The sequence below is a fragment of the Pleurodeles waltl genome, chromosome 4_1 (assembly GCF_031143425.1).
Source record: "Pleurodeles waltl isolate 20211129_DDA chromosome 4_1, aPleWal1.hap1.20221129, whole genome shotgun sequence".
Lineage (NCBI taxonomy): Eukaryota > Metazoa > Chordata > Amphibia > Caudata > Salamandridae > Pleurodeles > Pleurodeles waltl.
The window spans coordinates 175839563-175911651 of NC_090442.1; positions in this window are offsets into that span (position 1 = coordinate 175839563).

Consider the following 72089-nt stretch of genomic DNA (forward strand, 5'->3'; position numbering starts at 1 on the left):
TGGCGATACCTCCTCCTGCTTGGTTGGTGCGGTCTTTCCTGGAGATCTTGTAGCCTTCGGGGATGGCGGTGGCGATGTCTGGAGCAGAGGAGGCGTTCATCCAGGTCTCCGTGATGAAGGCGACGTCCGGTGCTGTGGAGTCCAGGAGGTCCCAGAGTTCAACGGCGTGTTTGTGGACGGAGCGAGCGTTGACTAGGATGCACCTGAGGTGGTTGATGGCGCGTGGGCTTGTGGTAGTTGCGTGGTGGAAGATGCGTTTGCAGGAGTTGCAGGCGAAGGGTCCATGGGTACGTTTGGGGTGAGCTTGGAAGCAGGTGTTGGAGCGCCCTGGGTTGAGGGCGTGGAGGGTGGTAGGGTCGTAGCGGATCAGCGGGGCTTGGGAGAGCTGGGGACCAGGGGTCGTGGCGCTGGGCGCGGGCCAGGCGCGTACGGGCGCAGACGGGCTTGCCTCTGGTGAGCCTCCGCGCCTGGCCCGCTGCGCAGCGGCCGCCATATGAGGTAGGAGGGGGGGAGGGGTCAGCTGGGGGCGAATGGGAGCTGGGGGGCGGGGGCGTGCAGGAGGTCGCGGTGGGAAAGCGCGAGGGAGGGGGGACAGGTAGAGTGAGAAGAGCTGGGGGAGGGGGGTTTAAGGGTGGAGGGGGGAGTGTTAGGAGGTTTAGGAGATTAGGGAGAAAGATAGGAGTAGGGTTGTGAAGATAGGGGAGGGGGATTGTAGAGGTGGGTGAGGGTGAGAGGTAGAGTGAGAGGATAGGAAGATAGGTAATAGAGGGGGTGGCGGGAGAGGGGGAGAGATAGAGAAATAGATAGAGAAAATAGATAGAGAAATCGATAGAGAAATAGAGAGATAGGAAGATAGGAGGAGGTGGAGAGTGAGGGCGTTAGATAGTGGGATAGAGAGATAGAGAGATAGGTAGATAGGAGGAGTGAGGGAGGTAGATAGTGAACGGGTTAGATAGGGGAGATAGAGAGGGGGATGCGAGTGAGGGAGGGGGATGAGGCAGGAGCAGGAGGGCAGGCGCGGGGAGAAGAAGACAGAGGAGGCAGAAGAGCCGAAGGCAGAAGATAGAAGACAGAAGACCAGAAGAACAGAAGAACAGAAGAACAGAAGAACAGAAGACCGGAAGAACAGAAGAAAGGAAGACCGGAAGAACAGAAGAACACAGAAGAACACAGAGGAACACAGAAGAACACAGAAGAACTCAGAAGAAGATACAGAAAACGAAGAACAGAGGGCAGAAGACCACAGAAGAAGATGAGGGAGAAGAGAAGAAGAGAGAAGACGGGGAAAAGAAGAGTACAGAAGAAGATTACAGACGAGGAGCGAGGAGGAAGAACAGAGAAGAAGAAAAGAAGAAAAGAAGCAGGAGCAGGAGAGAGGGTGAGTAGCACGGGGCAGAGCGAGGGGCTGGGAGGTGGGGGGTACTTACTGTGAGGTGGGTCTCAGGAACTCAGGAACCTGGAGGAGCGGCAGGGGGAGCGACCTACCCTTGGGTCAAGGGTACAAGGGTTTCTGTGCATATTTACAAGAAATCCTGCATGCACATCCGAGCCTAGGTCCTCAGCACTCTGCCCTGTGATGCTCAGCTCCCTGAGTTGACCTCCGGTGTCGTGGGACCTCTGTTTGCAGTGTTGAGATGACCGTCATGTTCAGTCTCCTTGAACCAGTGTTCAAGGACTCCTGCGGGTGCTTTCCTCCTTTCAGTGGGCTCTCTATGTTGCTGAGGGCCCCCTCTGTCTCCTCTCCTGAGTGGCGACATCCTGGTCCTTCCTGGGCCCGGGCAGCACCCTTTTTCTTCAACTGCAACTCTTGCAGGTAGCAAGGCTTGTTTGCAGTATTTTGCAGAGGAAACAACTCTGCATTCACCAGCACTCCATGGGACACCTTCTGCACAAAGCAGAACCTCCTTCCTCCTTTCATTACTGCAAAGCCAGCATCTTCTTCCAACCGGAGGCAGTCATTTTGCACCTTCATCCAGGGTTTAGTTGGCTCCTGCTTCACACTTTAGCGACTCTTGGACTTGGTCCCCTTCCTTTACAGGTCTTCAGGTCCAGGTATTCATCTTCAGTGCTTTGCAGTCTGTTGTGGTCCCTGCAAAATCCTTTATCACGACTTTAGTGTGTTTTGGGGGAAATAGTAGTACTTTATTTCTGCTTTCCTGGGTCCTGGGTTGAGGTCTACTCTACACCCTTGGTGTTTTCTTACACTCCCAGCAACCCTCTACACACTACACTTGCCTAGGGGTGCATTCGTGGTTTGCATTCTGTGAGAAAGTAGCCTCTTTCTAGCCTTGTTAGCCCCACTTTTGGCCTGTTTGTGAGTATATGTCAGGGTGTTTTCACTGTCTCACTGGGATCCTGCTAGCCAGGGCCCAGTGCTCATAGTGAAAACCCTATGTTTTCAGTATGTTTGTTATGTGTCACTGGGATCCTGCTAGCCAGGACCCCAGTGCTCATAAGTTTGTGACCTATATGTATGTGTTCCCTGTGTGATGCCTAACTGTCTCACTGAGGCTCTGCTAACCAGAACCTCAGTGGTTATGCTCTCTCTTTACAAATTGTCACTAACAGGCTAGTGACCAATTTCACCAATTCACATTGGCATACTGGAATACCCTTATAATTCCCTAGTATATGGTACTGAGGTACCCAGGGTATTGGGGTTGCAGGAGATCCCTATAGGCTGCAGCATTTCTTTTGCCACCCATAGGAAGCTCTTACAATTCTTACACAGGCCTGCCACTGCAGCCTGAGTGAAATAACGTCCACGTTATTTCACAGCCATTTACCACTGCACTTAAGTAACTTATAAGTCACCTATATGTCTAACCTTTACCTGGTAAAGGTTGGGTGCTAAGTTACTTAGTGTGTGGGCACCCTGGCACTAGCCAAGGTGCCCCCACATCGTTCAGGGCAAATTCCCCGGACTTTGTGAGTGCGGGGACACCATTACACGCGTGCACTATACATAGGTCACTACCTGGCTCTAGACAGGGAATCTTTAGACTTAGAAAAAGAAAGACAGACGTTGGGGTTTGGACCCCATGGTGGCAGCAGCAGTATTACAGATAGTAATCCTGTGAAAGAGCATGATTCTAGGAATCTGCATACGATAGTTCCCCCTTACAAGGAGGGGGATGACATTAACAAGTGGTTTGCTGCACTTGAGAGGGCCTGTGTTGTACAGGGGGTCCCTCAAAGGCAGTGTGCTGCTATCCTATGGCTATCTTTCAGTGGAAAGGGTAGGGGTAGGCTCCTTACTGTTAAGGAAAGTGATGCCAATAATTTTACAGTTCTTAAGAATGCACTCTTGGATGGATTTGGCTTAACCACTGAACAATACAGGATTAAGTTCAGAGAAACCAGAAAAGAGTCCTCACAAGACTGGGTAGACTTTATTGACTATGCAGTGAAGGCCTTGGAGGGGTGGTTACATGGCAGTAAAGTTTCTGACTATGAAAGCCTGTATAATCTGATCCTGAGAGAGCATATTCTGAATAACTGTACATCTGATTTGTTGCACCAATATCTAGTGGACTCAGATCTGACCTCTCCCCAAAAATTGGGAAAGAAGGCAGACAAATGGATCAGAACAAGAGTGAACAGAAAAGTTCATACAGGTGGTGACAAGGATGGCAAGAAGAAAGATGGGGAGAAATCTCAGGATAAGCATGGGGATAAGGGTAAAACCAAAGATCCTTCTTCAAATCCTAAACTCTCTTCAGGCGGTGGGGATAAAACAAATTCTTCCTCTTCTTCACAACCTGCACACATTAAAAAGCCTTTGTGCTTTGTGTGTAAAAACAGAGGCCATAGGCCAGGGGATAAGTCCTGTCCAGGTAAACCCCCTGAGCCTACCACCACTAATACATCAAGCTCTAGTGCCCCTAGCAGTAGTGGTAATAGTGGTGGGACTGCTGGCAACAGTCAAACTAAGGGTGTAGTTGGGTTCACTTATGGGTCCATCATAGAAACTGGGGTAGTCAGCCCCAAGACAGTTTCTGTCACACCTAGTGGCATTGGCCTTGCCACACTGGCTGCTTGTCCCCTTACAATGGATAAGTACAGGCAGACAGTTTCAATAAATGGTGTTGAGGCCCAGGCATACAGGGACACAGGTGCCAGTATCACTTTGGTGACTGAAAACCTGGTGGCCCCTGAACAACACATCATTGGACAACAGTACAAGATTATTGATGTCCATAACTCCACTAAGTTTCTTCCCTTAGCTATAGTTAAGATTAGTTGGGGTGGAGTTACTGGCCCTAAGCAGGTGGTAGTATCACCTAGCTTACCTGTAGACTGTCTCTTAGGTAATGACCTAGAGGCCTCAGGTTGAGCTGATGTAGAGTTTTATACCCATGCAGCCATGCTGGGTATCCCTCTCATTTCTACTGAAATGAAAAAGCAAAGGAGAGAAGGCCTGAACACTCTGGATCCCTCTCCAACAACAGGTAAAAAGGGTATCACAGTATCCCTTAACCACCCTGCCATTCAGGATACCATTCCTGTGGTGGGAGAAACATCTCCTGGGGTGGCACCTGTTCCAAGGGAATCATCAGCTGGCATAGCTGTACTCCCTGAAGGGGAAGTACCTCTCTGTGGGATAACTAACATTGGTGAGAAAAAGAGCACCATTTTAGTTAACATGGAGCATCCCTCCAACCCTCCCAGAGAAACTTTAGTGCAGAACCCCTGCACTGCCTCACAACACTTAGGACAGCAACCCTGCCCTAGTGTGGAGCTCATAGGACAGCATCCCTGCCCTGCTCCAACTCAAGAGAAACAGCATCCCTCTTCTCTCTTCCAGCCATATGGACAAAGTTTTTGCCCAGCTATGGCTTTACTGAAACAGCATCCCTGTCTGGCATTCTCATCAATACAAATAGGTTCAGTGGACAATTCCCACTGCTCTAAACTAAAACTTACTGATAAAAACTCTGAAAATATATCTTCACATTGTTGCTTAGCTAAAAAACTTCAAACAGGGTGGTTTACATCCCCACAGGGAAGTAACCATATAGTGGATGATAAAGGGAGTAACCAGTCTATTGCAGAGCTACTCTCTACTTATCACCACTTAGACAATAAAGTCTCAACTGGCCAAGGTTAGCCTTATTGTCCTTCGTTTGGGGGGGGGGGGGGGTGGTTGTGTGAGAAAGTATCCTCTTTCTAGCCTTGTTACCCCCACTTTTGGCCTGTTTGTGAGTATATGTCAGGGTGTTTTCACTGTCTCACTGGGATCCTGCTAGCCAGGGCCCAGTGCTCATAGTGAAAACCCTATGTTTTCAGTATGTTTGTTATGTGTCACTGGGATCCTGCTAGCCAAGACGCCAGTGCTCATAAGTTTGTGACCTATATGTATGTGTTCCCTGTGTGATGCCTAACTGTCTCACTGAGGCTCTGCTAACCAGAACCTCAGTGGTTATGCTCTCTGCTTTACAAATTGTCACTAACAGGCTAGTGACCAATTTCACCAATTCACATTGGCATACTGGAACACCCTTATAATTCCCTAGTATATGGTACTGAGGTACCCAGGGTATTGGGGTTCCAGGAGATCCCTATAGGTTGCAGCATTTCTTTTGCCACCCATAGGGAGCTCTGACAATTCTTACACAGGCCTGCCACTGCAGCCTGAGTAAAATAACGTCCACGTTATTTCACAGCCATTTACCACTGCACTTAAGTAACTTATAAGTCACCTATATGTCTAACCTTTACCTGGTAAAGGTTGGGTGCTAAGTTACTTAGTGTGTGGGCACCCTGGCACTAGCCAAGGTGCCCCCACATCGTTCAGGGCAAATTCCCCGGACTTTGTGAGTGCGGGGACACCATTACATGCGTGCACTATACATAGGTCACTACCTATGTATAGCGTCACAATGGTAACTCCGAACATGGCCATGTAACATGTCTAAGATCATGGCATTGGGGAGACAATTCCATGATCCGCCGAGTCTCTAGCACAGACCCGGGTACTGCCAAACTGCCTTTCCTGGGGTTTCACTGCAGCTGCTGCCAACCCCTCAGACAGGTTTCTGCCCTCCTGGGGTCCAGCCAGGCTTGGCCCAGGACGGCAGAACAAAGGACTTCGTCAGAGAGAGAGTGTTACACCCTCTCCCTTTGGAAAAAGGTGTCAGGGCTGGGGAGGAGTAGCCTTCCCCAGCCTCTGGAAATGCTTTGATGGGCCAGATGGTGTCCATCTCTGCATAAGCCAGTCTACACCAGTTCAGGGATCCCCCAGCCCTGCTCTGGCGCGAAACTGGACAAAGGAAAGGGGAGTGACCACTCCCCTGACCTGCACATCCCAGGGGAGGTGCCTAGAGCTCCTCCAATGTGCTCAAGACCTCTGCCATCTTGGAAACTGATCCTGAGTGGCCAGTGCCAGCAGGTGACGTCAGAGACTCCTTCTGATAGGCTCTTACCTGTGTTGCTAGCCTATCCTCCTTCCTAAGTAGCCAAACCTCCTTTTCTGGCTATTTAGGGTGTCTGCTTTGGGGAATTTTTTAGATAACGAATGCAAGAGCTCATCAGAGTTCCTCTGCATCTCTCTCTTCACCTTCTGCCAAGGAATCGACCGCTGACTGCTGAGGACGCCTGCAAAACCACAACAAAGTAGCAAAGACGACTCCTGCAACCTTGTATCGCTGATCCTGCCGCCTTCTCGACTGTTTTCCTGGTGGTGCATGCTGTGGGGGTAGTCTGCCTCCTCTCTGCACTAGAAGCTCAGAAGAAATCTCCCGTGGGTCGACGGAATCTTCCCCCTGCAACCGCAGGCAACAAAAGACTGCATCACCGGTCCTCTGGGTCCCCTCTCAGCACGACAAGCGTGGTCCCTGGAACTCAGCAACTCTGTCCAAGTGACTCCCTCAGACCAGTGACTCTTCAGTCCAAGTTTGGTGGAGGTAGGTCCTTGCCTCCCCACGCTAGACTGCATTGCTGGGTACCGCGTGATTTGCAGCTGGTCCAGCTCCTGTGCACTCCTCCAGGATTTCCGTTGTGCACAGCCAAGCCTGGGTCCCCGACACTCTAACCTGCAGTGCACAACCTTCTGAGTTGTCCTCCGGCGTCGTGGGATCTTCTTTTGTGACTTCGGGTGAGCTCCGGTTCACTCCTCTTCGTAGTGCCTGTTCCGGTACTTCTGCGGGTGCTGCCTGCTTCTATGAGGGCTCCCTGTCTTGCTGGGTGCCCCCTCTGTCTCCTCACGCAATTGGCGACATCCTGGTCCCTCCTGGGCCACAGCAGCATTCAAAAACCCTAACCGCGACCCTTGCCGCTAGCAAGGCTTGTTTGTGGTCTTTCTGCGTGGGAACACCTCTGCAAGCTTCTTCACGACGTGGGACATCCATCCTCCAAAGGGGAAGTTCCTAGTCCTCTTCGTTCTTGCAGAATCCACAGTTTCTACCATCCGGTGGCAGCTTCTTTGCACCTTCTGCTGGCATTTCCTGGGCATCTGCCCATTCTCGACTTTGTCACGACTCTTGGACTTGGTCCCCTTGTTCCACAGGTACTCTCATCCGGAAATCCACTTTGGTTGCATTGCTGGTGTGGTTCTTTCTTGCAGAATTCCCCTATCACGACTTCTGTGCTCTCTGGGGAATATAGGTGCACTTTACACCTACTTTTCAAGGTCTTGGGGTGAGCTATTTTTCTAACCCTCACTGTTTTCCTACAGTCCCAGCGACCCTCTACAAGCTCACATAAGTTTGGGGTCCATTCGTGGTTCACCTTCCACTTTTGGAGTATATGGTTTGTGTTGCCCCTATACCTATGTGCTCTCATTGCAATCTATTGTGACTGTACATTGCTTGCATTACTTCCTTTTGCTATTACTGCATATTTTTGGTATTGTGTACATATATCTTGGGTATATTTGCTATCCTCATACTGAGGGTACTCACTGAGATACTTTTGGCATTTTGTCATAAAAATAAAGTACCTTTATTTTTAGTATATCTGTGTATTGTGTTTTCTTATGATATTGTGCATATGACACCAGTGGTATAGTGGGAACTTTGCATGTCTCCTAGTTCAGCCTAAGCTGCTCTGCTAAGCTACCTTTTCTATCAGCCTAAGCTGCTAGAACACCTCCTCTACACTAATAAGGGATAACTGGACCTGGTGCAGAGTGTAAGTACCCCTTAGTACCCACTACAAACCATGCCAGCCTCCTACACATTCCACTTACTTAGTATATGGTTTGTGAGGCCCCTCTACCTATTCAATTATATTGTGTTTTACAGTGTTTGCACTACTTTCTGATTGTTTTACTTACCTGATTTGGTTATTTGTGTATATTTTGTGTATGTTACTTACCACCTAAGAGAGTATATCCTCTGAGATATTTTTGGCACATTGTCACAAAAATAAAGTACCTTTATTTTGAGTAACTATGAGTATTGTCTTTCTTATGATATAGTACCTATATGATATAAGTGGTATTGCATGAGCTTTGCATGTCTCCTAGTTCAGCCTTGGCTGCTCTGCTATAGCTACCTCTATCAACCTAAACTGGTAGAACACTAATACACTCTACTAATAAGGGATAAGTGGACCTGGTATAAGGTGTAAGTACCATTGGTACCCACTACAAACCAGACCAGCCTCCTACACCGGTTACGACTCACGATTGCAGGAAATATAGCAGTTGCCATCAAGGGACTAGTAGACCAATATGAAGACAGTGATGGCTTCCTTATCAGCCCTATCAAAAAAGTTAAATCCAAGAACTTTTTCAACTCTTTAAGATTTGTTGGACTCCATGGCTAGCTCTAGTCTGGCAGCGTTGTCCCTCAAATACTGCTCTGCATACAAATTAGTCTGCTCAACAATCTCTTCCAAAAATATATTGTCCATAAACAACTAAAAAAAGTAGACGGACAAAAGGTTTTCGGTATTAACTCGACACCCTGGGAAACCAGTAAACACAGGCAACTGTGGCTGCTCCATGTTTGGTTCAACCCACGTGTCAGGTCTTCCAATGGGAAGCCTTTCACCTGCTGGCTGCTGCACCATTGGCACATCAGTTTCCTCCTCTAAAAAAGGCCCTTCATCAGCACTGAGAGTGGCTTCATCATCAGATTATTCCTCTCTGACCGAAAATTCACTTCCAGAATCTTGCACTTCCTCCTCTGTCTCAGATGCAGTCAGTTTCATAATCATGGTCAGAAGGCAACTCAAAAAGCACACCAACAAACTTCTGAGCGATCATCCTACATCTTGCCATGATCCTTCCTACAAAAGTTAACTGGACACATGCACCAACAACAACCAGCACTGTGTAAGATAAGTAACAAACAAAGTGTAGCTTTAGCACTAAGAGTTATAAACTCAAAAACTATACCGCTCACTTGCCTTAAAAAGCTTGACTCACCAGCAACTACTTTGCACAGCCACAGCAATCACCAATGATATCGCACTAAAAAGAGAAAAAAAGCAAATTAGACATAAGTGTAGGAGGCTGGACTGGCTTGTAGTGAGTACCAAGGGGTACTTGCACCTTGCACCAGGCCCAGTTATCCCTTATTAGTGTATAGGGTGTCTAGCAGCTTAGGCTGATAGATAATGGTAGCTTAGCAGAGCAGCTTAGGCTGAACTAGGAGACGTGTGAAGCTACTACAGTACCACTTAGTGTCATATGCACAATATCATAAGAAAACACAATACACAGTTATACTAAAAATAAAGGTACTTTATTTTTATGACAATATGCCAAAGTATCTTAGAGTGTACCCTCAGTGAGAGGATAGGAAATATACACAAGATATATATACACAATAGCAAAAATATGCAGTATAGTCTTAGAAAACAGTGCAAACAATGTATAGTTACAATAGGATGCAATGGGGAAACATAGAGATAGGGGCAACACAAACCATATACTCCAGAAGTGGAATGCGAACCACGAATGGACCCCAACCCTATGTGACCTTGTAGAGGGTCGCTGGGACTATTAGAAAATAGTGAGAGTTAGCAAAATAACCCTCCCCAAGACCCTGAAAAGTGAGTGCAAAGTGCACCAAAGTTCCCCTAAGGACAAAATAGTCGTGTTAGAGGGAAAATGCAAGGAAAACACAAATCAGCAATGCAACAACGATGGATTCCTGACTGAGGGTACCTGTGGAACAAGGGGACCAAGTCCAAAAGTCACAAGCAGCTCGGAGATGGGCAGATGCCCAAGAAATGCCAGTGGTTGGTGCAAAGAAGCTCTTACTAGGCTGAAGAACTGTGAATACTGCAGGAACGACAAGGGCTAGAGACTTCCCCTTTGGAGGATGGATCCCACACGCCTTGGAGAGTCGTGCAGAAGTGTTTTCCCGCCGGATGGACGCCAACAAGCCTTGCTACACGCAAATCGTGCGTTTGGCGTTTTTGGACGCTGCTGGGGCCCAGGAGGGACCAGGAGGTCGCAAATTGGACCTGCAGAGAGAGGGGACGTCGAGCAAGACGAAGAGCCCTCACTGAAGCAGGTAGCACCCGGAGAAGTGCCAGAAACAGGCACTACGAGGATGCGTGAAACGGTGCTCGCCGAAGTTGCACAAAGGAGTCCCACGTCGCCGGAGACCAACTTAGAAAGTCGTGCAATGCAGGTTAGAGTGCCGTGGACCCAGGCTTGGCTGTGCACAAAGGATTTCTGCCGGAAGTGCACAGGGGTCGGAGTAGCTTGCAAAGTCGTGGTTCCCAGCAATGCAGCCCAGCGAGGTGAGGCAAGGACTTACCTCCACCAAACTTGGGCTGAAGAGTCACTGGACTGTGGGGGTCACTTGGACGGTGTCGCTGGATTCGAGGGACCTCGCTCGTCGTGCTGAGAGGAGACCCAAGGGACCGGTAATGCAGCTTTTTGGTGCCTGCGGTTGCAGGGGGAAGATTCCGTCGACCCACGGGAGATTTCTTCGGAGCTTCTGGTGCAGAGAGGAGGCAGACTACCCCCACAGCATGCACAAGCAGGAAAACAGTCGAGAAGGCGGCAGGATCAGCGTTACAGAGTTGCAGTAGTCGTCTTTGCTACTATGTTGCAGGTTTGCAGGCTTCCAGCGCGGTCAGCGGTCGATTCCTTATCAGAAGGTGAAGAGGGAGATGCAGAGGAACTCGGCTGAGCTCATGCATTCGTTATCTAAAGTTTCCCCAGAGACAGAGACCCTAAATAGCCAGAAAAGAGGGTTTGGCTACCTAGGAGAGAGGAAAGGCTACTAACACCTGAAGGAGCCTATCAGCAGGAGTCTCTGACATCACCTGGTGGCACTGGCCACTCAGAGCAGTCCAGTGTGCCAGCAGCACCTCTGTTTCCAAGATGGCAGAGGTCTGGAGCACACTGGAGGAGCTCTGGACACCTCCCAGGGGAGGTGCAGGTCAGGGGAGTGGTCACTCCCCTTTCCTTTGTCCAGTTTCGCGCCAGAGCAGGGGCTAAGGGGTCCCTGAACCGGTGTAGACTGGCTTATGCAGAATTGGGCACATCTGTGCCCAACAAAGCATTTCCAGAGGCTGGGGGAGGCTACTCCTCCCCTGCCTTCACACCATTTTCCAAAGGGAGAGGGTGTCACACCCTCTCTCAGAGGAAGTTCTTTGTTCTGCCATCCTGGGCCAGGCCTGGCTGGACCCCAGGAGGGCAGCTGCCTGTCTCAGGGGTTGGCAGCAGCAGCAGCTGCAGTGAAACCCCAGGAAGGGCAGTCTGGCAGTACCAGGGTCTGTGCTACAGACCACTGGGATCATGGAATTGTACCAACAATGCCAGGATGGCATAGAGGGGGCAATTCCATGATCATAGACATGTTACATGGCCATATTCGGAGTTACCATGGTGAAGCTACATATAGGTAGTGACCTATATGTAGTGCACGCGTGTAATGGTGTCCCCGCACTCACAAAGTTCAGTGAATTGGCTCTGAACAATGTGGGGGCACCTTGGCTAGTGCCAGGGTGCCCTCACACTAAGTAACTTTGCACCTAACCTTTACCAGGTAAAGGTTAGACATATAGGTGACTTATAAGTTACTTAAGTGCAGTGTAAAATGGCTGTGAAATAACGTGGACGTTATTTCACTCAGGCTGCAGTGGCAGGCCTGTGTAAGATTTGTCAGAGCTCCCTATGGGTGGCAAAAGAAATGCTGCAGCCCATAGGGATCTCCTGGAACCCCAATACCCTGGGTACCTCAGTACCATATACTAGGGAATTATAAGGGTGTTCCAGTAAGCCAATGTAAATTGGTAAAATTGGTCACTAGCCTGTTAGTGACAATTTGAAAGTAATGAGAGAGCATAACCACTGAGGTTCTGGTTAGCAGAGCCTCAGTGAGACAGTTAGGCACCACACAGGGAACATATACATGTACACCTATGAGCACTGGGGCCCTGTGTGACAGGGTCCCAGTGACACATACATATAGGCCACAAACCTATGAGCACTGGGGTCCTGACCAGCAGGATCCCAGTGACACATAACAAACATACTGAAAACATAGTGTTTTCACTATGAGCACTGAGGCCTGGCAATCAGGATCCCAGTGAGACAGTGAAAACAGTGACAAACACCCTGACATACACTCACAAACAGGCCAAAAGTGGGGGTAACAAGGCTAGAAAGAGGCTACCTTCTCACAATAAGACAACACAATAATCATTGTGCATAAATCTAAGGACAATTTCACACACACTCCTGCCTTCAGTACACCACCTACAAACATGGCATTCATGCATGGCAACATTACTCCTTTGAAGTAAATGTATTTATTTACCTAAAACATGCAACTACGCAAACCGCAGGACAACCACTGCCAAAACTGCAACAAGCCAAAGCAAAGGAAGCAAAAGCTTTGAACTAGAACAAAAAGAAGAAATAAACAGTTATTATCATAAATGCAAATACGTCCCCAGTTGACAAACACCCCGCCACCACCCATTTTAAAATTTTCCCTTGTGTCTAGTGTTCTCTGCTTGGGGGCAGATGGACCTAAACAAAAATAGGCCAATCTTCCCCCAAGGGGGGCAGAAATGCCATAGAATATATGGCCCTCTTTGGGGGGCAACCCTTGCACAAGGGGTCATCACCCACACAAAACACACACATGATCCCTGGCGCTAAGTGGATTCTGCCCCCCTTGGGGGCAGATGGGCCTAAAAAGAAAATAGGCCGATATTTCCCTAAGGGGCAGAACTGCCTAATAGTGCTTTTTGTCCCTTGGGTGCGCTACCCAACACAAAAAAAAGAAAAGAAAGAAAAAAGAAAAAATCCCTGGCGTCTTCATGGATTCTGCCCAACCCCCACCCGCCCCCCCCCCACCCGGGGCGGCAGAAGGGCCTAAACAAATAGGCCAATTTGTCCCCAAGGGGGGCAGAAATGGCATAGATTATATTACCCCTTTTGGGGGGCGACCCTTGCCCAAGGGGCCACCCCCCCCACACAAAGAACACACACACACATGATCCCTGGTGCTAAGTAGATTCTGTCCCCCTTGGGGGCAGATGGGCCTAAAAAACAAAAAACGATCTGCCCTCCAGGGGGGGACAGAACTGCCAAATGTTGCTTTTTGCCCCTTGGGGGTGACCTTTGCCCAATGGGGCGCCCCTTCCAACACAAAAAAAACAAAAGAAAAAAAATAATCCCTGGAGTCTTCATGGTTTCTGCCCTCACTGGGGACAGAAAGGCCTACAAAAAATAGGCCAATCTGCCCCCAAGGGGGACAGAAATGGGCAAGATTACATTGCCCCCTTTGGGGGGGCGACCCTTGCCAAAGGGGCCACCCCCCCACACAAAGCATACACACACACATGATCCCTGGCGCTAAGTGGATTCTGCCCCCCTAAAAAAAATAGGCCGATCTGCCCAATAGTGCTTTGGGCCATTGGGGGTGACCCTTGCCCATGGTGCCGCCCCCAACACAAAAAAGATAACAACAAAAAACAATCCTGGTTTCTAGTGGCTTTCTGCGGGGGTGGAAGGGGAAGCGCTTTCCCTTCCAGACCTGACCTGGGGGGTGGAGGGGCGGACCTCAGGGGCAGCGTTAGCGCTTCTCCCGAGGGCCGGTAAATGGACATAATGGTTACATCCATGGCGCCTCCCAGGCGCAGCCATGGATGTAATAGTTACGTCCATGGAGGTCAAGGGGTTAAAAGAACCTGACATCACTGCGCAGAAGCGGCGTCTATGTACGATTCCAGACATCATCACAGCGACTACGACGCTTACGGATTCCACCAACATCACCTACCGATGCTCAGGGGTATTGCTAAAAAAAAATCTCTGGATCCAGTCTGGCACCTGGGGGAAATTCTAAGTTAAGGAATCTGCAACTAGAATATGTCTCTGCCAGATATTTTGATATTAACTTGTAAATTGCAGATCTACTCTCCCTTATCACCACTTAGACAATAAAGGCTCAACTGGCCAAGGTGAGTCTTAACGTCCTTTGTTCTCTAATATCTATTTCCAAAGGGAGAGGGTGTAACACCCCTCTCTCAAAGGAAATCCTTTGTTCTGTCTTTCTGGGCTTGAGGAGGGCAGAGACCTGTCTGAGAGGTGGCAGCAGCTGGGGCTGCCTTGAAAACCTCAGAAAGCTGGAATGGCAATACTGGGTGTCCTCTAAGGAGCCCCCAGAGTGCATGGAATCATACAACCAATGCTTGCAAAAGAATTGGGGTATGATTCCAACATGTTTGATACCAAACATGCCTATGTTCTGAGTTACCATTATGTAGCTGGACAAAGGTAGTGGCCTATGTCCAGTACACTGTAAAATGAAAATGGTCCTGGAGGTCATGGGGGCACCTCTGTTAGTGCAGGGGTGACCTCACACACATGTACTCTGCACCCTGCCCTCAGGGCTGAAGGGCCTGGTATAGAGACGACTTATAAGTGGCATGGTGCATTGTAAATGTCAGTGAAAGGATGCATGCACCTTTTCACACAGGCTGCAGAGGCAGTCCTGTAGAAGCCTTTGCATGTGCTCCCTACGGGTGTCAAAAGATATGCTGCAGCCCATAGGGATCCCCTGGAACCCCAATGCCCTGGGTACCAAAGTACCTTATGCTAGGGACTTATAAGGGGGCACAAGAATGCCAATTGTGGGTGAAATACTGGATTACCAGTAAGTAACAACCATAAATGAAGGGAGCAAGCATAACTACTGGGGTCCTGATTAGCAGGATCCCAGTAGACACAGTCAAACACACTGACAAACAGGCTAAAAGTGGGGGTAACCAAGCTAGAAAGAGGCTAATTTCCTACAAGCATGCATTGTATGTTTTAGTGTATCATTTGCCACATATTTTCCCCGATATTCCTTAGTTTTAAAAACAGGAGACCCCGCCCCCTGCAAAGCGTAACTCAACTTTTCAATAATATTTCTTAAAATTCTCCATTACTCTTTCAATTCAGTTGCTCAGACAGAAGCTTTGCTTAGTCAATCTATTATTTAATATACCTTTGGTGGGAATGATGTCCGTGGTAAATTTATCTGAATCCGTTAGGGGATGGTGGTGGTGAAATAATTCAAAGATGATGAATCATAACCGAGAATGTATTTGTAGAAAGTTGGCTCTGTATGTACTATCTCAAAGGGAGAGATAGTGTGCACAGAGTCCAAGGGTTCCCCTTAGAGGCTGATAGTGGCAAAATTAGATAATACTAATGCTCTATTTGTGGTAGTGTGGTCGAGCAGTAGGCTTATCAGATGGTAGTGTTAAGCATTTCTTGTACACACACAGGCAATAAATGAGAACACACATTCAAAGACTTAACTCCAGGCCAATCGGTTTTTATATAGGAAAATATTATTTTCTTAATTTATTTTAAAACAACAAGATTCAGAATTCAAGTAAGTACATAATTTGTAAGGTACTTGGCATAGGTAAATATGGAACTTTGAATTAAAACAGTAATGTACACAGTTTTGGCAAAATGGCAATAAGCTATTTTAAAAGTGGACATTGCAAAAATCCTGGGGAAGGTAAGTAAAGGTTAGTTTGTCAGGTAAGTAAAGCACTTACAAGTTCAGTCTCCGGGGCATAGGCAGCCCACCTTTGGGGGTTCAAGTCAACCCCAAACACCCAGCACCAGCAACACAGGGCCGGTCAGGTGCAGAGGTCAAAGTAGGGACCAAATATCATAGGCGCCTATGGAGACTAGGGGTGCTCCGGGTCCAGTCTGCTAGCAGGTGAGTACCTGCATCCTCGGGGAGCAGACCAGAGGGGTTTTGTAGAGCACTGGGGGGGTCACAAACCGGCACACAAAATACACCCTCAGCGTCACAGGGGCGGCCGGGTGCAGTGTGCAAAGTAGGTGTCGGTTTTTAGATAGAAATCAATGGCGAGACCCAGGGGTCACTCTGGCGATGCAGGCAGGGCACAGGGGCGTTTCTTGGGCCAGCCACTGACTGGGCAAAGATGAGGGCCACCTGCTGGTCACTCCTGCACCGGTAGTTGGTTTCTCTCGGGCCTGGGGGTTACGGGTGCAGTGCTTCTTCCAGGCATCAGGTTCTTTGTTACCAGGCAGTTACGGTCAGGGGGAGCTTCTGGATTCCCACTGCAGGTGTCGCTGTGGGGGTGCAGGCAGGTCGTCTCAGGGTGTCCACGTCGTTGTGGGGGTCCTCTCTGCAGTGTTGGTTCTTCTGGACAAGAGCCGGGAGTGTCGGGTGCAGAGTGTTGGGGACTCACTCTTCTGGAGTGAGGCTGGAGTCCCTTTAAAGATGGTTTCTTTGTTGCTGTTTGGATAGAGCCGCTGTCCATAGGAGTTTCTTGCTCCGTTGGTTGCAAGGCAGTCCTCTGAGTCCTCAGAAGTCGCTGGTCCCGCTGGATGTGTCACTGTGCAGGTTCTTTGAGTCTGGAGACAGGCGGTTAGGGCTGGGGCCAAGTCAGTTGTCGTATCTGCAGTGCTTTCAGGTTTCTTGTTGTTGCAGGTCATCAGGAATCTGGTTTCCTTGGTTCTGGGTCGCCCTTAAATACTCAATATAGGGGTGTGTGTAGGTCTTTGGGCAGTAGCCAGTGACTACAATCCTTGAGGGTGGCTACACCCTCTTTGTGCCTCCTCCCTGTGGGGAGGGGGCACATCCCTAATCCTATTGGGGGGAATTCTTCAAAGCAAGATAGAGGATTCCCTAAGGCAGGGGTCACCTCAGCTCACGACACCTTAGGGGCTCTCTTGGCTGGAGGGTGACTCCTCCTTGTTTTTCTCATTATCTCCTCCGGACTTGCTGCCAAAAGTAGGGGCTGAGTCCGGGGGGGCGGGCATCTCCACTAGCTGGAGTGCCCTGGGGCGCTGTAACACCAGACTTGAGCCTTTGGGGCTCACCGCCAGGTGTTACAGTTCCTGCAGGGGGAGGTGTGAAGAACCTCCACCCAGGACAGGCTTTGTTCCTGACCACAGATTGCACAAAGGCACTCACCCCATGTGGCCAGAAACCCGTCTGGATGTGGCAGGCTGGCAGAAACTGGGCAGCCTAGCACTAGTAGTTGGACTGGTAAACAGGGGGCATCTCTAAGATGCCCTCTGTGTGCATTTCTCAATAAATCCCACACTGGCATCAGTGTAGATTTATTATGCTGAGAAGTTTGATACCAGACTTCCCAGTATTCAGTGTAGCCATTATGAAACTGTGGAGTTTGTATGACAAACTCCCAGGCCATATTCTCTTTATGGCTACCCTGCACTTAAAATGTCTAAGAATTGTCTTAGACACTGTAGGGACATAGTGATCATGCAACTGTGCCCTCACCTGTGGTATTGTGCACCCCGCCTTAGGGCTGTAAGGCCACAGGCAGTGGGTTTGTGGGCATGGCACTCTGAGGGGAGTGCCATGTCGACCTAGTCTTTTTCTCCCCACCTGCACACACAAGCTGTGAGGCAGTGTGCATGTGCTGAGTGAGGGTTCCCCAGGGTAGCATAATACATGCTGCAGCCCTTAGAGACCTTTCCTGGTCACAGGGCCCTTGGTACCAGGGGTACCATTTGCAAGGTACTTATCTGTGTGCCAGGACGGTGCCAATTGCGGAGACAAGGGTACAGTTAAGGGAAAGAACACTGGTGCTGGGGCCTGGTTAGTAGGGTCCCAGCACACTTTCAATCATAACTAGCATCAACAAAAAACAAAAGGTTAGGGGGTAACCATGCCAACAGTGGCATTTTCCTACAGTATTGATTAGTAGATCATTTTTGTTAACTTCCATAGCATTGGTTCTAATATACATTTTGTCACCCATTCAGATTTTGTATCATAGGGTGCCTCAACACATATTCTTTGCAGCATTCTGAACCTTTCTGAGGCTGGAAATGCCTGGGAACTAATGGAATGTGATCAAGTGCTTCTTCTTCATTTGTTCTCCTATGTGTTCTCATGCCGGGCCAATGCCAGTTGGTATCAGTGTTGCACACCAAGTGGTGCTCCTCAGCGTTATGGCCACATAAAGCAGGTTTTCTTGTGCCCAGGCCGGTGGCTGGGCTATTGCAGACTGAATGGTTCAGCAGAGGGGATAAATCACTAATCCGAACCAGTTACAAAAAAAGCATGTATGGTGTATTTTTTAAATTACATGTTTATTGCATTGTTAATTTTCAACATCTGGATTGAGCCCCTCTTATTATTAGTTTTTCGTGCTAGAAATTGTGTTTTCTCCTTTTGAACATTCTTTTTGAGAACAAAGTAAACATTTGCTTAATGTATATCTTAGAGAAAATTAACAAATAAATCCAAAAAATTTCAACAAGTGTATTCCATTTTCCTTGCAGAGTATTTTGACTCTTACCAGGGAGGAGGAGAAACTGACAGGAGAGCCCGTTGCAGACAAGCAGCACTCAAAGGAGTCCCAGCATCCTGACGTAAGAAGAAATAAGGAGTGGGCCATGAGGGACCTTATTGAGGAGTGGAGAGGAGGCAATAGGGACATACAGATGGAACTGGGGCACTGGGATTTCTCAGGTAGGGTGGGGAACTAATGCAGAGGTGGATTAGAGGTGGATGCCACAAGATCCCATGTAAGGACGGAGGAACTGCCATGAGGAGATTAAAAGGTAGGAGTCACAAAACGAAAAACTACTGAAAAATGGGAGATAGGGCGTTGTATCTGGGAAATGAAAGGCCACTTCAGGAGACCACATTTGGAGGAATTTAGACAATGAAATACTTCATTTGTGTAGGATAGTCTACTCAATAACTGAAGGAGGCTGGCCTAGCTTATAGTGGGTACCTTGTGGTACTTACACCCGTGCCAGGTCCAGTTATCCCTTATTAGTAGAAAAGAGGTGTTTCTAGCAGCTTAGGCTGATAGAAGGTAGTTATGGCAAAACAGCTTAGGATGAACTAGGAGACATGCAAAGCTCCTACTATACCACTTATATCATATAGCCCAATATCATGAGAAAACACAATACTCAGAGTTACTAAAAATAAAGGTACTTTCTTTTAGTGACAATATGCCAAAAGTATCTCAAAGAATACCCTCACTTAGGAGGTAAGTAATATACACAAGTGATATGTACACAAACCCAAAACAGGTAAGTAACAGTAAGAAAACTAGTGCAAACAATGTAGAATCACAATAGGATGCAATAGGTGAACATAGGTCTAGGGGCAACACAAACCATATACTCCAAAAGTGGAATGTGATTCATGAATGGAACCCAGACCTATGGGAGCTTGTAGAGGGTTGCTGGGACTGTAAGAAAACAGTCAGGGTATCCAAGATACCCCACCCCAAGACCCTGAAAAGTAGGAGTAAAGTTACCCTGCTCCCCCAGAAAGACACAATAGTCGTGATAGGGGGATTCTGCAAGGTCCACCAGCACCAGCAAAACACTGAAGACGGATTCCTGGACGTGAGGACCTGGAAGGCAAGGGGACCAAGTCCAAGAGTCGCGATACTGTCCAGGGGGGGGCAGGAGCCCAGGAAACCCCGGATGAAGGTGCAAAAGGCCTGGTCTCTGGGTGGAAGAAGCCAAAGATTCTGCAACAACGAAAAGGGCTAGGAACTTCTCCTTTGGAGAGAAGATGTCTAACTTCATGCTGGGTGTTGCAGAAGTGTTTCCACACAGAAATACTGCAAACAAGCCTTGCTAGCTACAAGGGTCACAATAGAGGTTTTTGGGTGCTGCTGGGGACCAGGAAGGACCAGGATGTCTCCCCTTGGAGGAGGAGACAGAGGGGGCACTCAGCAACTCAGAGAGCCCCTGCAAAAGCAGGCAGCACCCGCAGAAGTACCAGAGCAGGCACTTGGAAGTTCTGTGAACTCAGAGTCACAAAAGGAGGGTCCCACGACGTCGGAGTCCAACTCAGCAGGTTGAGCACTGCAGGACAGAGTCCGGGGGACCCAGGCTAGGCTGTGCACAAAGGAATCCTTGGAGAAGTGCACAGAAGCCAGAGCAGCTGCAAATCATGCAGTGTACAGGTTTGCTGTCTGGCGTTGGGAGGCAAGGACTTACCTTCACCAAACTTGGACTGAAGGATCACTGGACTGTGGAGGTCACTTGGATCCAGCTCCTGTGTTCCAGGGACCACGCTCGTCAGGATGAGAGGGGACCCAGAGGACTGTTGATGCAGTCTTTTGGTGCCTGCGTTAGCAGGGGGAAGATTCCGTCGACCCACGGGAGATTTCTTCTTGGCTTCCAGTGCAGGGTGAAGGCAGACAGCCCTCAGAGCATGCACCACCAGGAAACAGTAGAGAAAGCTGGCAGGATGAGGCGCTACAATGTTGCTGGTAGTCATCTTGCTACTTTATTGCGGTTTTGCAGGCGTCCTGGAGCAGTCAGCGGTCGATCCTTGGCAGAAGTCGAAGAGGGAAGTGCAGAGGAACTCTGGTGAGCTCTTGCAATCGTTATCTGAAGAATACCCCAGAGAAGAGACTCTAAATAGCCAGAAAAGGAGGTTTGGGTACCAAGAAAGGAGGTTTGGCTACCAAGAGAGGTAAGAACCTATCAGAGGGGGTCTCTGACGTCACCTGCATTTCACTGGCCACTCAGAGCAGTTCAGTGTGCCCCCAACACCTCTGAATCCAAGATGGCAGAGGTCTGGGACACACTGGAGGATCTCTGGGCACCTCCCCTTGGAGGTACTGGTCAGGGGAGTGGTCACTCCCCTTTCCTTTGCCTAGTTTCGCTCCAGAGCAGGGCTGGGGGATCCCTGAACCGGTGTAGACTGGCTTATGCAGAGATGGGCACCATCTGTGTCCTTCAAAGCATTTCTAGAGGCTGGGGGAGGCTACTCCTCCCCTGTCTTCACACCTATTTCCAAAGGGAAATGGTGTTACACCCTCTCTCAGAGGAAATCCTTTGTTCTGCCTTTCTGGGCCAGGGCTGCCTGGACCCCAGGAGGGCAGAAACCTGTCTAAGGGGTTGGCAACAGCTGCAGTGGAGACCCCGGAAAGGCAGTTTGGCAGTACCCGGGTACTGTGCTAGAGACCCAGGGGATCATGGAATTGTCCCCCCAATACCAGAATGGTATTGGGGTGACAATTCCATGATCTTAGACTTGTTACATGGCCATGTTCGGAGTCACCATTGTGACGCTATACATAGGTAGTGACCTATGTATAGTGCAGACGTGTAATGGTGTCCCCGCACTCACAAAGTCCGGGGAAATTGCCCTGAACAATATGGGGGCACCTTGGCTAGTGTCAGGGTGCTCACACACTAAGTAACTTTGCACCCAACCTTCACTAGGTGAAGGTTAGAGATATAGGTGACTTATAAGTTACTTATGTGCAGTGGTAAATGGCTGTGAAATAACGTGGACGTTATTTAACTCAGGCTGCAATGGCAGGCCTGTGTAAGAATTGTCAGAGCTCCCTATGGTTTGCAAAAGAAATGCTACAGCCCATAGGGATCTCCTGGAACCCCAATACACTCGGTATCTCAGTGCCATATACAAGGGAATTATATGGGTGTACCAGTGTGCCAATGAGAAATGGTAAATTTAGTCACTAGCCTGCAGTGACAAATTTAGAAAGCAGAGAGAGCATAAACACTGAGGTTCTGATTAGCAGAGCCTCAGTGATACAGTTAGGCACCACACAGGGAACACATACAGGGCACATACTATGAGCACTGGGGTCCTGCCTGGCAGGATCCCAGTGAAACAGGGGCTAAAACATACATACATACAGTGAAAATGGGTGTAACATGCCAGGGAAGATGGTACTTTCCTACACTTACACATTGCCTTTACAGCTTGTGTGTGCTGGTGAAGACAAAAAGACAAAGTCGGCATGGCACCCCTCTCAGGGTGCCATGCCCCCAACCCCCCCCTCCAAAATCCCCCCAAACCACTGCCTGTGGCATAGGTAAGTCACCCCTCTGGCAGGCCTTACAGCCCTAAGACATGGTGCACTATACCACAGGTGAGGACATAACTGAATGAGCAATATGCCCCTGCATGTCTAAGTCCATTCTTAGACATTGTAAGTGCAGTGTAGCTTCACTGAATACTGGGAAGTTTGGTATCAAACCTCTCAGCACAATAAACCCACACTGATGCCAGTGTTGAATTTATTGGACAATGCACCCAGAGCGCATCCTAGAGATGCCTCCTGTATTTTACCCAATCCTTTAGTGCAGGACTGACTGGTCTGTGCCAGCCTGCCACTAAGAGGTGAGTTTCTGGCCACATGGGGTGAAAACCTTTGTGCTCCCGGTGGCCAGAAACAAAGCCTGCAATGGGTGGAGGTGCTTCACAACTTCCCCCTGCAGGAACTAAAAAACCTGACGATGAGCCTCAAAGGCCCAGGCCTCTTGTTACAGTTACAGCTAGTGGAGTTGTCTGCCCCCAGACAAAGACCCACTTTTGGCGGCAAGTCTTGTGGAGTGACCACCTCAGCTAGGACCAACCCTAAGGTGTCCCGAGCTGAGGTGACCCCCTCCCTGCAGAATCCTCCATCTTAGTTTGGAGGATAAGAACCAATAGGTTTAGGTTTGTGTCCACCTCAAAAAAGGGAGTAGATACAAGAAGGGTGTAGCCACCCTCAGGGTCAGTAGCCATTGGCTACTGCCCTCTGACCCCTTGTAGGAAAGTACCATCTTGCCTGCCATGTTACCCCCATTTTTACTTGTGTGTCAGTTTGTTTTGCCTGTGTCACTGGGATTCTGCTAGCCAGGATCCCAGTGCTCATAGTTTGTGGCCTATATGTGTTCCCTGTTGTTGCCTAGTTGTGTCACTGAGACTCTGCTAACCAGAATCTCAGTGCTTATGCTCTCTCTGCTTTAAAATTGTCACTGCAGGCTAGTGACCATTTTTACCAATTATGATTGGCACACTGGAAAACCCTTAAAATTCCCTTCTATATGGTACCTAGGTACCCAGGGTATTGGGGTTCCAGGAGATCCCAATGGGCTGCAGCATTTCTTTTGCCACCCATAGGGAGCTCAGACAATTCTTTACAGGACTGCCACTGCAGCCTGAGTGAAATAACATCCACGTTATTTCACAGCCATTTTACACTGCACTTAAGTAACTTATAAGTCACCTATTTGTCTAACCCTTACTTAGTGAAGGTTAGGTGCAAAGTTACTTAGTGTGAGGGCACCCTGGCTCTAGCCAAGGTGCCCCCACATTGTTCAGGGCAATTTCCCTCACTCACTTTGTGAGTGCGGGGGCACCATTACAGGCGTGCAAACATATAGGTCAATACCTACATGTAGCTTCACAATGGTAACTCCGAACATGGCCATGTAACAAGTCTAAGATCATGGAATTGTCCCCCCATGCCAAATCTGGTATTGGGGTGCCAATCCCATGCATCCCTGGGGCTTCAGCATGGACCCCGGTTACTGCCAAACTAGTTCTCTGGGGTTTTTACTGCAGCCACCGCTGCTGCCAACCCGCAGACAGGCTTGTACCCTCCTGGGGTCTGGGCAGCCCAGTCCCATGAAGGCAGAACAGAGGATTTCCTCTGAGAGAGGGTGTTACACCCTCTCCCTTTGGAAATAGGTGTTAAGGGCCTGAGAGGAGTAGCCTCTCCTGGCCTCTGGGAACGCTTTGAAAGGCACAGATGGTGCCCTCCTTGCATAAACCAGTGTAGTGAATCCTAGTTTGTTTTAACAGGTTAACAGGAGTTAGCTTAGCCGTAGGCTTGTAAACTCGTGCCCCCGTCACCCAGTGACTTTTAACCTACTTAGCTTGCTCTGGCTCAGTCCATTTAATTATTTATTTCCTTTAAAATGGCGGCCTTGTTTATAGTTAGGCCACTTGTTATGGGTTCTATTATCAGTGTCACTGCGCCAAGGCGTCAAGATCAAGCACGAAAGACAAACATACAGTAGGCATTCACACTTAGGGATTTTCCCTCTCTATACTTTCGAGGGATTGTTGATATTAATTGCCGTCCCAAGCATGCCTGTTATCTATTGTTATGAATAACACTTATGTCAAGGGACCTTGTAGATCTGTATAAATACAACACACTTTTAGACAGATAATCAGAGGGATTCCCACCAGAGGGCATCGCCACCATCGCTGATACCGATGCTGCAGTCATCTTGACGCTGACCCAGTCTTCGTGTCCCTGCGGAGTCTGAGATAGAGACCTCATTCCAAGGTAACGAGGGTTGGGGGCTCCTCTCATGGACACGGCTTTGGCAGATTAGGGTTTAACGAACCCAGCTCTCCTTTTATAGGTAGGAGGTTAGACATACTCTCCTTAGGGTATTAGGGCATATTCCATTCTTTACATATACATATATTTCTTTCATATATTGTATAATGGTGGGGGTCTTTATAACAATGACTCTCCTCTTCACAATACTGTTGCTTGGTATATTCATTATCCTAATCATTGCAGTTCATGCAACTTATCGCAAATTGCAGTTATGTTGAATAAAAACAATTTTAACTTCACTGCATCTGTGTTATTGCCTTTGATTGTATGAGACATTATAAATCTGTGAGAAAAGGGTAATTTCCGTTTAACCACGACAACCCTGAGAGATCTTACATTGAGTCCATGCGTAAGGGACTGCTACAAATCACCTTTTACTATAGTGTTTCTGGTGAGGTACTGCTAGTAAGCCGGTAAGGTTTGGACAACAGTTACAACTAGTTGTAGGAAGAAACTTAGTCACCTACAAACGAAAGTACTGTCATCCTGAGACCAGCAGTCTTGCTCAGAGCAAGAGTCCAAACTACGACATGGCGCCACCAACGATGGTGTTTAGGCACTAATTTACAGATACCCTGACTATCACTGTCTCACAGAAAACAGGTACCCTTAGTACCATTATACGGAGACGTCCGTGGTCTTTGGGAGAATTCTCCTCAGCCGAACAGGTAACCCCTAATTAGGCTGTAGGTTGTTCGAGCTCGAACTCACAAAAGGAAAAACTTCCCTTATTTTTGGTGTTCCGTTTCTCTAAAACAACTATGGCTAATACCATAGACGTTCCTGCAAATGCTAGACATGCACTTACACAACATTTATTAGCGCATGGCCTTACGGAAGAGGGCGGGGAGGTTACTTTGATTATAGAAGCGACTGAAGCGTACCAAACTGAAACATTTTACTGTTGGGTTGCCTTTCCTGAGGCTGACCAACGGACGCACACATTTCACATGTATGACGTTGCAGACGTACCAGTACGATATGAAGCATACCAGTATCATGAAATATCGCTCACATATCAAGAGCATCAGAACTGGTTTGAAGGCGCCCTACCACATGTACTACGACGGGTGAGGCTAGGTCCTTTAAGTAATGAAGGGCCTACATGGCCCATGTTTGCCACATATACACCTCACCCGGGCATACAGAATATGCCGGTTGTAGATTTAAGAATATTATACAATGAATTAGTGGCATTGTATAGACGACTAGTTCAGTTCGTAATGCGAACATTAAACACTACACCAGCGCGTCCAGCACCGCCAGTCGCTGGTGGATATGAATTGGCTACTGGGATTAATCCACAAACAGTACATGCCATTATGGGTAAAGTGCCCTCGGAACGGGAAAAAATACCGTTCTGGATTGCTCAGAAAACAAATCAGCTGGAAGCTGTGTTCCCCCATACGGGGCCGCAGGAAAAACATAGATTGCTCACTATGTGCTTGCCATTTGGGATGGTTCCCTCGGTGGATGATTGTGCCACTTGGGGTACAGTATTCGCTGCCGTTTATACTACCACACATGGTACCCCTACACTTGCCAATTTACCGGAAGTGTTAAAACAAATACAAAATGAGCATGGGGCTGCACCGGCCCTGGATCTGGGGATGAAATTGATGCGTAACTTTGACGCTGTTTCCTCGATAATATTAAGTAATATTAAAGGGGAAGCAGTGGCACTGGCGATACGCCAACGTCTCCGAGAAACTCCACATGTGAACAGGAGAGACAGCTACCGAAAATAATATCAGATACCTATACTAGTATAGGACGGGATGGATTGGGGGCCAAGCCTAAAAAATTGGACATACCAAGTACCACCCATAAGGAAGGTACAAAGCAAGCACAAGAGGGCTCTAAGAAGCGCTGGGACAAACAAAAAGATTTCAAAGACAGGAGAAATAAAAGAGCTGATTCTCCACATCCGGAGTACTCCGAAAGAAGGTATAATTTCAGGAATAGGGATAACATTAGAACTCCAGACAGATATACTGATTCACGTCCTTCTCGTTCCTTTCAGGACGCACCGGATAGACGTAGCGAGAGAGGGGGCCGTCAAGATCGACGTCCGGAATACGTGAAAGAAAAGAAAGACTCGCCGCAGTCTACCATTAAAAAAGAAGAAAAGACTGCTCAGCAAAAGCCACAATTTAAAAAGAAGAAAGTGGCAGCACTGACTATTAAAAATGCCAGTAGTATTGAGAACGCTGTTGAGGAACAAGAGGTGGGCAGTGACTCTGTTGGACAGCGCGGCAGAGGTCACGATATGTCGCCAGAGTCTGAAAGATCATCTGGATGCGACAGCAACTAGCGATTACATCGCAGTTGAAACGGCGGATGGCCGCGTTCTCCCACCCGATTGGGTTTATGATTTAACAATTCAGATAGAGGGAGACGTGGAACGCATTATTAGTGTAATATTCTGGGATGAACTAACTAGTGATATCCTGTTGGCCGAGAGAGATTGGCCACCTGAACATGTCCGCAAGCTCCCGCATGGGGAAGATGTCATTTTGCCTTCTTTCTCCGATCTTGTTCCAGAGGCTGACAAAAAAGTTTATGCTGCTGAATGGGCTTTAGCACAGGCACCTGCATTATACCGTAATCATGTAGGTTGGGACAGGGACTCTCCTTGTCATGTTATTCCCGTCTGGTCTACACCTCACCCGCAGCCACAATACCCTGTTAAACATGAAGCGAAAGCTCCAGTGACGGAGATACTGTCACAACTTGAATACCAGGGAGTAATTGAGCCCTGTGCATCGGCAATGAATAATCCGCTATTTCCCGTTGCGAAACCTGATCATTCATATAGAATAGTGGTTGATTATAGACACTTGAATAGTCATACACGTACATATGCTATACAAAATTCGCACAGCACAGCGCTGATTAATAATATAGTGCGTAAAAAATACAAAACTACATTGGATATCTCGAATGGATTTTTCTGCCAGAATTTAGCACATGAAAGTAGAGACCTAAGTGCATTCTCCTTTGGCTCCCAGAAACGCTTTTGTCGTTTGCCCCAGGGCTATAAAAATAGCCCAGGGCTGTTTTCGGCCCGTGTAACATCAATTTTGCATGAGCTAGATCCCGAGGCATTGTCATATGTGGATGATATCTATCTCACTGATGACACCCTTGACATTCATCTTGCAAGGGTCGATCGGATAATTGTGGGATTTGCTGCCTTCGGATATAAATGTAATTGTAGGAAAAGCAAGATAGCTTATCTTAGTGTATTGTTCCTGGGATATGAGCTATCAAATGAGGGGAAGAGCCTGGCCCCGCACTTTCTAGAGAAATGTGCTCAGCTACAGCCTCCAAACACGCTTAAGAAATTACAGTCATTACTGGGTTTCTTTAATTTTGGCAGAACCTACATTCCAGATTATGCTGAACGCATCAAACCACTATATGACTTAATACAGCCGACTTTTTCTAGCAGGCGATGGACAATTGAACACACACACATCCTTAGGGATATACAACGTGACATGCTGGAAGCTAGACACTTGTACACACGTGATAACAAATTGAACTTGGTCATCAGAATAATAGCTGGTGCCCTTGGGTTTACATATGTCACCGTTAATGAGGGTGACACAGTGCCTATAGCATACAAATCACATTTATACTCCAATGCAGAGAAACGTTTTGCTCCTACTGAAAAAATTCTGACAGCAGTTCAGATGGCCGTCATAAAGGAGAGACCACTTGCCCAGGGGAAGCGCATAATTGTTGTCTCCCCGGTGCCGGCCTTAGAGGCTGTCACTAAAGCGAGCGTTCCAAACGCTAAAGCATTACATCCACGCTGGATTCAATGGGCTACGTCTCTGACCGCCACTGATGTTGATTATGTGTTTGATCCAAGACTTCAGACACAAGAATTTCTCCAGTATGAACAGGAGTACCCCGCTCCCCTACACATATTGCCAATAGACAGTTATGATACCATCATTTATACTGACGGATCGGCACAACCGGCTGTGGGTACTAAACATCAATACTCAGCAGCTTGCGCAGCCGTGTAAGGCTCTTCTTCTAGCGCTCGAACATTCAGAGCCAGGAACACTGACTTTGATTGTCTGTGATTCATATTACTGCGTCCAGTCATACAATGAATACCTCAATCATTGGAAACTGAACAAGTTTAGAGATTCTAAAGGGAACACCATTAAGCACAAAATATTGTGGGGAAGGGTAGCTGATCTTAAGGATAAGCTGCCATGTGTCCATGTAGTTCATACATTGGGGCACCAGCGTGTAGGAATACATGTTGCCGGTAATACATTGGCTGATGAGGCGGCCAAAGCATCAGTAGCTACGGCTTCTGTAGCTGCAGTGACTCGTTCTCGGACGAGGTTGGATAATGAAATACTGCTTGCTGTTAAAGCCTCGGCTGCAGGCAAGACCCTTCCGAAAGGATACCCTACGAAATATACCTATCATATCAGTGCACAGAATGTTGCTTATACAACAATTCCTGATGTCGGTGATCGAGTGATCCCAAATGAAGACCATAGATTGGAGCTGATTACAGCTGCAAATGAGGGTGTCGCTTCTGCACATGCTGGTATACAGGCCATTATCACCATTTTACAACAACAATACTGGTGGCCTGGTCTATGCAGACGGACTAAACAGTATGTCCTTTGCTGTGACATTTGTCAGCAAATTAAGGGCTCTAATATCAAACGCCCTCCGCAGACATCTCTCTTAGTGTCAGACAAGCCACTCCATTGTGTGTACCTGGATCATTGTGGTCCCTTACAACCTGATGGTGCATACAAATACATTTTAGTGGCTGTAGATTCCTGTTCTAGATTCCTGTGGGTATGGCCACAGCGGTCGGCTGACGCCCGGACTGTGATAAAAGATTTGCTGATCTTTATCGGTACATATGCGGTTTCAGCATTCCATTCGGACCAGGGCCCTGCTTTTGCCTCTAAGGCTTTCAGGGACACCATGAGGACGATGGGTGTTGAACTCCATTACTCCTCACCATACCATCCCGAGGGAAATTCGGTCGTGGAGAGGCGGAATCGTGATCTAAAGCAGTCCTTAACAGCTCGAGTATTAGGTTCAGGCCGCAGTTGGTTACATCACCTATATGGGGTCCAGAGAGCACTGAATAATCTGCCAAGACGGTCCTTGGGGGGAAAGTCTCCGTATGAGGTTCTCTTTGGGACACCTATGTATGTCCCCGATCTTGATGCCCCTGGTATGGTGGCAGCAGAAACACCATTTGACATAAAACAACGTCTCGCTGTTTTACAGGAGCTTCAACAATTCCGTGATGATAAATCATCTGCAAGTGCTGCCACCTTGGGAATAAGGGACTTGGCGAAAACTTCGACTGGCTGGATTCCTAACGTTGGGGATCTGGTTCGTGAGAAGATCGCTGTGAAAAAAGAGTTTGGTCCATCATACAGAGCACCTGTACCGGTCTTGGGAATAAAAGGCACCAGGACTGTCATCCTTCCACCTTTGTCTGGTTCTAAATCAAACAGGTTCATCTCCATTGATGACATCAAATTACACCATGTGGCCGATTCTTCACAGTAGACCAGGAGGTCCCTTGGGTAGTTCCCGATCCCCTCTCACTACCCAACAGGACATCCCTCTACATAGTAGGATGACTATCGCTACTACTGACTATGCACCTATGTCAGCTGCTGTTCCGGACACTTCCTCGACCATGGGGAGGGCGGAAAATGAACTTTTGTTGGTTCCAGTAACAACTTCGGAGAACACCCCGATACAGGATTTGGCTGTATTTTACACGAACACTTCCACCACTAATAATGTTGTCTATCAAGAACTTCCAACAACAGTGGATGGGGATTCCATGGGTCCTGTATTTGCGGAGACTTCCTCTGGCTATTTTGTAGGCATTGATGATTTTTCTTCGGATTCATCCTCAACAGTGACTGACAAACTTTTGAGAGGTAGCAAATTTTATTGATGGCTTAAACAGAACTATTTGATATATCCATGGAACTTTCTCTGGTTCTGTTTGACTTTTATTGCATTGTTTTTGTGGATTGGTTTTGTGACTGTTTTCTTTTTACTAATTAATGGTCACTATATTGCTGATCGCTCCTCAGTGGAGCCTGTTGATGTAATTTTAACACCACATCATTCATCACATAAGGTCCGACGTGATTTGTCCCCTGTCAATATTACAGCTATTCCAATTTCTGATGGGATTGTTTGGGACAAAGTTCCGTTCGATATATATGGGACTACAGAGATAATTCAAATACCATACGTGTTCAAAATTTCTATGTCTGATGTCATTACACCTAATGTTGTCTCTGATGATTGGGATGTCCAAACAGTTGATTCCATGCTAACTGAAATGAAGGACTATTCCGCTTTTGGAAGTGATGATGTATATGATTTTACAATGAATTATGGTGAAATGTTCTGCTACAATAATTGGGGACATCACTACCTGCACCGTGCTACGAGATATAGGCCTCTCTTTAACTACACACAATGGGAACATTGTTCAACACCTCGGGTGGGGAGTCCAAAGTATTACAGTGACAAATTCACATACTTTTCTGGGCATGATACAAAGAAAGCTGAATCTTATTATTTTAAATTGCCGACGACACACATTTGAAAACTATTACTAACAAATACAAAACTGATTTATTCAGTTCCCTTTGTTTCCCGACTTTCAATTGAGGGTTATGAATATTGGAAGAACACTATCGATTTGAAGAGTGTATGGGGGACGCAGAATTGGCAAATACAGGGTAGGGAGGCTTTGTTTCGAGCTTGCTTAATTCCTGTGCAAATGATTTTTTAAATGACACTGTTGAGCAGACATCATGTCTGGGATTAGCAAAAATAAAGGATCTAAACACACCCAGTATCCCTACAGCGACGAAATTTAAAGATTGGCAACACTTTCTAAATGTTTCTGAAGACAGGCTAAATGCATTGGTTAAGGCTGGTGACTATAATTCTTCACTTTCCCATCCCGGGGGATGGTTGGTATGGCCCACCGATACTGATGAGTATCAAAGGCGTTTTTTGAACTCTTCAGGGGGTTTTTCCATTCATAGACCAGACCCTCGCTTTTTGTCAGGTCAGCATACTGGTATAGTTACAACATACAGTGTGGGCAAGCTGTGCCAGCAATGGGTACAAACGAACACCTTAACAGCGGTGAAACAACACCTGAATACTCTTTCGGACAGTATAGACCTACAAGATTTCCTATTAGGTCCTAGAAAACAGCGCTCAAAGCGGTTTTTATATGCCATGTATAATGAAATTTGGAAACTTTCCCAAATTGAGGCTGCTGCCCGTTTACGGCAACTTGATAAAGAGAATTTGGAAAAAACATTGGCTGTTGTCGACAATGGCATGAACACGCTATCCAACAGGATCTATTCCCTGTCGAATATAGTGTCATCTGCTATTGATATCACTCAGACTGATTTGTCTCGGTTATATCATGGACAAACACAGCTGCGTTCCATCATGCAGCTGAGTTGGGCATTACAGACGCTGAGAAGTGGCCAAATTCCATGGAAATACATAAATGGGAGTGAACTATTAGCTGCTTTTAATTTTTCCAGGGAACAAGAGACAATGGCTAAAAGGGAGGCTCGTTTCACCTTGCTTCAAGTTGAAAAATTAGATAAGTTGCCCTTCACGGTAGCAGAGAGTCCTTCAACTATCTGGCTCTTACACGGCATTATTAATTTACTGTTTTCAACGTTTCGTTTCTCAGGCTGCCTGAAACATCTTGCTGTGGGACGATATGAACGGCTAGGAGATAGCTTTGTTAAGGAAGAGTGGGAGTTGCCCTTTGAGTATCGATGTCTGAACGGCGAACAAGAAGTCTTTCTTAGCGGAAGTGAATGTGAGACTACTGTTCGTCATTCCATGATATGCAAACAGGTGTCTCTTCACGGTCTTTGCAATGCGGGGGTCGCAAATTTGGCCTGTTTTCTGAAGGGTACTCCCAGCCCCTTGATTCGTTCAGTGTTTCATGTACTTTCTAATGGAAGTTATGTTCTTCTGAGAGATGACAGCTGTTGCGGCTTGCGACCTGGAATTGCCTACGCAATCTCAGTCACGAAGGTCGTTACGTGTTGTGGCCATATTTTGTTTCCCCCCACACGAGAGATACAAGTATCTGAAATTTGGCCCCACATTGATACTATTAATGTGAACTATGACAAGTTGAGTAGACTGAAGGCGCTATTGTTTCAAAAACAGGTCGCCTTGAAATCCGCAAAAGAGACGTTTGCTCTCCAGGTTCCGAGATCATCAGCCGAGATACAATCCCTTTTAAATACCGATTTCCCCAAACACTTTGGAGAGTTGGTGTCCAGAATATTCAATGCTTCAAGCACAACTGGGATTGTTCATTTCTTTAAGGCTGTCGGGTTTGGTTTTGTGTCCATCTTCCAGACTGTCCTCGGAGTCATCCCATCAGCCATCCATTCGCTCTTTTCCAGTGTGTTTGGTGGCTTTCCAATTATTTTGGCTTTAATTGGCGGACTACTACTGCTATTTTTTCTGATTCGGGGTGGTTGTTTTTTTCCAGCGACACAGAGCAATGGAGCCCCTTCCGTCAACACCGCTGTGCCGTGAACGCATGGTTCGGATCTTCGGTACACCTTTGCTGGTGGAACTGGAATTTGACTGGTCATTGTCATTCCGGCCTCTACTATGGTGCGTACAACCGGTGTTCCGCTGCATATGGTGTCTCTTTGAACATCTGCCTATGGTCTGTCTTGCTGTGGCACCGACATCTCCTGTGGACCACGAACTGCTGATGTCCCCGATGAGGGTTCATACACGGTCATGCCCCTTGAGACTGAGGTTGCTCCGTGAGGCCACCTATGAGCCTTCTGTTATACGATCTAACATGGATGAGGACACTGCAGCGAGTGTCGATACACCGATGACTATGGCTCACTTCTGCTCTGTGGATCCGTTTGTCCGTCCAGCTCTCATTTTCACTTCAGACGATGTTGACTCATTTTTAGGATCCTTGAATGGTGACTTCGATGACATTCTTCAAGATCCTGCATATAGCACATAATTTGATGAAATTCGCTTGCCAGTTCCCGATTCTACTAAAATAACGATTATACTAAAAGTTTGCTATACTTGTCATGGTTGATATTAACGTCTCTGAAATGCTTTTTTAAACAATTTTTTTAACACAGCATTTATTTTATCATTAAAGTTTTTTGGCTTTTTAGTTCAGTAGCAGCTTTTTAGCGATTGGGTTTCTTTACCTTCATCATACCTGTTACGGCAATGGGGAGGGTGTTGTGAATCCTAGTTTGTTTTAACGGGTTAACAGGAGTTAGCTTAGCCGTAGGCTTGTAAACTCGTGCCCCCGTCACCCAGTGACTTTTAACCTACTTAACTTGCTCTGGCTTAGTCCATTTAATTATTTATTTCCTTTAAAATGGCGGCCTTGTTTATAGTTAGGCCACTTGTTATGGGTTCTATTATCAGTGTCACTGCGCCAAGGCGTCAAGATCAAGCACGAAAGACAAACATACAGTAGGCATTCACACTTAGGGATTTTCCCTCTCTATACTTTCGAGGGATTGTTGATATTAATTGCCGTCCCAAGCATGCCTGTTATATATTGTTATGAATAACACTTATGTCAAGGGACCTTGTAGATCTGTATAAATACAACACACTTTTAGACATATAATCAGAGGGATTCCGACCAGAGGGCATCGCCACCATCGCTGATCCGATGCTGCAGTCATCTTGACGCTGACCCAGTCTTCGTGTCCCTGCGGAGTCTGAGATAGAGACCCCATTCCAAGGTAACGAGGGTTGGGGGCTCCTCTCACGGACACAGCTTTGGCAGATTAGGGTTTAGCGAACCCAGCTCTCCTTTTATAGGTAGGAGGTTAGACATACTCTCCTTAGGGTATTAGGGCTTATTCCATTCTTTACATATACATATATTTCTTTCATATATTGCATAATGGTGGGGGTCTTTATAACAATGACTCTCCTCTTCACAATACTGTTGCTTGGTATATTCATTATCCTAATCATTGCGGTTCATGCAACTTATCGTAAATTGCAGTTATGTTGAATAAAAACTATTATAACTTCACTGCATCTGTGTTATTGCCTTTGTTTGTATGAGACATTATAAATCTGTGAGAAAAGGGTAATTTCCATTTAACCACAACAACCCTGAGAGATCTTACTTTGAGTCCATGCGTAAGCGACTGCTACTAATCACCTTTTACTATAGTGTTTCTGGTGAGGTACTGCTAGTAAGCCGGTAAGGTTTGGACAACAGTTACAACTAGTTGTAGGAAGAAACTTAGTCACCTACAAACGAAAGTACTGTCATCCTGAGACCAGCAGTCTTGCTCAGAGCAAGAGTCCAAACTACGACACCAGTCTACATCGGTTCAGGGATCCCCCAGCCCCTGCTCTGGTGCGGAATTGGACAAAGGAAAGAGGAGTGACCACTCCCCTGTCCATCACCACCACAGGGGTGGTGCCCAGAGCTCCTCCAGTGTGTCCCAGACCTCTGCCATCTTGAATGCAGAGGTGTGAGGGCACAATGGAGGCCTCTGAGTGGCCAGTGCCAGCAGGTGACTTCAGAGACCCCTCCTTTTTGGCCAATCCTTTTCTGAGGGCTATTTAGGGTCTCTCCTGTGGGTTTCTCTTCAGGTAACAAATTGTGAGAAGGTAGCCTCTTTCTAGCCTTGTTACCCCCACTTTTGGCCTGTTTGTGAGTGTATGTCAGGGTGTTTGTCACTGTTTTCACTGTCTCACTGGGATCCTGATAGCCAGGCCTCAGTGCTCATAGTGAAAACACTATGGTTTCAGTATGTTTGTTATGTGTCACTGGGATCCTGCTGGTCAGGACCCCAGTGCTCATAGGTTTGTGACCTATATGTATGTGTCACTGGGACCCTGTCACACAGGGCCCCAGTGCTCATAGGTGTGCATGTATATGTTCCCTGTGTGGTGCCTAACTGTCCCACTGAGGCTCTGCTAACCAGAACCTCAGTGGTTATGCTCTCTCATTACTTTTAAATTGTCACTAACAGGCTAGTGACCATTTTTACCAATTTACATTGGCTTACTGGAACACCCTTATAATTCCCTAGTATATGGTACTGAGGTACCCAGGGTATTGGGGTTCCAGGAGATCCCTATGGGCTGCAGCATTTCTTTTGCCACCCATAGGGAGCTCTGACAATTCTTACGCAGGCCTGCCACTGCAGCCTGAGTGAAATAACGTCCACGTTATTTCACAGCCATTTTACACTGCACTTAAGTAACTTATAAGTCACCTATATGTCTAACCTTTACCTGGTAAAGGTTAGGTGCAAAGTTACTTAGTGTGAGGGCACCCTGGCACTAGCCAAGGTGCCCCCACATTGTTCAGAGCCAATTCACTGAACTTTGTGAGTGCGGGGACACCATTACACGCGTGCACTACATATAGGTCACTACCTATATGTAGCTTCACCATGGTAACTCCGAATATGGCCATGTAACATGTCTATGATCATGGAATTGCCCCCTCTATGCCATCCTGGCATTGTTGGTACAATTCCATGATCCCAGTGGTCTGTAGCACAGACCCTGGTACTGCCAGACTGCCCTTCCTGGGGTTTCTCTGCAGCTGCTGCTGCTGCCAACCCCTCAGACAGGCAGCTGCCCTCCTGGGGTCCAGCCAGGCCTGGCCCAGGATGGCAGAACAAAGAACTTCCTCTGAGAGAGGGTGTGACACCCTCTCCCTTTGGAAAATGGTGTGAAGGCAGGGGAGGAGTAGCCTCCCCCAGCCTCTGGAAATGCTTTGTTGGGCACAGATGTGCCCAATTCTGCATAAGCCAGTCTACACCGGTTCAGGGACCCCTTAACCCCTGCTCTGGCGCGAAACTGGACAAAGGAAAGGGGAGTGACCACTCCCCTGACCTGCACCTCCCCTGGGAGGTGTCCAGAGCTCCTCCAGTGTGCTCCAGACCTCTGCCATCTTGGAAACAGAGGTGCTGCTGGCACACTGGACTGCTCTGAGTGGCCAGTGCCACCAGGTGACGTCAGAGACTCCTGCTGATAGGCTCCTTCAGGTGTTAGTAGCCTTTCCTCTCTCCTAGGTAGCCAAACCCTCTTTTTTGGCTATTTAGGGTCTCTGTCTCTGGGGAAACTTTAGATAACGAATGCATGAGCTCAGCCGAGTTCCTCTGCATCTCTCTCTTCACCTTCTGATAAGGAATCGACCGCTGACCGCGCTGGAAGCCTGCAAACCTGCAACATAGTAGCAAAGACGACTACTGCAACTCTGTAACGCTGATCCTGCCGCCTTCTCGACTGTTTTCCTGCTTGTGCATGCTGTGGGGGTAGTCTGCCTCCTCTCTGCGCCAGAAGCTCCGAAGAAATCTCCCGTGGGTCGACGGAATCTTCCCCCTGCAACCGCAGGCACCAAAAAGCTGCATTACCGGTCCCTTGGGTCTCCTCTCAGCACGACGAGCGAGGTCCCTCGAATCCAGCGACACCGTCCAAGTGACCCCCACAGTCCAGTGACTCTTCAGAACAAGTTTGGTGGAGGTAAGTCCTTGCCTCACCTCGCTGGGCTGCATTGCTGGGAACCGCGACTTTGCAAGCTTGTCCGGCCCCTGTGCACTTCCGGCGGAAATCCTTCGTGCACAGCCAAGCCTGGGTCCACGGCACTCTAACCTGCATTGCACGACTTTCTAAGTTGGTCTCCGGCGACGTGGGACTCCTTTGTGCAACTTCGGCGAGCACCGTTTCACGCATCCTCGTAGTGCCTGTTTCTGGCACTTCTCCGGGTGCTACCTGCTTCAGTGAGGGCTCTTTGTCTTGCTCGACGTCCCCTCTCTCTGCAGATCCAATTTGCGACCTCCTGGTCCCTCCTGGGCCCCAGCAGCGTCCAAAAACGCCAAACGCACGATTTGCGTGTAGCAAGGCTTGTTGGCGTCCATCCGGCGGGAAAACACTTCTGCACGACTCTCCAAGGCGTGGGGGATCCATCCTCCAAAGGGGAAGTCTGTAGCCCTTGTCGTTCCTGCAGTATTCACAGTTCTTCAGCCTAGTAAGAGCTTCTTTGCACCAACCGCTGGCATTTCTTGGGCATCTGCCCATCTCCGAGTTGCTTGTGACTTTTGGACTTGGTCCCCTTGTTCCACAGGTACCCTCAGTCAGGAATCCATCGTTGTTGCATTGCTGATTTGTGTTTTCCTTGCATTTTCCCTCTAACACGACTATTTTGTCCTTAGGGGAACTTTAGTGCACTTTGCACTCACTTTTCAGGGTCTTGGGGAGGGTTATCTTTCTAACTCTCACTATTACCTAATAGTCCCAGCGACCCTCTACAAGGTCACATAGGTTTGGGGTCCATTCGTGGTTCGCATTCCACTTTTGGAGTATATGGTTTGTGTTGCCCCTATCCCTATGTTTCCCCATTGCATCCTATTGTAACTATACATTGTTTGCACTGTTTTCTAAGACTATACTGCATATTTTTGCTATTGTGTATATATATCTTGTGTATATTTCCTATCCCCTCACTGAGGGTACACTCTAAGATACTTTGGCATATTGTCATAAAAATAAAGTACCTTTATTTTTAGTATAACTGTGTATTGTGTTTTCTTATGATATTGTGCATATGACACTAGGTGGTACTGTAGTAGCTTCACACGTCTCCTAGTTCAGCCTAAGCTGCTCTGCTAAGCTACCATTATCTATCAGCCTAAGCTGCTAGACACCCTATACACTAATAAGGGATAACTGGGCCTGGTGCAAGGTGCAAGTACCCCTTGGTACTCACTACAAGCCAGTCCAGCCTCCTACACAAATGCAAGAGCTCACCAGAGTTCCTCTTCATCTCCCTCTTCGACTTCTGCCAAGGATCGACCGGTGACTGCTCCAGGACGCCTGCAAAACCGCAACAAAGTAACATTGTTGCACCTAATCCTGCCGGCTTTCTCGACTGTTTCCTGGTGGTGCATGCTCTGAGGGCTGTCTGCCTTCACCCTGCACCGGAAGCCAAGAAGAAATCTCCCGTGGGTCGACAGAATCTTCCCCCTGCTAATGCAGCCACCAAACTTCTGTTTCACCGGTCCTCTGGGTCCCCTCTCATCTCGACGAATGTGGTCCCTGGAACACAGGAGCTGGATCCAAGTGACCCCGACAGTCCAGTGGTCCTTCTGTCCAAATTTGGTGGAGGTAAGTCCTTGCCTCCCCACGCCAGTGAGTAATCCTGTGTACTGCGTGAACTACAGCTGCTAGGGCTTCTGTGCACTTTTGCAAGGATTCCTTCATGCACAGCATAGCCCAGGTCCCCAGCACCCCATCCTGCATTGCCCAACTTGCTGAGTTGACCTCTAACTTCGTGGGACTCCCGTTTGTTGTGCTGAGACGACCGCCATGCTCAGATCCTCTGAGTGCCTGTTTAGGTGCTTCTGCGGGTGCTGCCTGCTTCTGCGTGGGCTCTCTCTGTTGCTGAGCCCCCTCTCTGTCTCCTTCTCCAAGGGGTGACCTCCTGGTCCTTCCTGGGCCCTGGCAGCACCCAAAATCCTCAACCGTGACTCTTAAAGCTAGCAAGGCTTGTTTGCGGTCTTTCTGCGGGGAAACAACTCTGCATCCTCCAGCACACTGTGGTACATCTTCTGACAAAAAAAGTTCCTGGCACCTTCCGTTCTTGCAGAATCTTCGGCTTCTTCCACCCGGAGGCAGTCCTTTTGCACCTTCATCCGGGGTTTAGTGGGCTCCTGCCCCCCGGACACTTGCGTGACTCTTGGACTTGGTCCCCTTCCTTTGCAGGTCCTCGGGTCCAGGAATCCATCTTCAGTGCTTTGCAGTCAGTTGTTGTCTTTGCACAATCCCCTAGCTTGACTTTACTGTCTTTCTGGGGTAGTAGGGTAACTTTACTCCTACTTTTCAGGACCTTGGGGTGGGGTATCTTGGACACCCTAAGTGTTTTCTTACACTCCCAGCAACCCTCTACACACTACACTAGGCCTGGGGTCCAGTCGTGGTTCGCATTCCCCTTTTGGAGTATATGGTTTGTGTTGCCCCTAGGCCTATTGTCTCCTATTGCATTATACTGTGTTCTACAGTGCTTGCACTACTTTTCTAACTGTTTACTTACCTGATTTTGGTTTGTGTGTATATTTTGTGTATATTACTTATCTCCTAAGGGAGTATATCCTCTGAGATACTTTTGGCATATCGTCACTAAAATAAAGTACCTTTATTTTTAGTAACTCTGAGTATTGTGTTTCTTATGACATAGTGCTATATGATATAAGTGGTATGGCAGGAGCTTTGCATGTCTCCTAGTTCAACCTAAGCTGCTCTGCTATAGCTACCTCTATCAGCCTGAGCTGCTAGAACACTTCTAATCTACTAATAAGGGATCACTGGACCTGGCACAAGGTGTAAGTACCACTGGGTAACCACTACAAGCCAGGCCAGCCTCCTACAATAAGGGATAACTGGACCTGGTATAAGGTGTAAGTGCCATTGGTTGCTGGTGATGGGTGTTTGGGGTTAATTTGAACCCCAACCAGTGTACTTCCTAACTCCGGCAGACTGGAACTGTAAGTGTTGTACTTACCTGCTAAGTTAACTAACTTTTCTTCCCCCAGGAACTATTCTGGAAATTGCTCTGTCAACTTTTAAAACAGATGATTGCCATTTATTAAAAAACTGTACAATTTACAAATTCCAATCAAAGTGGTATTGAAACATATGTGAAATATTTATTTATGTACTTACCTGCAAATTGAATCTTGTGGTTCTATAAATAAATGAATAAAATATATTTTTGCTACATAAAAATCATTGGTCTGGAGTTTAAGTTATTGAGGCCCTCATTACGACCCTGGCGGTCAGCGGTAATTTGGGGAAAGGTACTGCCAACAGATGGGCGGGTACCTTTCTCCAAATTATGACATTGGTGGTTTGGCTCAAGCCAAACTGCCAATGTACCACTCCGTCCGCCAGGGTGGTAACGGTCGCTGGGCTGGAGACTTCAGTCTCCAGCCAGGCGGGTGTCACAATCCCACCCTCAGGATTATGACTGCGCATACCGCCATGGTTTTAGTGGCGTTCGGAACGCCACGAAAACCATGGCGGTAGGCACTATCAGTGCCAGGGAAATCATTCCCTGGCAATGATAGGGGTCTCTCTCACCCCTTTCCCCCTCCACAGAGTCCTCCCCTAACTTCCCTCACCCTCCCCCTCCCTCTTCCGACCCCTGCACATTTTCACATCCACACGTGCACAAACATACACACATACACGCCTGCATGCATGCAGTCCTGAACAGACACACTCCCAACAACACCCCCACACACACACACAACCCCCCAACCCCCCTCTCCTGTTGGAGCACCTGACTTACCTGAGGGCAGGGGGTCCTTAGGCTGGAGATGGGATGTGGCGCTGCTGTTAGCAGCAGCATCCGCCAGCTAGACACCGCCAGGCTGCATCTTTGCTCATGATACGGTAGGCGGTGTTTTGCTGGTGTGGCACTGCTGCTAACAGCAGCGCCACCTTACCACCGTCTACCGTCGGCGGTATTCCGCCAGCCTTATGGCTTACACAGGCCTGCCACTGCAGCCTGAGTGAAATAACGTCCACGTTATTTCACAGCCATTTACCACTGCACTTAAGTAACTTATAAGTCACCTATATGTCTAACCTTTACCTGGTAAAGGTTGGGTGCTAAGGTACTTAGTGTGTGGGCACCCTGGCACTAGCCAAGGTGCCCCCACATGGTTCAGGGCCAATTCCCCGGACTTTGTGAGTGCGGGGACACCATTACACGCGTGCACTACATATAGGTCACTACCTATGTGTAGCTTCACAATGGTAACTCCGAATATGGCCATGTAACATGTCTAAGATCATGGAATGCCCCCTCTATGCCATCCTGGCATTGTTGGCACAATCCCATGATACCACGGGTCTGTAGCACAGACCCGGGTTCTGCCAAACTGCCTTTTCAGGGGTTTCACTGCAGCTGCTGCTTCTGCCAACCCCTCAGACAGGTTTCTGCCCTCCTGGGGTCCAGCCAGGCTTGTCCCAGGAAGGCAGAACAAAGGACTTCCTCAGAGAGAAGGTGTTACACCCTCTCCCTTTGGAAAAAGGTGTCAGGGCTGGGGAGGAATAGCCTCCCCCAGCCTCTGGAAATGCTTTGATGGGCCCAGATGGTGCCCATCTCTGCATAAGCCAGTCTGCACCGGTTCAGGGACCCCTCAGCCCGGCTCTGGCGCGAAACTTGACAAAGGAAAGGGGAGTGACCACTCCCCTGACCTGCACCTCCCCTGGGAGGTGCCCAGAGCTCCTCCAGTGTGCTCCAGACCTCTGCCATCTTGGAAACAGAGGTGCCGCTGGCACACTGGACTGCTCTGAGTGGCCAGTGCCAGCAGGTGATGTCAGAGACTCCTTCTGATAGGCTCCTTCAGGTGTTGCTAGCCTATCCTCTCTCCTAAGTAGCCAAACCCTCTTTTCTGGCTATTTAGGGTCTGTCTTTGGGAATTCCTTAGATAACGAATGCAAGAGCTCATCAGAGTTCCTCTGCATCTCTCTCTTCACCTTCTGCCAAGGAATCGACTGCTGACCGCGCTGGAAGCCTGCAAAACTGCAACAAAGTAGCAAAGACCACTACTGCAACTCTGTAACGCTGATCCTGCCGCCTTTCCGACTGTTTTCCTGGTGGTGCATGCTGTGGGGGTAGCCTGCCTCCTTCTTGCACCAGGAGCTCTGAAGAAATCTCCTGTGGGTCGACGGAATCTTCCCCCTGCAACCGCAGGCAACAAAAGACTGCATCACCGGTCCTCTGGGTCCCCTCTCAGCACGACGAGCGTGGTCCCTGGAACTCAGCAACTCTGTCCAAGTGACTCCCACAGTCCAGTGACTCTTCAGTCCAAGTTTGGTGGAGGTAAGTCCTTGCCTCCCCACGCTAGACTGCATTGCTGGGTACCACGTGATTTGCAGCTGCTCCGGCTCCTGTGCACTCTTCCAGGATTTCCTTCATGCACAGCCAAGCCTGGGTCCCGACACTCTAACCTGCAGTGCACAACCTTCTGAGTTGTCCTCCGGCGTCGTGGGACTCCCTTTTCTGACATCGGGTGGACTCCGGTTCACTTCTCTTCTAAGTGCCTGATCTGCTACTTCTGTGGGTGCTGCCTGTGTCTGTGAGGGCTCCCTGACTTGCTGGGCGCCCCCTCTACCTCCTCATTCAAGTGGCAACATCCTGGTCCCTCGTGGGCCACAGCAGCTTCCAAAAACCTTAACTGTGACCCTTGCAGCTAGCAAGGCTTGTTTGCCGTCTTTCTGCGTGGAAACACCTCTGCACGCCTCTTCATGACGTGGGACATCCATCCTCCAAAGGGGAAGTTCCTAGTCCTCTTCGTTCTTGCAAAACACCAAGCTTCTTCCATCCAGTGGCAGCTTCCTTGCACCCTCAGCTAGCATTTCCTGGGCTCCTGCCCACTTTCGACACTGTCGCGACTCTTGGACTTGGTCCCCTTGTCTTACAGGTACTCAGGTCTGGAAATCCATTGTTGTTGCATTGCTGGTGTTGGTTTTCCTTGTAGAATCCCCCTATCACGACTTTTGTGCTCTCTGGGGGTTGTAGGTGCACTTTACACCTACCTTACAGGGTCTTGGGGTGGGCTATTTTTCTAACTCTCACTGTTTTCTTACAGCCCCAGCGACCCCCTACAAGCTCACATAGGTTTGGGGTCCATTTGTCGTTCTCATTCCACTTTTGGAGTATATGGTTTGTGTTGCCCCTATACCAATGTGCTCCTATTGCAATCTATTGTAACTTTACACTGCTTGCATTACTTCCTTTTGCTATTACTGCATATTTTTGGTATTGTGTACATATATCTTGTGTATATTTGGCATCCTCATACTGAGGGTACTCACTGAGATACTTTTGGCACATTGTCATAAAAATAAAGTACCTTTATTTTTAGTATATCTGTGTATTGTGTTTTCTTATGATATTGTGCATATGACACCAGTGGTATAGTAGGAGCTTTACATGTATCCTAGTTCAGCCTAAACTGCTCTGCTATAGCTACCTTCTATCAGCCTAAGCTGCTAGAAACACCTCTTCTACGCTAATAAGGGATAACTGGACCTGGTACAGAGTGTAAGTACCCCTTCGTACCCACTACAAGCCAGGCCAGCCTCCCACAATAGCCATCTGAGAGGACTGGAGATCAGAGGGTTCTGGTCTCCAACGAAATACAGGCTCCACATCAATAGGCTGGAGCTCAGGGCAATCCGACTAGCATGGAAGGCATCTCTTCCATCTATCAAGGGAAAGTTGGTACCCGTGTTCAAGGACAACATCACCGCCACGTCTTACTGCACAGGATGGGATAGGGTCATGGACTCTTTATAAAGAGCCCCTGTATCTTTGTACATGGCTAGAATAGCAGGGCATAAACCTGGTGGTTCAACACCTGGCAGGTTCCATGAACACCAGGGCAGACAAACTCAACTGCCGGTGCCTAGCGGGTCGCAAGTGGTTTCTGCATTCAGAGGTTGTGCAAGGACCCTTACAGCAGTGAGGAGGGCCTTGGTTAGATCTATTTGCCTCCGAAGAGAATGCGCAATGTCAGCAGTATTGTGTGCTGAAGTTTCCAAGGCAGCACTCGCACGGTGACACCTTTCATCTTGAGTGCAACTTAGGTCTCCTGTTTTCAAGAATATTGTAACAAAATACCCTCTTTTTGGCATGGTTACACCTGCTTTTTATCTGCTGTCAGTGTGCTTTGACTATTTTCATTAGGATCCTGCTAACCAGGACCCCAGTGTGAGAAAGTAGCCTCTTTCTAGCCTTGTTACCCCCACTTTTGGCCTGTTTGTGATTGTATGTCAGGGTGTTTTCACTGTCTCACTGGGATCCTGCCAGCCAGCGCCCAGTGCTCATAGTGAAAACCCTATGTTTTCAGTATGTTTGTTATGTGTCACTGGGACCCTGCTAGCCAGGACCCCAGTGCTCATAAGTTTGTGACCTATATGTATGTGTTCCCTGTGTGATGCCTAACTGTCTCACTGAGGCTCTGCTAACCAGAACTTCAGTGGTTATGCTCTCTCTGTACAAATTGTCACTAACAGGCTAGTGACCAATTTCACCAATTCACATTGGCATACTCGAACACCCTTATAATTCCCTAGTATATGGTACTGAAGTACCCAGGGTATTGGGGTTCCAGGAGATCCCTATGGGCTGCAGCATTTCTTTTGCCACCCATAGGGAGCTCTGACAATTCTTACACAGGCCTGCCACTGCAGCCTGAGTGAAATAATGCCCACATTATTTCACAGCCATTTTACACTGCACATAAGTAACTTATAAGTCACCTATATATCTAACCTTCACCTGGTGAAGGTTGGGTGCAATGTTACTTAGTGTGTGGACACCCTGGCACTAGGGGTGGCTAAGAGTATTGTTATGAGCGTCTGTCACTTGGTACTGGTGACCAAGTAGGTGTTGATCAGGGTGTACCAGTTTCTCTATTACCATGGTAACACTGGCACCTGTGTCCCTGTAGGCCTGAACCTCAACACCATTTATTAGGGGAAGTTGTTTGTACTTATCTGTAGTAAAGTACCATCTTGCCTAGCATGTTACCCCCATATTTCACAATATGTATGTGTCACTGGGACCCTGCCACCCAGGGCCCCAGTGCTCATAAGTGTGCCCTGTATGTGTTCCCTGTGTGATGACTAACTGTCTCACTGAGGCTCTGATAACCAGAACCTCAGTGGTTATGCTCACAGACTGAAGCTTAAACAGCAAAAGCTGGCTCTAGACAGGGAATCCCTAGATCTGGAGAAGGAGAGACAGAGGTTGGGGTTTGGACCCCATGGTGGCAGCAGCAGTATTCCAGATAGCAATCCTGTGAGAGAGCATGATTCTAGGAATCTGCATGAGATAGTTCCCCCTTACAAGGAGGGGGATGACATTAACAAGTGGTTTGCTGCACTTGAGAGGGCCTGTATGGTACAGGGGGTCCCTCAAAGGCAGTGGGCTGCTATCCTATGGCTATCTTTCAGTGGAAAGGGTAGGGATAGGCTCCTTACTGTTAAGGAAAGTGATGCCAATAATTTTATAGTTTTGAAGAATGCACTCTTGGATGGATTTGGCTTAACCACTGAACAATACAGGATTAAGTTCAGAGAAACCAGAAAAGAGTCCTCACAAGACTGGGTAGACTTTGTTGACTATTCTGTGAAGGCCTTGGAGGGGTGGTTACATGGCAGTAAAGTTTCTGACTATGAAAGCCTGTACAATCTAATCTTGAGAGAGCATATTCTGAATAACTGTGTGTCTGATTTGTTACACCAATATCTAGTGGACTCAGATCTGACCTCTCCCCAAGAATTGGGAAAGAAGGCAGACAAATGGGTCAGAACAAGAGTGAACAGAAAAGTTCATACAGGGGGTGACAAGGATGGCAAGAAGAAGGATGGTAAGTCTTCAGACAAGGGTGGGGACAAATCTAAAAATGAGTCTTCATCAGGCCCACAAAAACACTCTGGTGTGGGTGGTGGGTCCAAATCCTCTTCTAATCAAGTAAAGAAACCATGGTGCTATTTATGTAAAGTAAAAGGCCATTGGACAACTGATGCCCTTTGTCCAAAGAAAAGCACCAAGCCTCCCACTACCACAACCCCTACTGCAACCTCTAGTGCCCCCAGTAATAGCAGTGGTTGTGGGAGCAAACCTACTAATAGCCAATCCAAGGGAGTAGCTGGGCTCACTTTTGGTAATTTAGTTGGGGTTGGTCTTGTTAGGGAGACCACGGAGGCTGTGTTAGTCTCTGAAGGTGCCATTGATTTGGCCACCTTGGTTGCTTGTCCCCTTAATATGGATAAGTACAAGCAACTTCCCCTAATCAATGGTATTGAGGTTCAGGCCTACAAGGACACAGGTGCCAGTGTTACTATGGTAATAGAGAAACTGGTACACCCTGAACAACACCTACTTGGTCACCAGTACCAAGTGACAGATGCTCATAACAACACTCTTAGCCACCCCATGGCTGTTGTGAATCTCAACTGGGGGGGGTTAATGGTCCAAAGAAAGTTGTGGTTGCCTCAGATTTACCTGTAGACTGTCTACTAGGAAATGATTTAGAGACATCAGCTTGGGCAGAAGTGGATTTGGAGGCTCATGCAGCAATGCTGGGCATTCCTGGGCATATTTTTGCTTTGACAAGGACTCAGGCCAAAAAGCAAAAAGGACAGGGTGAGTTGGATCCTGGAACAATGGACCAAGTGCTCCCTAAAGTTAGGGTTAGTAAGGGTAAATCCCTACCCACTATCCCTCCCTCTACGGATGATTCAACTTCTGAGGAAGAAGAATTTCCACCCTGTGCAGAACCTTCACCAGAGGAGCTGGCAGCAGACACTGCTGAGCTTTTGGGTGGAGGGGGGCCTGCCAGGGAGGAGCTGAGTGTGGCACAGCAATCCTGTCCCACATTAGAGGGTCTAAGGCAGCAAGCTGTCAAACAGCAAAATGGGGATGTCAGTGACTCACATAGAGTTTACTGGGAGGACAACCTCTTGTACACAGAGGCAAGGGACCCAAAACCTGGAGCAGCCAGGAGATTGGTCATGCCCCTGCAGTACAGAGAGTTCCTCCTAACTCTGGCACACGACATTCGCTTGGCTGGACATTTGGGTCAGATCAAAACATGGGAAAGGCTTGTCACCCTATTTCACTGGCCTAGGATGTCAGAGAACACAAAAGACTTTTGTAAGTCCTGTGTGACCTGCCAAGCCAGTGGCAAGACTGGTGGTACTCCAAGGGCACCCCTTATTCCACTACCTGTGGTTGGGGTTCCCTTTGAAAGGGTAGGGGTTGACATACTTGGCCCCCTTGACCCTCCTACTGCTTCAGGCAATAGGTTTATCTTAGTGGTAGTGGACCATGCCACAAGATATCCTGAAGCTATTCCTCTAAGGACCACTACAGCTCCTGCAGTGGCAAAGCCCTCCAGGGAATCTTTTCCAGGGTGGGTTTCCCAAAAGAGGTTGTATCAGACAGGTGTAGCAACTTTATGTCTGCATATTTGAAGGCCATGTGGAAGGAATGTGGTGTAACATACAAATTCACCACACCTTATCATCCACAAACAAATGGACTGGTAGAGAGGTTTAATAAAACTCTCAAAGGAATGATAATGGGACTCCCTGAAAAACTCAGGAGGAGATGGGATGTCCTGTTACCTTGCCTCCTTTTTGCTTACAGGGAGGTACCCCAGAAAGGAGTGGGCTTCGGCCCCTTTGAACTCCTATTTGGGCACCCTGTAAGAGGTCCTCTATCACTTGTAAAGGAGGGTTGGGAACAACCTTTAAATGCTCCTAAGCAAGACATAGTGGACTATGTACTCTGCCTAAGATCCAGAATGGCTGAGTACATGAAAAAGGCCAGTAAAAACCTTCAGGCCAGCCAAGAGCTCCAAAAGCAATGGCATGACCAGAAGGCTGTTCTGATTCAGTACCAACCAGGACAGAAGGTGTGGGTATTGGAGCCTGTGGCCCCAAGAGCACTCCAAGACAAATGGAGTGGACCACACATCATTGTTGAAAAGAAGGGAGAAGTCACCTATTTGGTTGACCTAGGCACTGCCAGGAGTCCCCTTAGGGTGCCCCATGTCAATAGCCCAAAACCCTACTATGACAGGGCTGATCTCACCCTGCTCATGGCAACAGATGAAGGACAGGAAGAAGAGAGTGACCCTCTCCCTGATCTCTTCTCTTCCACAGAACAAGATGCTCTAGTGGAAGGTGTAGTTTTGGCAGACTGTCTTACTACTGAGCAGAAAGACAACTGCATAAATCTACTGGGTCAGTTTTCTGAACTCTTTTCTACTGTGCCAGGCACCACTACTTGGTGTGAGCACACTATACATACTGGAGACAGCATGCCTGTCAAAAGTAAGATCTATAGGCAGCCTGACCATGTCAGGGACTGAATAAAAAAAGAAGTTCAGAAAATGCTTGAACTGGGAGTGGTTGAACATTCTGAAAGCCCATGGGCCTGTCCTGTGGTGCTTGTACCAAAGCCTCACTCAAAAGATGGGAAAAGAGAGATGAGGTTTGGTGTAGATTACAGAGGTCTCAACCAGGTAACTAAAACTGATGCTCACCCTATACTCAGGGCATATGAGCTCATAGATATATTGGCATCTGCCAAGTATCTAAGCACCTTTGATTTGACTGTAGGGTATTGGCAGATCGAATTATCAGAGGATGCTAAAGCAAAAACAGCATTTTCGACTATTGGAGGGCACTACCAATTCACAGTAATGCCCTTTGGTTTGAAAAATGCACCTGCCACTTTTCAGAGGTTGGTGAATACAGTCCTGCATGGGTTGGAGGCTTTTAGTGCACCACATATGGGCGATATAGCTGTCTTTAGCTCCACCTGGGATGATCACCTGGTCTACCTATGGAACGTTTTGGAGGCCCTGCAAAAGGCAGGCCTCACTATCAAGGCTTCAAAGTGCCAGATAGGGCAGGGGAAAGTGGTTTATCTGGGACACCTGGTAGGAGGAGAACAGATTGCACCACTTCAGGGGAAAATCCCAACTATCATTGATTGGGTTCCCCCTACAACTCAAACCCAGGTGAGAGCCTTCTTAGGCCTCACTGGGTATTACAGGAGGTTCATTAAGAACTATGGCTCCATTGCAGCCCCACTTAATGATCTCACTTCCAAGAAAATGCCTAAAAAGGTATTGTGGACAGCTAGCTGTCAGAAAGCTTTTGAGGAGCTGAAACAGGCCATGTGCACTGCACCTGTCCTAAAAAGCCCATGTTACTCCAAGAAATTCATTGTTCAAACTGATGCATCTGAATTAGGGGTAGGAGAAGTCTTATCACAACTCAATTCTGAGGGCCAGGATCAACCTGTTGCTTTTATTAGCAGGAGGTTGACCCCTAGAGAAAAGTGTTGGTCTGCCATAGAGAGGGAGGCCTTTGTTGTGGTCTGGGCACTGAACAAGTTGAGGCCATACCTGTTTGGCACTCACTTTATAGTTCAGACAGACCACAAACCTCTACTTTGGCTAAAACAAATGAAAGGTGAAAACCCTAAATTGTTGAGGTGGTCCATATCTCTACAGGGAATGGACTATACAGTGGAACATAGACCTGGGAGTACCCACTCCAATGCAGATGGACTCTCCAGATATTTCCACTTAGACAATGAAGACTCATCAGGTCATGGCTAGTCTTATTATCCTTCGTTTTCGGGGAGGGGGGTTGTGTAGGAAAGTACCATCTTGCCTGGCATGTTACCCCCATATTTTACTGTATATATGTTGTTTTAGTGTATGTGTCACTGTGACCATGCCAGCCAGGGCCCCAGTGCTCATAAGTGTGCCCTGTATGTGTTCCCTGTGTGATGACTAACTGTCTCACTGAGGCTCTGCTAACCAGAACCTCAGTGGTTATGCTCTCTCTGCTTTCTAAATTGTCACTAACAGGCTAGTGACCAATTCCACCAATTCACATTGGCATACTGGAACACCCTTCTAATTCCCTAGTATATGGTACTGAGGTACCCAGGGTATTGGGGTTCCAGGAGATCCCTATGGGCTGCAGCATTTCTTTTGCCACCCATAGTGAGCTCTGACAATTCTTACACAGGCCTGCCACTGCATCCTGAGTGAAATAACGTCCACGATATTTCACAGCCATTTACCACTGCACTTGAGTAACTAATAAGTCACCTATATGTCTAACCTTCACCTGGTGAAGGTTGGGTGCAAAGTTACTTAGTGTGTGGGCACCCTGGCACTAGTCAAGGTGCCCCCACATTGTTCAGGGCAAATTCCCCGGACTTTGTGAGTGCAGGGACAGCATTACACGTGTGTACTACACATAGGTCACTACCTATGTATAGCGTCACAATTGTAACTCCGAACATGGCCATGTAACATGTCTAAGATCATGGAATTGTCACCCCAATGCCATCCTGTCATTGGGGAGACAATTCAATGATCCCCCGAGTCTCTAGCACAGACCCGGGTACTGCCAAACAACCTTTCCCGGGGTTTCACTGCAGCTGCTGCTGCTGCTGCTGCCAACCCCTCCGACAGGTTTCTGCCCTCCTGGGGTCCAGCCAGTCCTGGCCCAGGAAGGCAGAACAAAGGACTTCCTCAGAGAGAGGGTGTTACGCCCTCTCCCTTTGGAAAAAGGTGTCAAGGCTGGGGAAGAGTAGCCTCCCCCAGCCTCTGGAAATGCTTTGATGGGCACAGATGGTGCCCATCTCTGCATAAGCCAGTCTACACCGGTTCAGGGATCCCCCAGCCCTGCTCTGGCACGAAACTGGACAAAGGAAAGGGAAGTGACCACTCCCCTGACCAGTACCTCCCAGGGCAGGTGCCCAGAGCTCCTCCAGCGTGCCCCAGACCTCTGCCATCTTGAATTCAGTGGGGTGCTGGCACACTGGACTGCTGTTAGTGGCCAGGACCAGCAGGTGACGTCAGAGAATACTTCTGATAGGCTCTTACCTGTGTTACTAGCCTATCCTCCTTCCTAGGTAGCCAAACCTCCTTTTCTGGCTATTTAGGGTCTCTGCTTTGGGGAATTCTTCAGATACCGAATGCAAGAGCTCACCAGAGTTCCTCTGCACTTCTCTCTTCACCTTCTGCCAAAGGATCGACCGCTGACTGCTCAGGACGCCTGCAAAATCGCAACAAAGTAGCAAAGACGACTACTGCAACCTTGTATCACTGATCCTGCCACTTTCTCGCCTGTTTCCTTGTGGTGCATGCTCTGGGGGTAGCCTGCCTCCTTTCTGCACCAGGAGCTCTGAAGAAATCTCCCGTGGGACGACGGAATCCTCCCCCTGCAACCGCAGGCAACAAAAGACTGCATCACCAGTCCTCTGGGTCCCCTCTCAGCATGACGAGCGTGGTCCCTGGAACTCAGCAACTCTGTCCAAGTGACTCCCGCAGTCCAGTGACTCTTCATTCCAAGTTTGGTGGAGGTAAGTCCTTGCCTCCCCACGCTAGACTGCATTGCTGGGTACCGCGTAATTTTCAGTTGCTCCGGCTCCTGTGCACTCTTCCAGGATTTCCTTTGTGCTCATCCAAGCCTGGTTCCCGACACTCTAACCTGCAGTGCACAACCTTCTGAGTTGTCCTCCGGCGTCGTGGGACTCCCTTTTGTGTCTTCGGGTGGACTCCGGGTCACTCCTCTTCCATGTGCCTGTTCCGGTACTTCTGCGGGTGCTGCCTGCTTCTGTGAGGGCTCCCTGACTTGCTGGGCGCCCCCTCTGTCTCCTCATCCAAGTGGCGACATCCTGGTCCCTCCTGGGCCACAGCAGCATCCAAAAACCCTAACCGCAACCCTTGCAGCTAGCAAGGCTTGTTTGCGGTCTTTCTGCATGGGAACACCTCTGCAAGCTTCTTCACGATGTGGGACATCCATCCTCCAAAGGGGAAGGTTCTAGCCCTCTTCGTTCTTGCAGAATCCACAGCTTGTACCATCCAGTGGCAGCTTCTTTGCACCCTCAGCTGGCATTTCCTGGGCATCTGCCCTCTCTCGACATTGTCGCGACTCTTGGACTTGGTCCCCTTGTTCCACAGGTACTCAGGTCCGTAAATCCACTTTGGTTGCATTGCTGGTGTTGGTCTTCCTTGCAGAATTCCCCTATCACGACTTCTGTGCTCTCTGGGGAATATAGGTGCACTTTACACCTACTTTTAAGGGTCTTGGGGTGGGCTATTTTTCTAACCCTCACTGTTTTCTTACAGTCCCAGCGACCCTCTACAAGCTCACATAGGTTTGGGGTCCATTCGTGCTTCGCATTCCACTTTTGGAGTATATGGTTTGTGTTGCCCCTATACCTATGTGCTCCTATTGCAATCTACTGTAACTTGACATTGCTTGCATTACTTCCTTTTGCTATTACTGCATATTTTTGGTATTGTGTACATATATCTTGTGTATATTTGGCATCCTCATACTGAGGGTACTCACTGAGATACTTTTGGCATATTGTCATAAAAATAAAGTACCTTTATTTTTAGTATATCTGTTGTAGGAGGCTTGACTGGCTTGTAGTGAGTACCAAGGGGTACTTACACCTTGCACCAGGCCCAGGTATCCCTTATTAGTGTATAGGGTGTCTAGCAGCTTAGGCTGATAGATAATGGTAGCTTAGCAGAGCAGCTTAGGCTGAACTAGGAGACGAGTGAAGCTCCTACAGTACCACTAGTGTCATATGCACAATATCATAAGAAAACACAATACACAGATATACTAAAAATAAAGGTACTTTATTTTTATGACAATATGCCAAAGTATCTCAGAGTGTACCCTCAGTATGAGGATAGCAAATATACATAAGATATATGTACACAATACCAAAAATATGCAGTATAGTCTTAGAAAACAGTGCAAACAATGTATAGTTACAATAGGATGCAATGGGGACACATAGGGATAGGGGCAACACAAACCATATACTCCAAAAGTGGAATGCGAACCACGAATGGACCCCAAACCTATGTGACCTTGTAGAGGGTCGCTGGGACTATTAGAAAATAGTAAGGGTTAGAAAAATAGCCCACCCCAAGACCCTGAAAAGTGAGTGCAAAGTGCACTAAAGTTCCCCAAAGGACATAGAAGTCGTGATAGGGGAATTCTGCAGGAAAGACACAAACCAGCAATGCAACAACGATGGATTTCCAGTCGAGGGTACCTGTGGAACAAGGGGACCAAGTCCAAAAGTCACAAGCAAGTGGGAGATGGGCAGATGCCCTGGAAATGCCAGCTGTGGGTGCAAAGAAGCTGCTACTGGACAGTAGAAGCTGAGGATTCTGCAGGAATGAAAAGGGCTAGAGACTTCCCCTTTGGAGGATGGATCCCCCACGCCGTGGAGAGTAGTGAAGATGTGTTTTCCCGCCGAAAGACCGCCAACAAGCCTTGCTAGCTGCAAATCGTGCGGTTAAGGTTTTTGGATGCTGCTGTGGCCCAGGAGGGACCAGGATGTCGCCAATTGCGTCTGGGGACAGAGGGGATGTCGAGCAAGACAAGGAGCCATCTCAGAAGCAGGCAGCACCCGCAGAAGTGCCAGAACAGGCACTACAAAGAAGAGTAAAACGGTGCTCACCCGAAGTTGCACAAAGGAGTCCCACGTCGCCGGAGGGCCACCTATAAAGTCGTGCAATGCAGGTTAGAGTGCCGTGGACCCAGGCTTGGCTGTGCACAAAGGATTTCTGCCGGAAGTGCACAGAGGCCGGAGTAGCTGCCAAAGTCGCGGTTCCCAGCAATGCAGTCTGGCGTGGGGAGGCAAGGACTTACCTCCACCAAACTTGGACTGAAGAGTCACTGGACTGTGGGAGTCACTTGGACACAGTTGCTGGATTCAAGGGACCTCGCTCGTCATGCTGAGAGGAGGCCCAGGGGACCGGTGATGCAGTTCTTTGGTGCCTGCGGTAGCAGGGGGAAGATTCCGTCAACCCACTGGAGATTTCTTCGGAGCTTCTAGTGCAGAGAGGAGGCAGACTACCTCCACAGCATGCACCACCAGGAAAACAGTCGAGAAGGCGGCAGGATCAGCGTTACAAGGTCGCAGTAGTCGTCTTAGCTACTTTGTTGCAGTTTTGCAGGCTTCCAGCGCGGTCAGCAGTCGATTCCTTGGCAGAAGGTGAAGAGAGAGATGCAGAGGAACTCTGATGAGCTCTTGCATTCGTTATCTAAAGAATTCCCCAAAGCAGAGACCCTAAATAGCCAGAAAAGGAGGTTTGGCTACCTAGGTGAGAGGATAGGCTAGCAACACAGTTAAGAGCCTATCAGAAGGAGTCTCTGATGTCACCTGCTGGCCCTGACCACTCAGAGCAGTCCAGTGTGCCAGCAGCACCTCTGTTTCCAAGATGGCTGAGGTCTGGAGCACACTGGAGGAGCTCTGGGCACCTCCCAGGGGAGGTGCAGGTCAGGGGAGTGGTCACTCCCCTTTCCTTTGTCCAGTTTTGCGCCAGAGCAGGGCTGGGGGATCCCTGAATCGGTGTAGACTGGCTTATGCAGAAATGGGCACCATCTGTGCCCATGAAAGCATTTCCAGAGGCTGGGGAGGCTACTCCTCCCCTGCCTTCACACCATTTTCCAAAGGGAGAGGGTGTAACACCCTCTCTCTGAGGAAGTCCTTTGTTCTGCCTTCCTGGGCCAAGCCTGGCTGGACCCCAGGAGGGCAGAAACCTGTCTGAGGGGTTGGCAGCAGCAGCAGCTGCAGTGAAACCCCAGGAAAGGTAGTTTGGCAGTACTCGGGTCTGTGCTAGAGATCCGGGGAATTATGGGATTGTCTCCCCAATACCAGGATGGCATTGGGGGGGCAATTCCATGATCTTAGACATGTTACATGGCCATGTTCGGAGTTACCATTGTGAAGCTGCACATAGGTAGTGACCTATGTGTAGTGCACGCGTGTAATGGTGTCCCCGCACTCACAAAGTCCGGGGAATTTGCCCTGAACAATATGGGGGCACCTTGGCTAGTGCCAGGGTGCCCACACACTAAGTAACTTAGCACCCAATCTTTACCAGGTAAAGGTTAGACATATAGGTGACTTATAAGTTACTTAAGTGCAGTGGTAAATGGCTGTGAAATAACGTGGACGTTATTTCACTCAGGCTGCAGTGGCAGGCCTGTGTAAGAATTGTCAGAGCTCCCTATGGGTGGCAAAAGAAATGCTGCAGCCCATAGGGATCTCCTGGAACCCCAATACCCTAGGTACCTCAGTACCATATACTAGGGAATTATAAGGGTGTTCCAGTATGCCAATGTAAATTGGTAAAATTGGTCACTAGCCTGTAGTGACAATTTGGACAGAGAGAGCATAACCACTGAGGTTCTGGTTAGCAGAGCCTCAGTGAGACAGTTAGGCATCACACAGGGAACACATACATATAGGTCACAAACTTATGAGCACTGGGGTCCTGACTAGCAGGGTCCCAGTGGCACATATCAAACATACTGAAAACATAGGGTTTTCACTATGAACACTGGGCCCTGGCTAGTAGGATCCCAGTGAGGCAGTGAAAACACCCTGACATATACTCACAAACAGGCCAAAAGTGGGGGTAACAAGGCTAGAAAGAGGCTACTTTCTCACACTTATGAATACCAGGATGACCCTGCTATGGACTGGGCACAGGAACTGGGCGAAGCCAGTGGTCTGGATACTTCTCCTGACTCTGGCACGCTGTCTCCTCCTACCGTGGCTACGGCAGAGGGAGCAATTTATGTTATGGTGGTCAGTCAGGCAGCTGAGGTCCTCGGCCTTGAGCTTCCTACTGTAGAGGTCAGGTCTAATCTCCTGACAGAGGTGCTTCAGCCTGGGGCTTCTACTTCAGAACCCCTTTTACCGTTTAATGAAACCCTCACAGATGTCCTTTTGGGTACATGGTACAAACCCAACACAGGGGCTCCTGCGAATAGGACTATCGCACGCCGCCATCGGCCCGCTTGAACGACCCTAAATTCCTGTCCCAACACCTCATGCCTGAGAGTCTTGTTATCCAGGCTTCCTCTTCTTCAGATGCGTTCCCTTCTGCACCCCGGGATAGGGAATCCAAAAGGCTGGAACCGTTTGGCAAGAAGTTGTTTTCTTCCTCCAGTCTAGTGCTGCGGTCTGTAAGCACCGCATGCCTCTTCGGCCGTTAAACCCACTCCTTGTGGGATACGGTTGTGCAGGTCCTGTCGCAGATACCGGAGGAGGCCCGTGCTATCGTCTCACAAGCAGTGAAAGATGGGAGAGATGCAGCATAGTTCACAATCCGTTGTGGGCTGGAAATGATCGACTCACCGGGCAGATCAGTTGCAACGTTAGTGGTCTTACGGTGCCATGCCTGGTTATGCACTTCTGGTTTCTTGGGGGATGTCCAACAGTCACTCATGGACATGCCCTTTGATGGCACCCATCTCTTCTGAGACAAAGCGGACTCGGCCTTGGAGAGATTCAAGGATTCCCTGTGCTACGGTTTGGTCCCTCGGTCTTTCCTCGGCCTTGCCCACCACAGTCTGCTTTTCACCCCTTTCGTGGACACGGAAGGGGCACCCTGTCACGTCCTCCACACAGCCACCATGCCATGCACACTGGCCATCCTATGCGTGGCCGAGGACGCGGAATCCCATGTGGTCGTGGGACAGGGAACCAGAGGTCTGTCCAGTCCACCTCTGCCCCCGCTGCAGCCTCCAAACCCTCCTAGTCCGTCCCCTCACTCCCGCCCAGTTGGTGGCAGGATTCGCCATCACCAGCCCCACTGGGAACATATCACCACTGACGGGTGGGCTTTGCAGATCGTTCTAAAGAGCTACTCCCTCCCTTTCGAATCTGCTCCACCACACATGCCACCATCCTTCAATCACCTTCCGGATGATCATTTGGCTATCCTCCACCAGGAAGTCTTGGCCAAGGGAGCTATAGAAAAGGTCCCTGTGCCAGAAGTAGGTTGTGGTTGTTATTCCCGCTACTTTCTGATACCAAACTTACGTCCTATCCCGGACCTTCAGGACCTGAACTACTTCCTCAAGAAGGAGAAATTCAAAATGCTCACCCTGGCTCAGGTTCTGTCTACCTTAGACCCAGGAGACTGGATGGTAGCGTTGGACTTGCAGGACGCTTATTTCCACATCCCCATCCTCCCTGCCCACAGACGTTACCTATGATTTGTGGTAGGTCACGAGCACTTTCACTTTACCGTGCTCCCCTTCGGCCTTACCAGCGCCCCACGGGTGTTCAAAAAAGTGATGGCAGTGGTTGCAGCTCATCTGTGCAGGTTAGGGGTCTCAGTCTTCACCTACCTTGATGACTGGCTGTTGAAGGTAGACTCGCCTTCCACCTTCAGACTACGGCGAACCTCCTGCACACGCTGGGATTCACTATCAACGTGCCGAAGTCACACCTGACTCTCTCTCAGTCGCTCCCTTTTATCGGGGCAGTTCTGAACACAGTGCAGTATCAAGCTTCTCCTCCCGACAAACAAGTCCAAGACATTCAGGCTATGATTCCGATCTTTCGGCCTTGGTCTTGGGTTTTGGTGAGATTGGCTCTGAGGCTGCTGGGCCTCATGGCCTCCTGCATCCTGCTAGTAACACATGCCAAATGGCACATGCAGGCTCTGCAGTGGGACCTGAAGTTCCAGTGGGCGCAGCATCAGGGGAATCTATCCGACCTGGTCCAGATTTTGGAGGGAACTGCGAAAGACCTGCAGTGATGGCTTTCGAATCCAAATTGGGTCCACAGCAGATCCCTCTCTCTCCCTCAACTAGATCTCTCTATAGTGACAGATGCATCACTTCTGGGTTGGGGTCTGGTCTCCTGCGGAGTCCGGACTCCATGTAAATCTGTTAGAGCTCTGGGCGATCAGGCTTGCGTTGAAAGCATTTCTTCCCTCTCTCAAAGGGAAAGTAGTGCAGATGTTCATGGTCAATACTACCGCCATGTGGTACTCCAACAAACAGGGCAGAGTAGGGTCCTGGACCCTTTGTCAGGAGGCATTACGCCTCTGGACCTGGCTGAAACATCAGGGCATTACCCTGATGGCTCAACATCTGGCGGGATCCCTCAACGCCTGGGCAGACAAACTCAGCCGTCGATGCACAGCCGATTACAAATGGCGTCTCCATCCGGGGGTGGCGCAAGGTCTCTTTTAGCAGTGGGGAGAGCCTTGGTTAGATCTATTCACCTCCACAGAGAACGCGCAATGTCAGCTGTTTTGCGGTTTGGTGTTTCCAAGGCGGCACTCGCTCGGAGACGATTTTCATCTCAAGTGGAGCTCCGGCCTCCTTTACGCCTTCCCGCCTATCCCTCTTCTGCCCAGAGTTCTCAAGAAAATCAAGAATGACCGGGCCCAAGTCATATTGGTGGCTCCGGACTGGGTTCGAAGAGTGTGGTATCAAGAGCTATTGAGCATGTCTATCGATCCTCTACTCAGACTGCCTCTTCGAGCGGATCTTATGTCGCAGCAACAGGGGACGGTTCTTCACCTGAACCTGTCCAACCTCCGCCTTCATGCATGGAGATTGAGCGGCAACAGTTGACGGCTTTTGCCCTTCTACCCGAAGTCTGCAATGTTATCTTGGCAGCCAGGCGACCATTGACTAGAACTATATACGCCTGTCGTTGGAATAAATTTGTGGCATGGTGTACCAACAAATCTGTTGATGCCCTTTCTGCCCCTCTGTCAGAGGTTCTTCTGTTCATTCTTTCTTTAGCCCAGCAGGTCTCTGCTTTGGGCACCCTTAAAGGGTATTTATCTGGTATTTCCGCCCTTCTTAGGCTACCTGATCAGCCCTCACTCTTTAAATCTCCTATTGTGAGTAGCTTCTTAAAAGGGCTCACCCACTTATTTCCTCCCACTTCATTTATCATGCCTCAGTGGGACCTTAATCTTGTACTTACTTATTTGATGTGTACCCCCTTTGAGCCGATGCATAAATGTCTCTTGCAGCTCCTCACCTTCAAAACTGACTTTCTGATCGCAATCACCTCTGCTCGTAGGGTGAGTGAGCTTCAGGCCCTTTCCTCAAAACCTCCATACTTGTCTGTACATCCTGACAAAGTAGTGCTATGCACTAGAGCTTCCTTCCTTCCTAAGGCGGTTACACCATTTCATGTAGGCCAGTCCATCTCTTTGCCTACCTTCAATGCACCCCCACATCCTTCCCATGAGGAGGAGAGACTCCACCATCTGGACCCAAAAAGAGCATTGGCGTTCTACCTCAAACGTACTAAAGATTTTCGGGTGGACGATAAACTCTTCTTTGGCCATGTGGGTTTCGAAAAAAGGGAAGGCGATGCAAAAGCATACCATCTCTCAATGGGTGCTTCTTTGCATCATAATGTGCTACGCTTTGGCCAAGAATCAACCTCCTGAAGGCTTGCGTGCTCATTCCACCAGAGCAACTGCTGCTTCCACTGCATTAGCACGCAGAGTTCCTGTCCTGGTTATCTACCAGGCAGCTACGTGGGCATCCCTGTACACGTTTGCTAAGCATTACTGCCTGGATAGTCAGGCCCGTCGAGGCGACTATTTTGGTCGTTCGGTACTGCAGGACTTACTAGTATGATCTTGGTTCCCAGCCCATCACCGAGGATGGCATTGCTTGAGTATCTATTCCAAGGTAAGGAATCTGCAACTAGAAGTCTTTATCAGATGTACAAGTTACTTACCTTCGGTAACGAATAATTTGGTCTGGGTTTGTCTGAGCTCATTATGGGTGGCAAAAGAAATGCTGCAGCCCATAAGGATCTCCTGGAACCCCAAAGCCCTGGGTACGTAGGTACCATATACTAGGGTCTGATAAGGGGGTCCAGTGTGACGAAAGGAATTGGTAAATGAAGAAACTAAACTATAGTGACTAATCTGGAAGCAGAGAGAGCATAAGCACTGAGGTTCTGGTTAGCAGAGCCTTAGTGACACAGTTAAGCACTCATGACAATACAAACATTAAGCCACAAACTATGAGCCCTGGGGTCCTGCTAGCAGGATCCCAGTGAGACAGGCAAAACACACTGACATATAGGTTTTCACTATGAGCACTGGAGACCTGGCTAGCAGGATCCCAGTGACACAGTAAAAACACACTGACACACACGCACAAACAGGTCAAAAATGGGGGTAACCATGCTAGAAAGAGGCTACTTTCTCACATAACCTCCCCTCGCAAACTAAGGACAATAAGGCTAACCTTGGCCAGTTGAGACTTTATTGTCTAAGTGGTGATAAGTGGAGAGTAGATCTGCAATAGAGTGGTTACTCCCTTTATCAGCCACTGTATGGTTACTTCCATGTGGAGATGTAAACCACCCTGTTTGGAGATTTTCACCTAACCTACAGTGTGAGTGTAAATTTTCATAGTTCCTTTAGTATGTTTAAAAGTTGGGCAGTGGGATTGGTAAACTGGGCCTATGTCAAATGCAGTAAATGCTAGACAGGGATGCTGTCTCAACAAAGCCATAGCTGGGCAAATGGTTTGTCCATAAGGCTGTAAGAGAGAACAGGGTTGCTTTTTCTCTTGAGTTGGAGTAGGGCAGGGCTGCTGTCCTATAAGCTCCACACTAGGACAGGGCTGCTGTCCTAAGTATTTAGAGTCAGTGCAGGGCTGCTGCGCTAAAGTTTCTCTGGGAGGGCTGGAGAGTTGCTCCATATTTACTAAAATGGTGCAGTTTTGCTCATCTGGATTAGAAGTTCCACAGAGAGGTACTTTTACCTCTGGGAGTTCTGCTGTGGTAGCTGAGGGCTCCTTTGGTGCAGATTCCACCCCAGGAGAGGTTTCTTCCACCACAGGAATGGTATCCTCAGTGGCAGGGTGGTGGGGAAGGGATACTTTGATACCATTCTTACCTGTTGGTGGAGAGGGTAGCCAATCCTCCTCTCAGGGATATTTAGGGTCTCTCCTGTGGGCTTCTCATCAGATTACGACTTGCAAGAATCCACCAGGACTCCTCTGCGCTTCTCTCTTCGACTTCTGCCAGGGATCGACTGCTGACTGCTCCAGGACGCCTGCAAAACTGCAACAAAGTAGCCAGAAGACTACCAGCGACATTGTAATGCCTAATCTTGCCGGCTTTCTCGACTGTTTCCTGGTGGTGCATGCTCTGGGGGCTGCCTGCCTTCACCCTGCACTGGAAGCCATGAAGAAATCTCCTGTGGGTCGATGGAATCTTCCCCCTGCTCCAGCAGGCACCAAACTATAGCCTCACCAGTACTCTGGGTCCCCTCTCAGCCTGACGAGCATGGCCCCTGGAATACAGGTGGTGGACCCAAGTGACCATGTCTGTCCAGTGGTAGCCACTGTCTGAATTTGGAGGAGGTAAGTCCTTGCCTCCCCTCCTCAGACAGCAATCCTGTGCACCGTGTAATCTGCAGCTAAAAGGGCTTCTGTGCATATTTCCAAGAAATCCTGCATGCACATACGAGCCTTGGTCCCCAGCACTCTGTCCTGCGATGCTCAGCTCCCTGAATTGTCCTCCGGTGTTGTGGGACCTTTCTTTGCAGTGTTGAAATGACCGCAGTGTTCAGTCTTCTTGAACCCGTGTTCAAGGACTCCTGCGGGTGCTTCCCTCCTTCCAGTCAGCTCTCTACATTGCTGAGGGCCACCTCTGTCTCCTCTCCTGAGTGGCAACATCCTGGTCCTTACTGGGCCCAGGCAGAACCCTTTTTCTTCAACAGCAACTCTTGCAGGTAGCAAGGCTTGTTTGTGGTATTTTGCCGAGGAAACCACCCTGCATCCACCAGCACGCCGTGGGACATCTTCTGCAGGAAGCAGAACCTCCTACCTCATTGTGTTGGTGCAAAACCAGAACATTCTTCCAACCAGAGGCAGTCATTTTGCACCTTCATCCGGGGTTTAGTGGGCTCCTGCCCCCCCTGGGCACTTTAGCGACTTTTGGACTTGGTCCCCTTCCTTTACAGGTCTTCAGGTCCAGGAATCCATCTTTAGAGCTTTGCAGTCTGTTGTGGTCCTTGCAAAATCCTTTATCACGACTTTAGTGTGTTTTGAGGGAAATAGTAGTACTTTACTCCTGCTTTCCTGGGTCCTGGAGTGGGGTCTCCTTTACACCCTTGATGTTTTCTTACACTCCCAGTGACCCTCTACACACTACACTTGCCTAGAGGTGCATTTGTGGTTCGCATTCCACTCACTTAGTATATGGTTTGTGTTGCCCCTAGGCCTATTGCATCCTATTGTGTTTTACAGTGTTTGCACTACTTTCTGACTGTTTTACTTACCTGAATTAATTATTTGTGTATATTTTGTGTATGTTACTTACCTCCTAATGGAGTATATCCTCTGAGATATTTTTAGCACATTGTCACTAACATAAAGTACCTTTATTTTTAGTAACTATGAGTATTGTTTTTCTTATGATATAGTACCTATATGATATAAGTGGTACAGTAGGAGCTTTGCATGTCGCCTAGTTCAGCCTTGGCTGCTGTGCTATAGCTACCTCTATCAGCCTAAGCTGCTAGAACACTACTACACTCTACTAATAAGGGATAACTGGACCTAGTATAAGGTGTAAGTACCAATGGTATGCACTTCAAACCAGGCCAGCCTCCTACATTGTTGGCAGCGCTGGGATAAGTACTTGTAACTGCTTTACCACTTTGTCATTGGTGCTTTTCATAAGAAAACCATACTCCTAATACTTAGAAATATACACAAGTAAACTTAACAGTCTTACTTTCACTCTAAAAACTTTGTAAAAAGTTTGAAAAAGTTTTTTCTTTGTTCTTGAAAGCTCAAAACTTTTTCTCTTACCTGTAACCTCTTTCTTTTCACCATGTCTATGGTACAGGCAACTCCCAAAGTTGTGAAAACAACGTATGACAATCTTAACTTTAAAAGTTTGAGGGGTCTCTGTATAGAAAGAAGTTTGGGGATTGGTAAGAACCCTACCAAGGATCTCCTTCTTAACCTTCTCCTTGAAAGTGACCAGAATCAGAATGATCAAACGCAGGATCAGGAGGTAGAGGAGGTTACCTAGATCAGGGGTGGGTCCTGAGAATTCTGGGGAGGGTACTTCCAAAGACCTTTCACTTAACAGGCCAACTAGTGAAGCTGGTAGTTGGATAAGGTCACTCAGCAGAAGGACACCTTTCACTCCTAAAGGCCAGATCACTAGGGTTCAGACAGTCAGAGAAAGGTCCACTTTTGCACATTCTCACATTTCCTCTGTATCGGAGGTTTCCCAAGCATCCCACCCTGAGGACAACACCCTAGACAGGGAACTCAGAAAGCTGAGGTTAGAAGAGGCGAGGCTGAGGCTAAAACAGCAACAGTTGCCCTTAGATAGGGAATCCTTAGATGTAGAGAGAGAAAGGCAGAAGTTGGGCTTAGTTCCCCATGGTGGCAGCAACAGCAGCAATCTTGATAGTCATCCTGAGAGAGAAATAGATTCAAGAAAGCTGCATAAGATTGTCCCCCTTACAAGGAGGGAGATGACATTAACAAGTGGTTTTCTGCACTTGAGAGGGCCTGTGTGGAACAGTTGGTCCCTCAAAGACAGTGGGCTGCTATATTGTGGCTATCTTTCACTGTCAAAGGTAGGGACAGACTCCTTACTGTCAGGGAGAGTGATGCTAACAATTACAAAGTTTTGAAGGATGCACTCTTAGATGGATTTGGCTTAACCACTGAAAAATACGGGATAAAGTTCAGAGATACCAGAAAAGAGTCTTCACAAGACGGGACAGACTTTGTAGAGTGTTCAGTGAAGGCCTTGGAGGGATGGTTACATGGCAGTAAGGTGACTGATTATGAAAGCCTATATAATCTAATTTTGAGAGAGCATATCTTGAATAATTGTGTGTCAGACTTGTTGCATCAATACTTGGTAGACTCAGATCTGACCTCATGTATAGTGGGTACCTTGTAGTACTTACACCCTGTGCCAGGTCCAGTTATCCTTTATTAGTAGAATAGAGGTGTTTCTAGCAGCTTAGGCTGATAGAGGGTAGCTGTGGCAAAGCAGCTTAGGCTGAACTAGGAGACATGCAAAGAACCTACTATACCACTTATATCATATAGCACAATATCACAAGAAAAACAATATCCAGAGTTACTAAAGATAAAGGTACTTTATTTTAGTGACAATATGCCAAAAGTATCTCAGAGGATACCCTCACTTAGGAGGTAAGTAATATAACAAATTATATGTACACAACCCCAAAACAGGTAAGTAACAGTAGGAAAAGTAGTGCAAATAATGTAGAATCACAATAGGATGCAATAGGTAGACATAGGTCTAGGGGCAACACAAATCATATACTCCAAAAGTGGAATGCGAATCACGAATGGACCCCACACCTATGGGAGGTTGTAGAGGGTCACTGGGATTGTAAGAAAACAGTAAGGGTGTCCAAGATACCCCACCCCAAGACCCTTAAAAGTAGGAGTAAAGTTACCCTACTACCCCAGAAAGACAGAATAGTTGTGATAGGGGATTCTGCAAGAGCCACAAGCACCAGCAAAACACTGAAGATGGATTCCTGGCCCTGAAGACCTGTAAAGGAAGGGGACCAAGTCCAAGAGTCACGAAAGTGTCCAGGGAGGCAGGAGCCCACAAAACCCTGGATGAAAGTGCAAAAGGGCTGCCTCTTGGTGGAAGAAGCCAAAGGTTCTGCAACAAGGAAAAGTGGTAGGAACTTCTCCTTTGGATGGAAGATGTGCAGGGTGAAGGCAGACAGCCCTCAGACCATGCCCTACCAGGAAACAGTTGACAAAGCTGGCAGGATGAGGTGCTACAATGTTGCTGGTAGTCTTCTTGCTACTTTGTTGTGGTTTTGCAAGTGTTCTGGAGCAGTCAGCGGTCTATCCTTGGCAGAAGTCGAAGAGGGAAGTGCAGAGGAACTCTGGTGAGCTCTTGCATTCGTGATTGGAGGAATAGCCCAGAGGAGAGACCCTAAATAGCCAGAAAAGGAGGTTTGGCTACTAAGAAAAGGAGGCATGGCTACTGAAAGAGGTAAGCACCTATCAGGAGGGCTCTCTGACATCACCTGCTGGCACTGGCCACTCAGAGCAGTCCATTGTGCCCCAACACCTCTGAATCCAAGATGGCAGAGGTCTGGGACACACTGGAGGAACTCTGGGCACCTCTCCTGGGAGGTGCAGGTCAGGGGAGTGGTCACTCCCATTTCCTTTGTCCAGTTTCATGCTAAAGCAGGGCTGGGGGATCCTTGAACCGGTGTAGACTGGCTTATGCAGAGATGGCCACCATCTGTGCCCAAGAAAGCATTTCCAGAGGCTGGGGGAGGCTACTCCTCCCCAGTCCTTCATACCTATTTCCAAAGGGAGAGGGTGTAACACCCTCTCTGAGAGGAAATCCTTTGTTCTGCCTTCCTGGGCCTGGGCTGCCCAAACCCCAGGAGGGCAGAAACCTGTCTGATGGGTTGGCAGCAGCTGCAGTGGATACCCCAGAAAGGCAGTTTGGCAGTACCCGGGTTCTGTGCTAGAGACCCGGGGCATCATGGAATTGTTCCCCCAATAAAATAATGGTATTGGGGGACAATTCCATGATCTTAGACATGTTACATGGCCATGTTCGGAGTTACCATTGTGACGCTACACATAGGTAGTGCCCTATGTGTAGTGCACGCATGTAATGGTGTCCCCGCACTCACAAAGTCCGGGGAATTTGCCCTGAACAATGTGGGGGCACCTTGGCTAGTGCCAGGGTGCCCACACACTAAGTAACTTTGCACCTAACCTTCACCAAGTGAGGGTTATACATATAGGTGACTTATAAGTTACTTATGAGCAGTGAAAAATGGCTGTGAAATAACGTGGATGTTATTTCACTCAGGCTGCAGTGGCAGTCCTGTGTAAGAATTGTCTGAGCTTCCTATGGTGGCAAAAGAAATGCTGCAGCCAATAGGGATCTCCTGGAACCCCAGTACCCTGGGTACCTATGTACCATATACAAGGGAATTATATGGGTGTTCCAGTGTGCCAATGAGAATTGGTAAAATTAGTCACTAGCCTGCAGTGACAATTTTAGAAAGCAGAGAGAGCATAAACACTGAGGTTCTGGTTAGCAGAGCCTCAGTGATACAGTTAGGCATTGTAGGAAGTTGGCTCCTTATGTGCTGTTTCAAAGTAAGAAATAGCATGCACAGAGTCCAAGGGTTCCCCTTAGAGGTAAGATAGTGGCAAAAAGAGATAATTCTAATGCTCTATTTTGTGGTAGTGTGGTCGAGCAGTAGGCTTATCAGAGGGTAGTGCTAAGCATTTGTTGTACACACACAGGCAATAAATGGGGAACACACACTCAAAGACAATTCCAGGTCAATAGGTTTTTATATAGAAAAATATATTTTCTTAGTTTATTTTAACCCCTTAGCTGCTGGGCCATTTCCCCCCCCCCCCCAGTGCTGAGCCCTTTTTTGGCTATTTGGGGTAGTTCGCGCTTAGGCATTCATAACTTTTTGTCCACAAAAGCTATCCACGCCAATTTTGAGTCCTTTTTTTCCAACATCCTAGGGATTCTAATGGTACCCGGAGTTTGTGGTTTCCCCTGGAGGAGACCAAGAAATTAGCCAAAATACAGTAAAAAATTTGTTTTTTCCAAAAAAATGGGGAAAAAGGACTGCCGAAGAAGGCTTGTGGTTTTTTCCCTGAAAATGCCATCAACAAAGGGTTTCTAGTGCTGAAATCACCATCTTCCCACCTTTCAGGAACGGGCACACTTGAATCAGAAAACCACATTTTTCAACACAAGTTTGGCATTTTACTGGGACATACTCCATTTTTACTATTTTTGGTGCTTTCAGCCTCCTTCCAGTTAGTGACAGGAATGGGTGTGAAACCAATGCTTGATCCCGGAAAGCTAAACATTTCTGAAAACTAGACAAAATTCTGAATTCAGCAAGAGGTCATTTGTGTAGATCCTACAAGGTTTTCCTACAGAAAATAACAGCTGAAATAAAAAAATATTGAAATTGAGCTGAAAACAACAGCCATTTTTTAAAATGTTTTACTCTGTAACTTTTTCCTGCGATGTCAGATTTTTTAAAGCAATATACCGTTATGTCTGCTGGACTCTTCTGGTTGCGGGGATATAAAGTGCTTGTAGGTTCATCAAGAACCCTAGGTACCCAGAGCCAATAAATGAGCTGCACCCTGCAGTTGGTTTTCATTCTATACTGGGTATACAGCAATTCATTTGCTGAAATATGAAGAGTGAAAAATAGGTATCAAGAAAACCTTTGCATTTCCAAAATGGGCTCAAGATAAGGTTTTGAGGAGCAGTGGTTATTTGCACATCTCTGAATTCCGGGGTGCCCATACTAGCATGTGAATTGCAGGGCATTTCTCAAATAGACGTCTTTTTTACACACCCTCTTAAATTTGGAAGGAAAAAATGTAGAGAAAGATAAGGAGCAATAACACTTGTTTTGCTATTCTATGTTTCCCGAAGTCTCCTGATAAAAATGATACCTCATTTGTGTGGGTAGGCCTAGCGCCCGCGACAGGAAATGCCCCAAAACACAACGTGGACACATCCCATTTTTTTGACAGAAAACAGAGCTGTTTTTTGCAAAGTGCCTAGCTGTGGATTTTGCCCTCTAGCTCAGCCGGCACCTAGGGAATCCTACCAACCCTGTGTATTTTTGAAAACTAGAGACCTATGGGAATCCAAGATGGGGTGACTTGTGTGGCTCTGACCAGGTTCTGTTACCCAGAATCCTTTCAAACCTCAAAATGTGGCTAAAAAAACATGTTTTCGTCTCATTTCGGTGACAGAAAGTTCTGCAATCTGAGAGGAGCCACAGATTTCCTTCCACCCAGCGTTCCCCCAAGTCTCCCGATAAAAATGATACCTCACTTGTGTGGGTAGGCCTAGCGTCCGCGACAGGAAATGCCCCAAAACACAACGTGGACACATCCCATTTTTTGACAAAAAACAGAGCTGTTTTTTGCAAAGTGCCTACCTGTAGATTTTGGCCTCTAGCTCAGCCGGCACATAGGGAAACCTACCAAACCTGTGCATTTTTGAAAACTAGAGACCTAGGGCAATCCAAGATGGGGTGACTTGTGGGACTCTGACCAGGTTCTGTTACCCAGAATCCTTTGCAAACCTCAAAACATGGCTAAAAAAACACGTTTTCCTCACATTTCAGTGACAAAAAGTTCTGGAATCTGAGAGGAGCCACAACTTTCCTTCCACTCAGCGTTCCCCCAAGTCTCCCGATAAAAATTATACCTCACTTGTGTCGGTAGGCCTAGCGCTTGCGACAGGAAATGCCCCAAAACACCACGTGGACGCATCCCATTTTTTGACAGAAAACAGAGCTGTTTTTTGCAAAGTGCCTACCTGTAGATTTTGGCCTCTAGCTCAGCCGGCACATAGGGAAACCTACCAAACCTGTGCATTTTTTAAAACTAGAGACCTACGGGAATATAAGATGGGGTGACTTGTGGGGCTCTGACCAGGTTCTGGTACCCAGAATCCTTTGCAAACCTCAAAATGTGGCTAAAAAAAACACGTTTTCCTCACATTTCAGTGACAAAAAGTTCTGCAATCTGAGGGGAGCCACAAATTTCCTTCCACCCAGCGTTCCCCCAAGTCTCCCGATAAAAATGATACCTCACTTGTGTGGGTAGGCCTAGCGCCCGCGACAGGAAATGCCTTAAAACACAACATGGACACATCCCATTTTTTGACAGAAAACAGAGCTGTTTTTTGTAAAGTGCCTACCTGTAGATTTTGGCCTCTAGCTATGCCGGCACCTAGGGAAACCTACCTGTAGGAGGCTGGACTGGCTTGTAGTGAGTACCAAGGGGTACTTGCACCTTGCACCAGGCCCAGTTATCCCTTATTAGTGTATAGGGTGTCTAGCAGCTTAGGCTGATAGATAATGGTAGCTTAGCAGAGCAGCTTAGGCTGAACTAGGAGACGTGTGAAGCTACTACAGTACCACTTAGTGTCATATGCACAATATCATAAGAAAACACAATACACAGTTATACTAAAAATAAAGGTACTTTATTTTTATGACAATATGCCAAAGTATCTTAGAGTGTACCCTCAGTGAGAGGATAGGAAATATACACAAGATATATATACACAATAGCAAAAATATGCAGTATAGTCTTAGAAAACAGTGCAAACAATGTATAGTTACAATAGGATGTAATGGGGAAACATAGGGATAGGGGCAACACAAACCATATACTCCAAAAGTGGAATGCGAACCACGAATGGACCCCAAACCTATGTGACCTTGTAGAGGGTCGCTGGGACTATTAGAAAATAGTGAGAGTTAGAAAAATAACCCTCCCCAAGACCCTGAAAAGTGAGTGCAAAGTGCACTAAAGTTCCCCTAAGGACAAAGAAGTCGTGTTAGAGGAATAATGCAGGAAAGACACAAACCAACAATGCAACAACTGTGGATTTCCAATCTAGGGTACATGTGGAACAAGGGGACCAAGTCCAAAAGTCACAAGCAAGTCGGAGATGGGCATATGCCCAGGAAATGCCAGCTGTGGATGCAAAGGAGCTTCTACTGGACAGAAGAAGCTGAGGTTTCTGCAGGAACGAAAAGGGCTAGAGACTTCCCCTTTGGTGGACGGGTCCCTCTCGCCGTGGAGAGTCGTGCAGGAGTGTTTTCCCGCCGAAAGAACGCCAACAAGCCTTGCTAGCTGCAAATCGTGCGGCTAGCGTTTTTGGACGCTGCTGTGGCCCTGGAGGGACCAGGAGGTCGCAAATTGGACCAGGAGATAGAGGGGACGTCGAGCAAGACAAGGAGCCCTCTAAGCAGCAGGTAGCACCCGGAGAAGTGCCAGAAACAGGCACTATGAGGATGCGTGAAACGGTGCTCACCCGAAGTCGCACAAAGGAGTCCCACGTCGCCGGAGACCAACTTGCAATGCAGGTTAGAGTGCCGTGGACCCAGGCTTGGCTGTGCACAAAGGATTTCCGCCGGAAGTGCACAGGGGCCGGAGTAGCTGCAAAAGTCGCGGTTCCCAGCAATGCAGCCCAGCGAGGTGAGGCAAGGACTTACCTCCACCAAACTTGGACTGAAGAGTCACTGGACTGTGGGGGTCACTTGGACAGAGTTGCTGGATTCGAGGGACCTCGCTCGTCGTGCTGAGAGGAGACCCAAGGGACCGGTAATGCAGCTTTTTGGTGCCTGCGGTTGCAGGGGGAAGATTCCGTAGACCCACGGGAGATTTCTTCGGAGCTTCTGGTGCAGAGAGGAGGCAGACTACCCCCACAGCATGCACAAGCAGGAAAACAGTCGAGAAGGCGGCAGGATCAGCGTTACAGAGTTGCAGTAGTCGTCTTAGCTACTTTGTTGCAGTTTTGCAGGCTTCCAGCGCGGTCAGCAGTCGATTCCTTATCAGAAGGTGAAGAGAGAGATGCAGAGGAACTCGGATGAGCTCTTGCATTCGTTATCTAAAGTTTCCCCAGAGACAGAGACCCTAAATAGCCAGAAAAGAGGGTTTGGCTACCTAGGAGAGAGGATAGGCTAGCAACACCTGAAGGAGCCTATCAGAAGGAGTCTCTGACGTCACCTGGTGGCACTGGCCACTCAGAGCAGTCCAGTGTGCCAGCAGCACCTCTGTTTCCAAGATGGCAGAGGTCTGGAGCACACTGGAGGAGCTCTGGACACCTCCCAGGGGAGGTGCAGGTCAGGGGAGTGGTCACTCCCCTTTCCTTTGTCCAGTTTCACGCCAGAGCAGGGCTAAGGGGTCCCCTGAACCGGTGTAGACTGGCTTATGCAGAATTGGGCACCTCTGTGCCCAACAAAGCATTTCCAGAGGCTGGGGGAGGCTATTCCTCCCCTGCCTTCACACCATTTTCCAAAGGGAGAGGGTGTCACACCCTCTTTCAGAGGAAGTTCTTTGTTCTGCCATCCTGGGCCAGGCCTGGCTGGACCCCAGGAGGGCAGATGCCTGTCTGAGGGGTTGGCAGCAGCAGCAGCTGCAGTGAAACCCCAGGAAGGGCAGTTTGGCAGTACCAGGGTCTGTGCTACAGACCACTGGGATCATGGGATTGTGCCAACTATGCCAGGATGGCATAGAGGGGGCAATTCCATGATCATAGACATGTTACATGGCCATATTCGGAGTTACCATGGTGAAGCTACATATAGGTAGTGACCTATATGTAGTGCACGCGTGTAATGGTGTACCCGCACTCACAAAGTTCAGTGAATTGGCTCTGAACAATGTGGGGGCACCTTGGCTAGTGCCAGGGTGCCCACACACTAAGTAACTTTGCACCTAACCTTTACCAGGTAAAGGTTAGACATATAGGTGACTTATAAGTTACTTAAGTGCAGTGTAAAATGGCTGTGAAATAACGTGGACGTTATTTCACTCAGGCTGCAGTGGCAGGCCTGTGTAAGAATTGTCAGAGCTCCCTATGGGTGGCAAAAGAAATGCTGCAGCCCATAGGGATCTCCTGGAACCCCAATACCCTGGGTACCTCAGTACCATATACTAGGGAATTATAAGGATGTTCCAGTAAGCCAATGTAAATTGGTAAAAAATGGTCACTAGCCTGTTAGTGACAATTTGGAAAGAAATGAGAGAGCATAACCACTGAGGTTCTGATTAGCAGAGCCTCAGTGAGACAGTTAGTCACTACACAGGTAACACATTCAGGCACACTTATGAGCACTGGGGCCCTGGGTTACCAGGGTCCCAGTGACACATACAACTAAAACAACATATATACAGTGAAAAATGGGGGTAACATGCCAGGCAAGATGGTACTTTCCTACACAACCCCCCCCCCCCCCCAAACGAAGGACAATAAGACTAGCCATGACCTGATAAGTCTTCATTGTCTAAGTGGAAATATCTGGAGAGTCCATCTTCATTGGAGTGGCTACTCCCAGGTCTATGTTCCACTGTATAGTCCATTCCCTGTAGGGATATGGACCACCTCAACAATTTAGGATTTTCACCTTTCATTTGTTTTAGCCAAAGTA